General features: G+C 38.9%; 2 protein-coding genes, 1 non-coding gene and 1 pseudogene across 3 annotated transcripts; 1 reads left to right on the top strand and 3 right to left on the bottom strand.

The window, feature by feature from the left end:
- LOC114819766 (origin of replication complex subunit 1B-like) overlaps positions 1-3,043 on the bottom strand; it is a 10,443-nt pseudogene extending 7,400 nt beyond the window's left edge.
- LOC114819892 (small nucleolar RNA snoR28) lies at positions 557-627 on the bottom strand. Its single transcript, XR_003767190.1, has one exon. It is a non-coding gene; the product is annotated as a small nucleolar RNA snoR28 (small nucleolar RNA).
- A 6,218-nt stretch (positions 3,044-9,261) lies between the features above and the next one.
- LOC103440360 (polyadenylate-binding protein RBP47B') lies at positions 9,262-15,121 on the bottom strand. Its single transcript, XM_008379031.4, has 8 exons — positions 14,536-15,121; positions 11,595-12,078; positions 11,336-11,415; positions 11,115-11,245; positions 10,711-10,807; positions 10,395-10,553; positions 10,084-10,184; positions 9,262-9,653 (listed from the first exon to the last, which is right to left on the bottom strand). Exons 1-8 carry the CDS (start codon positions 14,686-14,688, stop codon positions 9,563-9,565), a joined length of 1,296 nt encoding a protein of 431 aa, XP_008377253.1. The 5' UTR covers positions 14,689-15,121; the 3' UTR covers positions 9,262-9,562.
- A 16,881-nt stretch (positions 15,122-32,002) lies between these two features.
- On the top strand, positions 32,003-32,433 carry LOC139189509 (probable pectinesterase/pectinesterase inhibitor 40). The gene is made up of 2 exons (XM_070808470.1): positions 32,003-32,121; positions 32,166-32,433. Exons 1-2 carry the CDS (start codon positions 32,003-32,005, stop codon positions 32,431-32,433), a joined length of 387 nt encoding a protein of 128 aa, XP_070664571.1.
- The last annotated feature ends 39,656 nt before the right edge of the window (positions 32,434-72,089 follow it).

Consider the following 72,089-nt stretch of genomic DNA (forward strand, 5'->3'; position numbering starts at 1 on the left):
TTGCAAACAATACAATAACAAATAAAAGAAGAAGAAAAAACCTGTAATGAATGACTCTCACATACTTATCCCTGCAAAGCAAAGATTTAGGCAATGATGACAGCAGAAGTGCTGCCTTTGCTATTTCAAGATCAGTCTGCTTATGGCATCTTACTTACTCAAGGATTTTCTTCATTCCTATCTTTTGAAGTCCAAAGAACCGCCCTTTCTGTGAATTCTGTAGATACACAATTGAATAGTTTAATTTGGGGGAGAAAACATACTAAATCCACAAGTATGAGATAGAAGATAATGTCCATACTGCAGCCAACTCATGAGCTCGAAATGGTTTAGCTAGTATACTTTTTATGCTTTCCTCGTCATAGTCCATGTCTTTTTCTGAATCAAAGTCTGAGTCTTTGCCAACTTTCCAATCTTCATCACTTCCAGCTTCATCATCATCCTACCAAATTGTTAAAACCCAAAAATTCCAACTCACATTCAATCCGTTTGGATTTATGTAGTATGTTCAATTTTGGTTCTCGTTGCCTGAAACACTTACCCCTTCACCGTCATCAATTTATGAAAGACGATGTGCCAATGAATATCATATTCATATTTGCATAAAAAAACGTCATCCCCTTCATTGCTTGCTTTGGCATATTCTTTAGGACTCGTGACAAAACAATGTCGAAGAATACATTCCATCTGTTAAAATATGAATTCATCATATAAATGTTTTAAGTTAATGAAGTAGCTACCAAAAAATGTCGAAGAATAGATTCCATGTTAGACAGTTAAAACACATGCAAATGAGAAGACTCAAAGACAGTTAAAGGTGCATACAAATGAGAAGACTCGAAGACTTCCAGAAATGAAACAGACACTTTACCAAAAACTTACCAGTTAAGGACATACATTTCATTCTCATATCGAGTTGTTAAATTGCAACAATTCGGTAAATTTTAAGACCTCTGCTAAAAGTTGCAGCTTTTTCCTATTTCCTAACCTTACAACTTTCCAATGTCTTTCTAAGCTCCCAATACAAGAATAAAAATGACTGTAGACTAGCCTTTCCTCTTAGAAAAGCCTAAAATAATTTAGAGTTGATATCTGGTAAGAACCCCACCTTTAGCATGTTCTGCCAGCTTTCGACATCTTTAGGAGCTACCTAAAGGAAGGAAAACTGGTGGTATATGAGCCTATCAACTTCCCCAAAAAAAAAGGCACTAAATTTTACCAAGACTGCACATTCAATCCTTTCCCTGAGACCCTAGTAATGTCAAGATCTCTCCTTACTCAAAATTAAAAGTTACCATCTAAACAAGAGAAGTTATTACTAATGCCATATGATACTCGTCTTCTCTTTCACAAGTTTTTTTAACTTATTTAGGATGATCCTATAAACTTAATCAGCACAACTCTATAAACTTAATCAGCATAATTCTATAAACTTATTGTTGAGAATGAATCCCACATTGATGAGAGGAGGGACCTTGTATGTGCTTTTAAGTAGTTGGGCTACTCCATATATTGCCAATTCGTTTTATGGTGGAACCTCAACTTTCTTCACTCATTCAGCACAACATTATAAATTGAGTCTGATTGTTAAAACTTTACACTGGAGCAACTTTCTCCATAAGGAAAATGAAGGTATACTCAATTTTACACTATTTTGAAAAAGTTCAACTAAAAAGATACTAATAGAACACGCCTACCAATGAAAGTAGTCAAAACAGCACGACCTGGCCCAATTTTCAAATGCAAGTCTTTTTCATAGTCACAAGGGAAAATAAATTACTGGAAACTAATGTCAAAATCTGTGTGCATATCACTCAACTTATAAACTCCTTGCAATCAACTCCTGATCTAAGAATTAATCCTAGTTTATGTTTATTGGTGTTGGCTAAATATGCTTTTGCTAATTTATTTTGGCTTCTTTTTTTTTCTCTCTCGAGTTAAACATATGCCATGAAATCTTTCTGGCTTAGTTAGTTTCTCATAATAATTGTTCTTACTAAAAAGAATAATCAAGGTTAGATGGTATCTTTCACCTCAATGTCAGCAAAATCATTTGTGCGATAAATTTCTCTCCACAAATTATGAGGTTGTCTTCCAGCTGCAGTCGCTTTTGGGATTATATACCAATGTACCCGACACCAATAGCTGCCATCTACTTCTTTCCATATGCTGCACAATTTAAAAAATATAAAGTACCAAAGTCCAAAAACATTACAACCAAACCAACAGCAAACATCACACCATTCACAAAATTAAATCAAATTACATATCTACCTTTCAATGTGGGCAGCCCACAAATCACTGGAGAGAAGCTTCTCCCTCAATGTTCTAACCAGCTTCTTCCCCTCTGGAGGTGTTAGAAGTTAGACCACTTTACCCAACTTGTGAGCCTCACAAAACCCACAAATCCAATCCTCTTCAGGAACATCCTTCAGTGGAGGTTTCAAGCATTTCAAATGAAACCCACCTAAGCAATCATCGCACTCAATCATCACAGCCTTCCCAAACTTAAAACAAACCCTACATTCCTCCACTTCAACCAATTCCTCGTCTGAACTTGCATCCTTCTCTCATCCTCACATACACATTATTAAAGAAGCTAAAATTGAGTCATCAAAATGTTGATAACAATTAGTTTGTTATGCTTTGGTTAAGGGTATAAGTGTAATCTGATAGAATAACCAATACTATATATAACAAACTCTGCTGTAATTATTCATTACATTGAATGAAAGTATAGCCTTCGGTTTCTATATGGTATCACGCCCTTCTTGCCTCATGGCTTCTTCTCTCTCGATCCTCCCGATCTTCTTCACTTCTGCTCCCAATTTCTGATCTTTCTTCTCAATTTCTGTTGTGATTCTTCATTGTTCTTCTTTGATTGCAACTTTTGTGTAGTTGCCTGGTGTATTTCTCTGCATTTCATCACGGCGTCACCGTCCGATTCGTCTTCTCCCATTGAGTCGGTGCAAGCTCCAAACCCTAATTTCTCCAATTCTGCGATGTCTTCGAATTCGTATGCATCTCTTACAATCCTAAACATCGGCAGTATGGTACCAATCAAACTCAAACGATCAAATTACCTCTCATGGCGTGCTTTATTTGCCCCAATTCTGCGCAAGTATAAGCTTCCTAACATCATTGATGGTACTGAAGTCTATCCATCGCCTTTTCTTCCTGATCGCTCTCTCAATCCTACTTTTGAGATTTGGTATGAGAAAGATCAAAATCTTCTCATTTGGTTGAATTCTACTCTGTCTGAAGAAGTGATTCCTTTCACAGTCGATGTCTCATTGTCTCGAGACTTATGGCTTAAACTTGAGCAGCGCTTTGGAGGAGTCTCTGATGCTCACATTCATCAGTTACGCTCTCGTCTCCAATCAATTCAGAAAGGTTCACAGTCAATTTCTAATTATCTTCAACAAATCAAGGAAATTTTTGACGCTTTAATGGCGGCTGGTGCTCCTGTCACTGACCGTGACCTAATTGTGGCTACACTGGATGGCTTACCTGATGAGTTCGAATCCTTTACTGACTCACTTCTTCATTGCATCTCCACCACAACTCTGGATGAATTACATGGCTTACTGCTCACCAAAGAACTGTCAATGTCTCGAAGGAAGAAAGATGTCTCATCGAGCACCACAGAGCCTTATCATGCCTTTGCCGCTTAATTATAGCCTCCTATCTTGCCTACACCACCACTGCACCAGGCCTTCGCTGTTCAATCACAGCCTTCTCGTGGACATTACCGCAGCAATCATCGTGGAAACTATAGAGGCATTGCTCGTGGTCATCGTGGTAATTACAAAGGCAATAATTTTCGTGGCAATTCTCAAGGTTTTTGTAGCAACTCTCAAGGCTCTCATGGTCTTAATTGTCAAATCTGTGGATCAACCAGTTATGAGGCTATTGACTGTTTTGATCTAATGAATCTGGATATTTTTGGCAAAGTCCCTCATGCCAAACCTGCTGCTATGTGTGCACATTTTTCATCCAAGCCCTCTCCTTCTTGGCTCATTGATTCGGGTGCTACTTCACATATTACAAATGACATTTCTAACATTTCATCTCCTACTCCTTATCGCAATGAAGACAAGGTCTACATTGGTAATGGTAAAGGTTTGACAATTAACAACATTGGTTCTTCCTTTTTACATACTCCCTCTGCTACTTTTAAACTGCAAAATGTTCTTCATGTTTCCCAAATGAAGCACAATTTACTCTCTGCATATCAATTTCTCAAGGATAATTACTGTTCTTTGACATTTAATTTTGATGGATCCTTTGTAAATGATCGTTTTACGGGGAAGACGCTTTTGCGGGGACCGGTTAATGATGGTTTTTATCCCTTGCAATGTTCATCTCTGTCACCTACAAGCTCTGCTACTTCAACCACTGCCTTAATAAGTGTCATAGCACCTGTTCCAATTTGGCACAATCGACTTGGCCATCCCTCTTCTTCAATTTTCAAGCGTGTTCTTTCCCAGAATAAGCTTGCTCTTCAAGGCAGAACTTCAATGGATTTCTTTTGTTCCAACTGTGCTCTTGCCAAAAGTCACAAGCAATCTTTTAGTCCTATTAGTTATACTTCTTCTTATGTTTAGAACTTGTACATTGTGATCTTTAGGGTTCATTATGTCTGTGAGTGGTTATAGATACTATATGTTGCTTGTGGATGACTATAGTAAATACAGTTGGTTTTTTCCTTTACAGACAAAATCTGAAGTGTATTCTATATTTGTTGAGTTCAAGAGTTATGTAGAAAATCTTCTTGGCAATAAAATAAAGGTACTTCGTTCTGATTCAAGGGGTGAATTTACTAGCTCTGCGCTCCAGCATTTTCTCAAAACTTATGGTATTATACACCAATTTAGTTGTCCATACACACCTGAACAGAATGGTTATGCAGAAAGGAAACATCGCCATCTTGTTGACATTGTTCGAACCTTCTTGGTTGCTTCTAATGTGCCTCATGTTTTCTGGGTAGAGGCTTTTTCCACTGATATATACTTGATTAATCGCCTTCTAATCTCTGGTTTAATGCAATCACCCTGGGAATTATTGTTTCATACTCAACCTGATTACAGTCGACTGAAAGTATTTGGTTGCAGTTGTTTTCCATGGCTTAAGCCTTATACAACTTCCAAACTGGATAGCAAAAGTAAGTACTGTGTATTCTTGGGTTACAGTCTTCAACATAAGGGATATAGGTGCTTAGATCCAATGACACAGAGGGTATATATATCTCGTCATGTTGTTTTTGATGAATTTACCTTTCCATTTCATCACTCTCAACCACTGTCCTCCATTGATTCTTGGTCTACTGTAGTATCTTCATTCGATTTGCAGTTTACTGTTCCCTATTCTTCCAGGTCTTCTCTTACTGCTGCACCTGTCCCATATACTGATATCAATGTTGACTTGTCTTCACTGTCTCCCATCCAAAGTATTATCGATACTTCTTCACATGCTGAGACTGTTGATACCCATGCTGCCACTATTACTCCACATGCTACTTCTATTGATGTCACTAGTACTCCCATCTCGATCCCTCATATCTCTTCTACTGTGCACAATATTCATCCTATGATTACCCGGTCAAAAGCAGGGATATTCAAACCAAAAGCCTTCTCGGCCACCAAGCATCATCTTCCCTCTTCCATCGACTTTGTTCCCTCTACTTATTTGCAGGCTTCCAAGCATGCTCACTAGAGAACAGCCATGTAGGAAGAGTTTAATGCTCTGCAATCTACAGGGACTTGGGTTCTTGTACCCTCATCTCCTCATCACAATGTTGTTGGTTGTAAATGGGTGTTTCGGATCAAGAAACATCCTGATGGTTTTATAGATCGATATAAGGCTCGGCTTGTTGTCAAAGGGTTTCATTAACAAGAGGGCATTGACTATAAGGAAACTTTTAGCCCTGTTGCTAAGCCTATCACAATTCGCATTCTCTTGTCTCTTGCTGCTCAGTTTCACTAGTTTTTAAGCTGGTTAGATATTAGTAATGCATTCTTGCATGGGGATTTACAAGAAGATGTTTTTATGCAGTAGCCTCCTGGGTTTAGTGATTCCTCTTTTCCTAATCATGTGTGCAAGTTTAAAAAGTTTCTCTATGGCCTTAAACAGGCTCCAAGGGCTTGGTTTGACAAATTATTTCAAGTGTTGCGATCCTTTGGCTTTCAGCAATCATCTTCAGATGCCTCTCTCTTTGTCTTACACACTCCAACCATGGTTATCATCCTTGTATATGTTGATGGTATTCTAGTTACAAGACTTAATGCTACTCTCTGTCAACATTTCATCAATAAACTGAGCAATGTATTTCCAGTCAAAGATTTAGGTTCTTTGCACTATTTTTTGGGCCTTGAGGTGCACAGGTCGTCTGAAGGTATCTTTTTACATCAAGGCAAATATTTACTTGATCTTCTTCAGAAAACTAAGATGGATGGAGCCAAACCATGTTCCACTCCTTTAGGCACGTCAAAGCTTGATCATACAGGTTATCTTTTGTCCAACCCTACAAAGTATCGATTCTTAGTTGGTGCATTGCAATATCTTACCTGGACACGACCAGACATATTGTTTGTCGTTAATCAAGTATGTCAATTTATGCATGCTCCACGGGACTCCCATTTTCAAAAAGTATCCTCAGATTTTTGAAAGGTACTCTCACACATGGCTTATGGTTCAAACCAGGACCTTTGACTCTTACTGCTTATTCTGATGCTGATTGGGCAGGGTGTACCTTTGACAGAAGGTCCACCAGTGGCTATTGTGTCTTCCTTGGTTCTAATTTGATTAATTGAAGTGCCAAGAAACAGTCCACAGTTGCACGATTCTCTCCTGAAGCCGAGTACCGGTCGTTAGCTCATACCTCTGTAGAAATAACATGGATTTGTAAAGTTTTTTGAGATATTGGACTTCCTCTACCTCAGATTCCTCATCTCTGGTGTACCTTCCCTTAAACCCTAAACCCTCCTACCTCATATTCCATGCCCGAACTAAACATATTGAAATTGACTACCATTACATCCGTGAACTGGTTCTTGCTCAACTTATCAAGATTCAATATGTTTGTAGTCAAGATCAATTGGCTGATATTCATACAAAGTCCCTGTCTCGGCAGAGATTCTTATATCTTCAATCCAAGCTTCCTCTTAATCCTTTTGATGCTTCCAAGTTCAGCTTGAGGGGTGTAAAGAAGCTAAAATTGAGTCATCAAAGTGTTGATAACAATTGCTTATAATTTGTTATACTGTTTTGTAAATGGTTAGTTTGGTTAAGGGTACAAGTGTAATATGTTAGAATACCCAATACTATATATAACAAACTCTGTTGTAATTATTCATTACATTGAATGAAAGTATAGCCTTTAGTTTCTAAAATTATCGCTCATCTCAAACTCACTCCCATCATACACAACCTTCTTGTAATTAACCCGTTGTTTTGGCACTGATTTAACGCTCTTGTTCTCCTCAAAAGTGACATTTTTCGAGGCCCTAGATCGCGTAGTCACCATGCTTTTCTACTCCATTTTCCTCTTCTTAGTCTCCGACTGCCCTGGAGTCACCAGAGAGATTGCATTTTTAATCTCAGTCAAATCTCCCTCCTCTTTAGCGTTCAACTTCTTGCCATTCTCAGCAGATCTTGGGGTTTATGAAATTCCCACATTTCCCCCCTTTGTTCGTGTTTTGCCTGAATCATTTCGCAATTCGTGTTGAGTTGTCGCGTTTTTCATTGGCGAATCTTCAAAAAGTTTCTGGGGAGTGGCGGAACCGGCCTGCAGCGAGGCTTGGCGACCTGACCAATGAGGAGTCGGGGTTAGAGGAGTTACGGGAGTGAGAGACGGCAGTGGCTTAGAGTTGGAACGCTTGGATTTCTTGGGGGGACTGCAGGATCCTCTTCGGAGTCTCTGCCATGGCTGCTCCGACTCCGAGCGTGCAGAAACGATGGCAATGTAATTAGTGAAGAAAACATTCGAGACGGACAGAGATAGTGAATTTAGGGGGGAAAATGGCAGGAAAATTGCTATGGAGGGAAATCTGATACGATAATAGGATTGCTCACAGATGGCCCAACTACCTCTACTTCTACTTGGCCCATTTCCTCTGTGATAGAGTTTTTTTTTAGCTCTTACTTCAATATGAGGAGGAATATCACTAGACCGCCGTACTGAGTGAAATTAAATCTCAATTGTTTAACTGGTCATAATCAAATATCAATGCTATATATCGACTAAAATGATCAAAATCAATTCTCAATTGTTTAGCCGGTCATGATCAAATATCGACAATATAGCGATTTATCAAAAATCAAAATTATTTAACGGATCATAATTAAATATCAACAACATATTGGCCAACTATCAACGATATATTAATTAAGTGTCGCCATATAGCAATCAAATATTAAAAACAACATCGACCAAATATCAAAAAACATTTTTTAATAGTGTTGGCAGTGGTTTTTTCTTTCAAATTTTGAAAGGTCTTTTATTTGATAATGAGTAAACTACCGATTTTCCCCTTTGATTTCCCTCTAAACTTTTTAATTGGAAAATCAAGGACTTAATCTAACTTTTTTGGCCAATTCCCCCCCCCCCCGGCACGCGCGTTAATTTTCCATAGATTTCATCCAAATTAACGTTAACTCTTATCACGTGCATACTATGACTCCTTTGAGGACAAAAGTGTCACTTCGCTAGACTTCAGACACAAAAAAAATTATAGAATCACATAGATTGTCATAGGTTGACAATCTAGAAATCTAGGGTTTTCAATTATTTTAAAGAACAAAGCAACCAAACTACCCTAAGATGTTGTACATATGCTTCCATTTAACAAAAATTTGGATGAAATGAATGAAAAACTAGCAACAGGGGAAATTGACCAAAAAATTTAGTTGAGGTCCTTAATTTTCCAATTGAAAAGTTAGAGGGAGAATCAGAAGTTTAATGAAAGTTCAGAAAGGAAAATCGACAATTTACTATGATACATAAGGTTCATTATTTTCACATGGAATTGGTTACGTTGACTAGAGCGGTTGTGTCAGCCCTTTGCATCCGAGTTCAAACCACCCTCCACCCCATATTATTATTTTGGGGATCAAATTTTCCATACTTGTACAAAAAAAGTAACCACTCAAAACTAATCCCTTTTCCTCAAACTATAAAAAAAATTAATAATAAAAATAAATAAAAAAAAGAAAAAAAAAAGAAAAAACAAACAAGCAAACAAAAAACAACAACAACAACACTGTCTTAATACTGTTTTAAACTTAGCAACCATCCTAGCTCATGAGGATGGATGCAATAAATAATGTTTGATAACTCAAAAATCTTAATGCGAAAAATAAGGGTCCCAAACTTAACTCAAAAAAGGGTCCCGTATTGACATAGCCACCGGGCCTCAAACTTCAACACAATTTCATATCGACAGCCTATGATTAGATCCTACGGAACTAGATCAAAGTGCAGTGTACCGCTGTACTCTTCCTGCCCTCAGTTTCACTCCGGTGTTTATAAGGGCGATCTGTATAAACACTATGCTAACCATGACTAAGCTTGCTGCGTAAATGACGATGTTCTCAACCACAAGGGCCGGCACAAAATGGCCCTTTCGTGGTAGCCGAGGTAAGCTGCATTTAACCTAGCAATCAACGAAGAGAAGCAAACAAGTCAATACACAGTTATTTATACTACATAGTATGATGATTTCCTCCGTACACCAATGGTGTCGAGAGAATCTAATATTACAACTCGCAACAACGATCTTTGAAAATAGGGAGTATTTGTTCTGTTCTATCTTGCCTTGGAAGAACTATTAATGCGAGTAATGTAATACAAAATAAAAATGCCAATGCTTTCAACCATAACTATGTATGTCATGTGAGGCCATTTTTTAACAGTTTATGAATATTTCCGCAATGGTTGATAGTTGATACATTGACCTTATCGCATGGTTAAAAGATACAAACCGACAAGATATAAGTTTATATATTAACTCGTTCAACTTTAATTTTACTAAATATAATTCAGTTAAAAGATGTTGCATTAACAAAAAAGGTGAGAAGATGTACTTATCAACATCTGGTGTCACCAAGGGATCATCCAACTCTTCTCTCTGTTCAACAGACAGGATAGTACCTCCCACAGTTGCAACATCTTGAACTCCTTCAACCTGAAAACAGAAAAATCCAAAAATATACTCAAAGAAAAGCAAAGAAGTTGCAATCGTTAAACTATCACGTCAATTCCTTGTCAAGTTGTAGATGAAGTACTCTAGTACCAGCTAGCTAACCGAACAATATGGAAGACTAAAGGTTGAAAGTTCTTTGACCCAACAATAGCAACAATCAGGATACATGTGAAACTGAAATCATAGACTTGCCTGTTGAGGATATTGGCCATAGCCAGCATATGCACCGTATGCATATAATGATGGATCAGGAGTAGCCCCGTAAGCATAGGCATCGTAGCCTTGTCCGTAACCATAATATGCAGCCCATTGGTTTGGATCTACTTGCTGACCCCAGCTACCAGGTACATCCTACGATATGACAGTTTTTCAGGCTATACTTGACTGTAGATTGTTTTTTATGCATCCGTGAGAAGATGTAACAAACTCGAGTTCTCTTTCATGCATCGTACATCAAGGAAAGAAGAAATATATAGAGAACAACACTCTCATCCAAAAAAGTAATCACCTGTTTCACTGTTGGGCTTCTGCCCCAAGAAATACGGACTACTTGTTGACCAATCATCTTTCCCTGCATCCTTTGGATAGCTTCTTCAGCCGATGCCCTGTATGGACAGAAGTGAAACCAATAAACAACCAAAAGTAACATTTTGTCTTTCTTGGGGAAGTTGAAAGGCCTGAGAAAAACATTGCAAACATTTTCTTGCCTCTTTCCTTCATGCAACGCCCTTCGTTCAAGCAAAAGGAGACACGTGACAGGGGCTAACATAAATAAGCCAACATTCTAACTCTAATCAGCTATGTATTTGGAAATCGGTAGGAGGGACCAAGATGGATGGCGAACCATTTTTTTGATAAAAATAAAATAAAGAAAATGGAACAATCAAGTGAAGGCTAAAATGCTAAACGAACCTTGTCCCAAACTGTACAAAACCACATCCTTTCCCCACAGGAATCTTGACATAGAAAATCTCTCCAAACTGCATAAAAGTTTGCTTGAGTTCATCCTCCGTCACATTAGGATCCAAGTTACCAACAAAAATCTGCATTGAACATAACCGTGTAGATCATAAGAATAATAAATTAGACACAAAAACGAAATAAAGTAATACAGTTAAGCACATCAGACATACTGTAGTGTTGTTTATGTCATAATCTGCTGTTGGAAGTACTGGAACTGCTGGTGTAGTGTATGCTGGAACAGGATATACCACTGCCAGAAAAATCCACAGGTAAGTGCATAGGATCAGGTTAACTTGACATTTTCAAGAGAGCATTGTGGAGACAATAGAAATAATACTACATAAACTTAATACATGAAGCCAAGTAGGAGCACATCCTTCTGTCCACAACTTGAATTTATTTCTATATCGATATATGAAATGCCCTTACCTTTTGCAGTAGCATATTGTTGCTGAAAACCGGTGGTTTTCTTCGGTGTTGCTGCACTGATGCGCATTGGTCTACTTGAGCAATACTGACCATTCATTTCTGACATAGCTCGGTTCCTTTCAGTCTCATCAGCAAACTTGACAAACCCATATCCCTTTGAGCGTCCAGTGTTAGGATCAGTCACAACCTTGGCACCTCTAACTGATGGATAATTAGTTTGAAAGGTTTCTTGCAACGTATAATCTGTAACATCAGGGGCTAAATCGCCTACGAAAATAGAGTGCTCAGGCGCAGCATCAGGACGTCTTTCCCCAATACCAAAGGAAGCCCAGTTTAACCTAAAAGTTTGTTCAGTTCCAGGCATTTGTGTCCCATTGTAAGCATGCAGCACCCTTTCCGCTGCGGCATGAGAAACAAATTCTACAAACCCATAACCCTCCGGCTGGCCAGTAATTTTATTACGTATTATCTTTATTGAAATCACCTGCATAAAGTAATCATATAAAAGTAAGTAATAGCATCTCCTTTCAGCAGACTGCTATAGAATTGCATAATTAGTTTACTTAAGCCACCTATCAAGCTTGCTTTTTCTTTTTTGTGGATGGGAGTCAGGGACACAAACTTAAATTAAACCATATAAATAAGAAATACAGCCAAAGATGGATGAAATGTAGAAGCTGCAAAACTTAAATCTTTCAAAAACAATATCCACTGCCATCACCTTATCATCAAAGACTATTATTTCATCCAAACAAATTTAAGCAGAATCCAAAAACGAACACCGCAAAAGGGTATCACCCTCTTATTTGTCCCAACTCTCAAATAAACCTCAACCAGCAAAAAAAAATTCTTGCCCAAACCCACTTCATTCAAGTACTTTCAGTAACCTAATCCAGACTTGGTAGTAAGCCAAAAAATATGATCAGCACTCTCTACATTACTTCGCATAGGATGCACCAACATGCAAATTAAAGAAGTTCATCGTCTATTTGGCGACTACAAACCACAAAACAATATGTACTTTAGTTGGTACATCAGTATTTCAAAATCAATTTATATGGCTCTGGAATGGGATTAACTGGAACAAAGAATGAAAAGGGTGCAAGGAAAGACTTCATGAATAAGCTAAAATTTTCAGTCCATCCTGGGATCATTCAAATATTAACTAAGCCACAAGTAGACCAGACAATTTTGAAACTCTCTATGTCAAGTTCCTCCTAAATGAATGTTCCAAGAAATGCATGAGAAAGTGAAAGGAAACAAGAACAGTAATCAGTAATTATGTCAAATCGCAAAGCTTAGCTACACAATAGAGATGCATAGGAGCAGACGAACATAAAAAAACTAGTGTACAGCACTGAAAATAACTATCTGTAGATTATGAACCCTGAGGACCACCGGTCGAGGGGAAGCCCAACAACGAAGTCTATCCCATGAAGATCCAGCCTTCTCCTCCCTTGCTCACTCAAACATCCTTCTACTCCTCTCCATCCCCACCACACAAAAGAGTACTGTGACCCCGCATCTCCTAACACTAGAGAGATTATACCTCTCACAGTACAAAAAGCAGCTCGAATGGGCTTCTGGCTTCCCTAAACATCCACAAGATCAAAGGATCAAAGCAATAGGACAAAAAATCAAGAAGTGATCAGAGCTCTCAGCAGCACTTTTGCAGATCACACACCAGTGTGGTAAGAGATACTAGTAAGGCTGATTCCTCTTAACCAGATCACAAGTGAACAGCCATACCTAGGGAGGTACCTTGGCCTTTCAAATTGCTTGAAGGGGCTCGATAAAGGGTGTAGATGAGTTGCCTATTCATTTTTACTCATTTTTTATTATAAAATTCATACATAACTGATACAGTAAAGAACCACAGATTGGAAAGATGAATCAACATTCGAAATATCTTCCCAACTGAAGTTTAGTGCAAGTAAACGTAAATGAAGTCTATGAATTTGAATATTGGCATTTCTCCCACTCGCTAGTCCAAGTCATATTTCACACAGTATTTCAAATCAAAGTTTCTTATATCATTGAGTCCAAACACAGAGCAAAGATTGATCTAGGTTCCAGAAAGTAAACAATAAAGAAGATGCCAGCTAGCATAGAAGGCAATTTCTCTTGGTATCATGAATTAGGAATATAATTTCACATTCACCAGGGATTATGGAATGGCAGAAGACTACCTTCCATTTCATATCCCAGAGAGTTAATGAACCACCAACGGGCCAACAAGTTAAATATCAGAAGAGCGGCCTTGCTTTCTTAACTCTTCTAGAAATAACCACAAATATAATCTAGTAAACTGAATAGAACAGTGGAAATCATACTGGCAATTTCAATTGGCCCTTACAAAAAATGGACTATTAATCCTCTAGAGGTCACAGGACTCCAATTACAAAGTGACAACATCCAACATATCGTCATCCTCACTAAAAAAATGTCCAGTTACACAGTAGTTTCTTTTCCCCTTGTTTGAGTTACAACGGAAGGGAATCAAACCCTTCACCCAGCCTAATCCAAACCCATGTCCCACCCACCCTCATCACTTGGGCTAACAAAACAACAATATTCAGCTCCAAAGACGATAAATTTCCGTTTCTTGTAGGCTGCTCAATGCCCTACCCACCATATACCTATAAATTAGCCCGAAATACGTATTCACAAAATTCATGCTTTATCAATAACCAAAGCAAACAATTTTTCAATCAAAGATTTGTCCTACATCAGTTCAGTCTGTCATTGACTCATTGTAACACGTAAATATTCATCCCTAGAAGAAAGCAATTCCAGGCAACCCAGAACGACACAATGCAGTAAGCAAAAAGCAAAATCAAGAGGGAAATACCCTTTTTATTCCAAGTTACTAAACTCAAAATTTCCCGTAAAACCCTAACAGATAGTATACAAATGAAGAGAGAGAGAGAGAGAGAGAGACTTCTCCGGTGTGAGCAAAGCAGGTATTGAGGTAGTTTTCATCGACCCAATACTGTAAATCGCCAATCCAGAGGGTTCTGACCTCCTCCACTGAAGTTGGCTGATTATGATGCTGGTACCCCTGAGACAACGTCGTACGAGCCGCTGCCATCATACTACTCAGCGGCTGAGCTGAGCGCTCATCATTTTTCTTAGTTTCTGAAACTATGCTAACTTGGAACAACTGCTTTTCTGCCGGCAACGGGAACAAAGACGGACCCAGCAACACTCAGGGATAACAACTGTTACGACAGCGTTCTGTTACCCCGACTAAATACACTCCGTTTTTGCACTTTGTTCAACCGTGGGTGGTGATCATTGATTTCCGTTTGAATTAGTTTGCTTTAATTCATTTAAGAAATAAATTTCAAAATTTAAACTCTTATTAAAAGGGATGAGCATCACTCTCACTTTAGGTCCCGATCTCATCCCGAAATTAGACCGAAAAAATGCCCGAACTGAAAATCTCGAAACCTTCAGTACGCAGAACCGAACTGATCCCGAAAGTTTCAGTTTGGGATTCGGGCTCATCTATGTAATCGTTCAGTAATCTCAAACCGAACCAAATATTATATATATATATTTATTTTTTTATTTTTTATTTACTTTATAATTACAAATTACTTGGATGTTAAGATTCAATCTCAATCGTCCATTGTAATCCTATTGCTTCATACCTCTCTCACTCTCGAATCCATCTTCCATTCAAACTGAAACCTAAGTGCCTAACCTTATCTCTCTCAAATCCCAATGCCGCTCCTCCATCCACCTTCTTTAACGCAAATCCGACCAGAGCAAGCACACCTTCTCCGACACACATAGAGAAGAAGCACACCTTTTCCGACATGAATCCAACATGAATCGAGTCCCAAAATCTAGGTAAGGGTTTCCGATTTTGGGTGGGTTTTTGTTGTTTTCGTTTGCAGTCAAATTGCATGTTGATTTCTGGATTTGATAGGGTTTCGGGTTGGGTGGGTTTCGAATTAGGTTTAGGGTTGCAGGTTGGTTTTAAAGGTTGCAGGTCATTGGGAGGGTTTCAAGGTTTAGGTTGCAGGTCAAGGCCCAATCTCGAAGTGACCTGAAATCCTGAAAAAATTTCGAGCATCCTGAATTTTGGGAACCCAAGTGTTTGGTTCGGTTTCAGGATATAAAATCGCGACCCGAAATATTTTGGTTTGAGACTCAAGTTGGAGGTTTTGGTTCTAGTTCCCGACCCAAACCACCTTTAGTGATAATACTCAGTGACAGGTGAGAGAAGTTATTAAGTAAGTCACTTAGCGATAATACATTTGTTAAGTTATCTGTTAAAACAGCCGTTAACCTATGACGTGATATCCATGTGAACAATGACTGGATGACACGTGTCAATATAGGTCGATGTGAATATTAAACAATTAAAAAATATATTCTTTTGTCTTCTCCCTTCCTCTTCCCCCGCACATCCTCCTCTTCTTTCCTCATAGATCTCATCTCACTCACTCAAGATCCACAAGAACACCACTTCCCTCTGTAAAATCCCCCAAAACCATGTCTAGACCCACCTCCAGATTCGTCCTCTTCACCCTCACCCTCACCCTCACCCTCACCCTTACCCTCATACTAAATTTCCCAACCCTTATCAAATCCTCTGAACCCCAAAACCCCATCACAAACGAAACCGAAGATGGAAGAATAACGCTGTCAGGAGCAGTTCCGGCTCCGACGTCAGAAAAAGTAGCGACAAAGAATGGAAGAGTGAGAATGGGAGGATATGGCATCATTGGTGGGTTTGGGTGTTCGATCTGGACCTCCTGATCGACGTCCTAGACGTAATTTGTTCAGATCCAATGGCGTTGACGCCACTATTGTGGGTTTGTACTGTTTTTCCCAAATTACTCTACCTTTTTGGGGAAGCCAGGGTTTTACATTGAGGATTTGTGAGGGAGTGCTATAGGATGAAGGGTTGAGGCCTAGGTGCTTCAATCCGATCCAAATTTTGTTACATTTTCATACTCTTTGTCTCTCTGCACCACCATAAACCACCCTTTAAAAAAAGGCTTATTAATCAAAATGCCCCCGGAAACTGTCATTGAGTCTTAGTTTACCTCTAGAAATTGGTTTTGTCTCACTTTGCCCCCTGAAATTGACATTTTCATTTCTTTTTTCTCACTTTACATACTTCTGTTAATGGACTGTTAAATGTAAGGGTATTTTAGACATTTTAGTTTTTACACATTTATTTACCTCTAGCCTACACATTAAACAAGTTTCAATTTTATTTTTGACAACTCTAATTCAAAAACATAATTTTTGGGCATTTTTAAAAATAAATTATTCAATCAATAGAAAAATTCTGAGCAATAAAATTATTGTATCAACCAAAATAAGGTTTACATTTGTTCGTAGAGTCGAAACTTTGCAATTGAAAAATATTTGTTACAACAAAATCATTATACCATTAAGCAATCCTATCCAAAATACTTCTCAAACCTAAAAAATCATTTACAGCAAAGGTGCATGGTTTGAAACAAAAAATTTCACATTGTTGAGCACTGATTCCACTAGGCATGATGAGCTCATTCAAACTATGCACATTTGCTTCAAATATTTTTTTTGTTTGGGAAGTATTTTGGGTAGGATAGCTTAATGGTATAATGATTTTGTTGTATGAATATTTTTCAATTGCAAATTTTCAAGCCAATACATAGATGTCTTGTAACTGAAATGACTCTACAAACAAATGTAACCATTATTTTGGTTGATACAATGATTTTGTTGCTCAGATTTTTTCTATTGATTGAATCATTTATTTTAACAAAATACCCAAATTTTATGCGTTTGAATTAGAGTTGTCAAAAATAAAACTAAGACTTGTTTAGTGTGTATGCTAGAGGTAAATAAATGTGAAAAAACTAAAATGTCTAAATACCCTTTAAATTTAACAGTCCATTAACATAAGTGGGTAAAGTGAGACAAAAAAGTTGAAAATGTCATTTTCAGGGGGCAAAGTAGACAAAACTAGTTTCAGAGGGTAAACTGAGACTCAATGGTAGTTTGAGGGGGCATTTAGACTAATAAGCCTAAAAATAAATAAACTAAATTTTTTTTTCTAAACCTTGCGCAACAATTTACTTCATCGCATAATATTAAAAGCAACAAATTACTTCATTGTGCATGACACACCCCGACCTAAATCAGAGCGTGTTGGCCATCACGTGAGAGTGACGTAACCATGTGCACAGTGCGGAAGCAATAATGATATAAGGAATTACGAATAACTAAAAACCAAGCTACCAGCAATACTAGCTAAGAAAAGGTGCTAGTGCGAGATTAAGTGTGAAATACACCATCAGAGCATAAATAGCCTAAGTGCAGTCTGACTAGACAAGTACTAGATATATAACACCCAAAGGTGATCCTACATTTGTGATGCTCTGTCAGAACCACCGTCGAAATCCCCGCGAACCACCAAAGCACTCCTACCTAAAGCCAGGAGGGGCGCAAAACAAAAAGTGTGAGTGGGCAAAAACAATACTTTTCAAAATCATTTCATTTCTCAAAAGTTCTAACCCCTCGCCTTAAAACCTGTATAATTTCCCAGAAATTAATGTATTCTATGTCATAAATCATGCTCAGGATGAAAATCCATAGAAATATATCATGCCAAAGTATCTCAATGAAATGTTATAAGTAATCCAATTCAAATATATCAATGCCAGATATCATATCAGTCGGATCCACCTAACATGACCTGCACGGCTAAGTCTACAGCTCATAACCAATCTCAATCATATCAAATCCTGCACACGAGTAAGACCCACCTAAAGTGGTTTGTATGACAAGACTAGGTGTAAAATAAATATGCTCTAGTGCTACGATCACGTGAAAGTTATGTGAATGATCGCGGGTCACTTACGAGTCGGAACCACTTAAAGTGGTATGTAAGACAAGCCTGTGTACCTAACTTGGATCTAAGGTGAGCATGTGGTGCGGGAGGTGAACATCACGTGAATGACTGTGCCTTAACTCTGGGCGGGAGCACTAACACTGGGGTGCAGGTTTATGAGCTCTCAACACATTTCACATAATCAAGGAATATCTTTTGGGATGAGCTGTCACAACCTACCCCCTTAAGAGAATTTTGCCCTCGAAATTCACACAATAAATACAATCCACTAATAATCATAAAACAACCTTGGATAGATATCTTTCATCTAGTCATCTATCTCCCAAGTTACTTCCTCCACTGAGTGATTCCTCCATAAAACTTTCACTAAACGTACGGTCTTGTTCCTCAGCACCTTATCTTTCCAATCCAATATCGTCACTGGCTCCTCATCATAAGTCAAATTTGGATTAATTTCTGAAGGTTAAGGAGGTATCACATGTGACGGATCAGAAACATAATGACGAAGCATGGAAACATGAAAAACATCGTGCACTTTAGACAACTTTGGAGGCAATTCAAGCTTCTAAGCAACTTCACCGACTCGCTCGGTGATCAGGTACGGTCCGATGTACCTAGGACTTAGCTTGCCTTTTTTCCCAAACCGTACTACACTTCTCCATGGTGATAGCTTCAGAAATACCCAATCACCTACATTATACACCAGGTCGGTGGCATTTCTGTCTGCTAGACTCTTCTGTCGATGCTGGACTGCTTTCAGGTTAGACTTAATCACCTGAACATTCTGCGTAGTGTCATCCATGATCTCAGGGCCCACCAAAATTCTTTCACCAACCTCCGACCAATATAAGGGTGTACGACAAGATTTACCATAGAGTGCCTCAAATGGTGACATACCAATACTTGAATGAAAGTTGTTGTTGTAGGCAAATTCCATTAAATCCAACCACTTATGCCAAACGTCACCAAACTGCAATACTGAAGATCTCAGCATATCTTCTAATGTCTGAATGGTCATCTTTGATTGTCCATCTGTTTGAGGATGATATGATGTACTATAAAGTAATCTCAAACCAAGAGCTTCCTAGAATGCTATTCAAAACTTAGAAGTAAATCTAGGATCGCGATCCGAGATAATACTAACTGGAACTCCATGGTACTTCATAATCTTTAATATGAACAATTCAGTTAATCAGCTTAAAGGATACTTCTCCCTCACATGACTAAAATGTGTTGACTTAGTAAGTCGATCAACTATCACCCAAATTCCATCATAGCCATTATGTGAACGAGGAAGCTTGTACACAAAATCCATAGTAATATTTTCCCATTTCCACTGTGGAATGGGAAGTGGCTGCATCAATCCAAAAGGCTTTTTTCTTTCTGCTTTGACTTGCTGACAAATGACACACCCACTCACATATTCAGCAATTTCTCTTTTCATACCTGGCCAATAATAAAATGATCGAATGGTATGATACATTTTAGTACCTCCTGGATGCACTGCATAAGCTAAAATATGTACTTTATCAAAAATTGCTTTCTTTAATTCCATATTATTCGGCACATACATCCTACTCTCCTGTATAAGCATGCCATCAGCTTCTCGAATTTTGAAGTCTTTCTTCTTCCCCTGATTCCTTGCTTAAATTATTTCTTGGGTCTCTTCATCATCCATCTGGGCTTCAAGTACATGATCAATTAAAATTGGCCTGACTTGAAAATTTGCAAGTAAGGCTTCCTCTAGAACTTCCATTCCTAACTTCACTCCAATGGACCTTAAATCCACAAGAAGAGGAACATGATCATAAATGGCATTAAGTCTAACTTTTGTCTTCCTACTAAATGCATCAGCCACTACATTAGCCTGACCAGGGTGATACTCAATTGTGCAATCAAATCACTAAGCAACTCAATCCATCTTCATTGTCGAAAATTAAGATCTTTCTGAATAAAAAGATACTGCAGACTCTTATGATCTGTGAAGATCTTACATTTTCCACCATAAAGATAATGTCTTCAAATCTTCAAAGCAAAGATGATAACTGCTAACTCCAGATCATGAGTAGGATAATTCTTCTAATGACAAACTTGTCTATATATGGCTGGAATACTTGATTCATCAAATCCATGAAAGCTGCTGGTGCATTCATTAATCCAAATGGCATCACAAGAAACTCATAATGACCATAGCGAGTCTTGAAAGTAGTCTTAGGGACATCCTCACTGCTGATCTTCAACTGGTAATAACCAGACCTCAAATCAATCTTAGAAAACACACAGGCACCTCGAAGCTGATCAAACAAATTCTCTATACGTTGCAAAGGATAACGGTTTTTAATCGTTACCTGATTCAATTGCCTATAATCAATATAGTCTCAACGTCCCTTCTTTCTTCCTTACAAATAAAACTGGAGCTCCCCAAGGTGAAGTACTAGGCTGAATAAAACCTTTATCGATTAATTCCTGCAACTGGACTTTGAATTCCCTCAATTCAGCATGAGCCATTCTATATGAAGTCAAAGATATGGGATCCATACCTGGAGGCAAATCAATAGTGAACTTCACATCTCGATCTGGCAACAATCCAGGTAAATCATTAGGGAATACGTTAGGAAAATGCCTGACTACTCGAACATCTTCCACACTACTAGAAGCAACATCATTCAACACTACATAAGCTAAATATCCCTGACAACCTTTTGATAACAACCTTTTTGCTTTTACAGCAGAAATAACACCATGCCTCACCCCACTACGATCACCCATAAAAGTAACTTCAGGTAATCCCGGACGATGGAAAGTAATTGTTTTCTCGTAGCAATCAATATTGGCACGATTATAATGCAACCAATATGTGCCTAAAATCACATCAAAATCGACAATATCTAACGGGATAAGATTAGCTGGCATAACCACCTTATCCACTACCACTGGACAACCTGGATATACACAATCAACATAACATCTTTCCCCTCTAGGCATAACAAACTCTAAATCATACCCTAGAGGTGTAGGATAAGGTTGCGTCACTTGAGCAAATGTATGAGAAATAACAGAATGCGTAGCACTACAATCAATTAAAACTCTAGTAAAGTGACCAAGAATGTTTAACGTACCCATGATCAAGTCTGGATGATTTTGAGCATCTTACAGAGAGATATTGTTAATACATCCCTGAGTTTGTTGTCGTCCCCCACGACCTCTATTAGCTTGATTACCTCGCCTTTGCACACCTCATCCCTGGCTGATCAGATTGCCTTGAAGATCCAGTACTATTGGAAGTAATTTCTACTTGCTAGGGCTGTCCTCCCTGATACCACTGAGATCCACCAGCTGGAATGGAAGGATATAGCGTATACTATCCAGGATGCTAAGAATACCTACTCTGGTAATACAGATCCTGGTGTATAAGGAGCGGCATCACCCTGATAATGGTAAGCACCACCTCGACCCATCTGACCATAACCACCAAACCCTGGAACTTGCTGGATCGGCGTTGGTGGTGGCACTTGTAAAACATCTGCCCATAAGTAAAACATCCACTGATGCCCCGCTTACACTCTCCAACATGCCTATTATTACATCTGCGGCATAACGGAGCACTTCCTCTTCCAGAATCTCCCTACCTCTGGAATCTAGGACCCCTTGAAAATCTACCACCTATCCTCTGACCAATGGTACTAAAACCTCCGCTAGAAGAACTAGAACTAGTTCCACTCCTCTTAAAGCTATGAGTCTTACGAGGTCCTTAAGAAGACTGACCTTTACCTTTATTATCTCACCTCTGATTCTTGTCATTTTCTTCCTCCTCACTATTGCTAAGCATATTCTCTAAATCTTCAATTCGCAGTAGAACCTCATAAAACTCTTGATAAGTAGCACATGAAGCTGTGGTCGCCATAGAACGCCACTTCTTTTTAGTACCCAATTTGAAGCGACGAAACATCTCAACTGGATTAGCAGCAACCTCCGGATGATAGCAAGATAAATCAGTAAACCTTCCGTAGTACTCATTAGCTGTTATTTTCCCCTGTTTCAGATTTGTAAACTCTTGTTTCTTACGATCTATATACTCTAGAGGAATGAATCTCTTATGAAATAACTGCTTAAAAACTTCCCAATTAGCAGCTTCCTCAGGTGACAATTGATAAGACTCTTGTCTCCACCAGGATGCAGGCTAATCCTCTAAAAACCAGGTAGTCGTCTCAACCCACCTATCCTCTGGAAGATTTCCCTGTCTATTCATCAAACAGAAAGTCTTCTCAAGATGATTAATCCATTTCTCTGCTTCTTCGGACCCTTCATTACCCATGAAATGATTCAACTTTAAATTATGAACAGTCTCAAGAGGTGTCCTTTGGGGAGGACGAAGAGAAGACTGAATAGCATTAGCAATAGCTTTCTCTAACTGAGCGATATCAGGGAAACTAGGCTCAACAAAAGGACGTGGATCTCTACGAGGTGGCATAGTTCTAACAGAAGACATCAAAATAATTAGAAGATTCATAAGATATGCAGGACTGCAAACCTAGGCTCCGATACCAAATTGACACACCCTGACCTAAATCAAAGCGTGCTGGCCGTCACGTGAGAGTGGCGTAACCATGTGCATAGTGTGGAAGCAATAATGATATAAGGAATTACGAATAACTAAAAACCAAGCTGCCAGCAATACTAGCTAAGAAAAGGTGCTAGTGCAAGATTGAGTGTGAAGTACACCATCAGATCATAAATAGCCTAAGTGCAGTCCGACTGGATAAGTACTAGATATATAACACCTAAGGGTGATCCTACATTTGTGATGCTCTGTCAGAACCACCATCGAAATCCTTGTGAGCCACCAAAGCACTCCTACCTAAAACCTGGAAAGGCGCAAAACAGAAAGTGTGAGTGGGCAAAAACAAAGCTTTTCAAAATAATTTCATTTCTCAAAAGTTCTAACCCCTCGCTTTAAAACCTGTATAATTTCCCGGAAATTAATATAGGCCATATCAAAAATCATGCTCAGGATGAAAATCCATAAAAATATACCATGCCAAAGTATCTCAATGAAATGCTATAAGTAATCCAATTCAAATATATCAATACCAGATATCATATCAGTCGGATCCACCTAACATGACTGATAAGCTCATATTTATATATATTTTACATAAAATTCACTTGTCTTTTCTTAGTTAGTTCCTTATATTTTTGAGCTTATTACTATTTTTTTGTGTTTTGTGTGATTTATCAAGCAAAGAAAAGAAAAGTAGCACAAGTGAGTTATTAAGTAACAAATTCGTCAAAACTGCCTGTGTAGATTAGCTGACTTTGGAAGCATGTTACGAACAACTCAGAATGAATGAGAGAATGATCCTTATATGATTAGAAAGCTACGGATGTCTATTGTCTAGAGCATTTTACAGATTGTTAATATCATTTTTCTAGAAGAAGTTATGTGCATTGTAACACTGAAAGGTTCAGAAAAGGGCTAAGCAGATTTGGCTAATAAAGTGAGAAAGTAAAGGCACTTGTTTTGTGTTTTGCTTTGTCATCAACACTCAGCAGCAAATGGGGTTATGATTGCACTCATTTGGCTTTGGAGCAAGTGGAAATGCACAGCTAGAAGATGAACAAGGCACATGGAAGAAACATGGACAGCATTCTTGCTTTCAATGTCTACTTTGTTATTTTCTAATTTTGTTGCAATTATGAGTGGCTAAACCCCTATTTAGTTAGGGGGAAGTTTGAAGCCATGAACATGCTTGAGATTTGAATTGATTTCTTCCAATTGTGATTTGATAAGTTGTGATTGCAATTCAATTATCTATTTTATTCATAATTGATTCTTGTATGTTTATTAAGGATGCATACTTAGTTTTCATGCATGAATTAGATGCTAGAATATAAATGAGTTTCAACTAATCGTTACAAGTTTATATTCATGAGTAGTGAAGGTTGTTTATCACAATCGCGTTAATTGAATTCTTGGCAATTGTATCATGCATTCATAGTTATAATTGCCTCGTCAACACTTATGATTTTCATTGAACATAATGATCTCTGATTGTATCTCTATTATGCATTCATATAGGGGACTTTTAGAGAATGATTTGGGTTGTCGCATGCATTCATCCAATTCAATGAGTAAAGGAAAATATGAGGGTTAATTTATGCATCACGGTTAATCTGGGGTGTTGAGCATCATAGTTTATTGAAAAGCAATTGGAAATCGATTCATGTACAAGTGTGTCATGTGTGAAGACCAGACCTCTAACTAATCCATCCATCATCGTATTCCTCAAATTTGTCTTACAATCTGTCTAATTTTATAATTTGTTTGTTTGTTTCGAATTCGTCAGAACCAAAATCCCCCTTTTACTTTGTTGTTTCAAAGTGTTAAATTTCTATTTCGTTAGTGTTTTTGAGTGTTTTGATTCAAGTCAAAACCTAAATTTCGTCCAAAGTTGTGTTAGAGTCAAATCTGCCCAGTAAGTGTTTTTAGGCAATTTTGAGTGTTTTTAAGTTGTTTTGCGTCTTTAGAATCTGTTTTGAGTCATTTGAGTCTATTCAAACATTTTTAACTTTGTTTTTATGTCTTTGAGTAAGTTTAGAGGTTTTAGCAAGTCCTCCTAATCCCCGGTTTAGAACGATCCCTACTTGCATTTATACTACAATTTGACAACAAGAGGGTTTAATTTGAGTGCTTAACTTTCATCGCATCAAAGTTTAGTAAGTGTTTTTAGGCAATTTTGAGTGTTTTAAAGTTATTTTGCATCTTTAGAATCTGTTTTGAGTCATTTGAGTCTATTCAAACGTTTTTAACTTTGTTTTTATGTCTTTGAGTAAGTTTAGAAGTTTTAGCAAGCCCTCCTAATCCCCGGTTTAGAACGATCCCTACTTGCATTTATACTACAATTTGACAGCAAGAGGGTTTAATTTGAGTGCTTAACTTTCATCGCATCAATGACCTGCATGGCTGAGTCTACAACTCATAACCAATCTCAATCATATCAAATCCTGCACACAAGTTGAAACCATTTAAAGTGGTTTGTACGACAATACTAGGTGTAAAATAAATATGCTCTAGTGCTACGATCACGTAAAGGTTGTGCGAATGATCGCGGGTCACCTACGAGTCAGAACCACCTAAAGTGGTCTGTACGACAAGCCTGTACACCTAACTTAGATCCAAGGTGAGCATGTGGTGCAGGAGGTGAACATCACGTGAAGGATTGTACCCTAACTCTGGGCGAAAGCACTAACACCGGGGTGCGGGTTTATGAACTCTCAACACATCTCACATAATCGCATCATATCTCGCATAACTGAAGCCATCTCATGTCTTAATTTATGAACTTACCTGGCACTTACCTATGCGTCCGCAGCACCAATCATAAATATATGCAAGTACTAATGCATAAATAAAATAGGTAGATACTTTGCATGGCATTTCAAAACGTATGATCATTCAAATTCATATTCTGGGAAAAATCTCAAGTATATAGGTATATTCGGAAAACCAAAAGCCCATTCACTGATATGTCAAAGGGTCGTAGCCCCCGAGCCTCGATTGATGGTGCTCGTCCTCCAAATAGGTCTCACCTATATGCAAAATAACTAAATAAATGTTATTTAAAGTACATACACAAAACTAGGAAATAACTTCTCATACATTGCTCAAATGGGGTATTTGAATATACCACAATGACCTACTCAACCTTAGGAACATCATCATATTTTTAGAAAAAAATTTCATAACCCCACGCGCCAGCCAGGGCACAGCCATACGTGCCCCCACAAAAACCTTAACGGAAACCTTAACGCCGTTAGGGAATATTCCGTCAAAAAGTAGCATATGCTGTTAAAGTTACCTGACGGCTTCAGAATATTCCGTCAACTTTGACGGAATATTCTCCTCCTTCTTCCTTGGTTCGCTGGAGTCCGGCACCAGTGCCGATGCGATCGCCTATTTTTGGAAAATCTTGAAAGCTTCATATCTCACTCATTTTTGCACCAAAATCCATGAAATTTGAACCAAAATGAAGCTTAGGGCTAGAGGAACAAAACCTTACCACTTTTAGGCCTTCAAATCCATGGGATCTTGCCTGAGAAACCTTGACAATCTGACCAAAATTTCAAACTTGTCAAACTACGCTTCCCGACATCCAAATCACTCCAACTTTTTTCCCCCGAGCTTTGTGAGGGTGTTTTAAGGCTCCCTATAACCTTAAAACTCCTTGAAAACTTCACGATTACGTTTACATGAACAGTACATTAACTCGGGAATTCTGGTTCTTGGGTTTTCAAAGGTTTCACGTCCCAAAAATGGTATGGTTGAATTCCTGGGCTCGCAAAGAACGCAGTCATTACCTTCACCACCTTGATCTGTGCACAAAATGGTTGATTCACCAATTGACCGTACAATTGTCCAGAAGAGGAAGAAAAGCTGAGAGGGAAGAGAGAGAAAGAGAGTCAACGGGAGGGGGAGTATGTGTGAGGTCCTGATTTTTTTACAACCAACCAACACAATTAGAGCCTTTAGTTTTAATTGGGTCCAAAAAGGTTAGGAAGAAAATAAATGAATTCAATTGTTTAATTCCTTAGCTTATTTACACAAACTACAACTCAACTCTCAAGGGTATTCTAGACATTTCACATAATCAAGGAATATCTTTCGGGACGGGCTGTCACAGTGCAGGTTTCTATACAAAAAAATTTTCATAATTAAATAACATTAAAATTACTTGACTTTTGTTTGACAAGGTTTACTTGCGAAGGCCTTTGGCACCATAAAATCTGTGCAACAACCTGTTTTCGTTCCCTTATAGTTTATGCAACGAAGCTATTCTTCATCGTGCAAATGCTTTTTTCATGAGCTTTGCGTGACAACACTTTTGTGACGAAGCCTTCGTCGCTTAAATTATTAAGGGACGAAAATTGTCCTTGTGCGACAAAAAAACTTTGCTTCGTCACAAAACGTGTTAATTGTAGTAGTGAGTTTTGACTACGAAATTTGTATAGTCAAGATACGTTATTCGTAAGCTCATCCTCGAAAATAAAAATGCAAGTATTATCATGTAGTTAATACCAAATATGTTTAAAATATATTATATAGAAAACTAGATTACAGTCTTTGAAAAATATTTAATTTTCATTATAACCTAATGTTAGATTAAATTTTGAATGCTAAAAATAAAAAATAAAAAATTTCAATCTAACCACGATTGAAAAAATAAATAAGTGATTAGATTCCTGTTTTCGGGATTATATAATCTATTTTAGAGGGAGAACAACTTACATGAAACGGGTTCACGGTCATGTGATGTCCTCATCTAATCCTACAAAGCCACATGTTTAGGAATTTATATATTAATGCTTTATTAGACTGGGACACCATGTGATGGTAAACCCGTTCTATGTAAGTCAATCCGTAAACACGAAAATTCTTTAACGAATGAAACGAAACACGTGTATAAAGTAGATTTGTATTGATGAATTTGTAGGGTTACAATCTCTGTTTACAATTTTCCTCTGATTCAGTCTTCAAATTTGATGTAGATGCATAGGTTGTTGATCCAAGGATCGTGATGACTTGATCTTGGATGAAGATTGAACGATTGCTTCAAGTTTTGAGCTTGAAACAATGTGTGGATAGTCTTCACCTTTAGGTTTGACATGCGGCGAAGGTGATGTTGATGTAGGATTTTGTTGATTCAAGGGTCTTGGCGACTTGGTCCTGAATCGAACGTCGTTACAAGTTTTAAGCTTGCAACAAAGTCTTGAAGGAATTGGCATAAGTGCTTGTTGATTCTTCAAGGGAATGCTTCATCTTTGGTTGTACGTTCTTTAAAGAGAGCTTTGGCAGCGTATTAGTCTTCAAAGATTTGGCAAAGGTTCTCCTTTTATGAGAATTTTGGCCCTTCAATGTAGAAATTGTCAACCTTTATGCTTGTTTGAGGACCTTGTATTTATAGACTTCTCAAAGCTTGCCTTTGGATGGATTTGGCTTTGATTTGTGTCTTGATTCATCCATGGGAGAATTTAGGCATGTTTTGTGTCTTAATTTCTGCCACTTTCCCTTGCTTGGCCGAAATCTATAAGTCTTTCTTGCCTATTTTGCAAGCAATCTTCAATTCTTGCTTGTTTTTTGAAGATGCTTTAGCTTTCATTCTGGTTTTGGGAGCAATTTGGGCCCCTTGTCGATTTTAAGGAGATTTCTTCCCCTTTGCCGCATTTTAGGAATGCTTTTGATCTTCCTTTGCTTAATTTGTGCCACATGTCATTGATGACTTGTCCATTTGTGAGAAGTCATATGCCACGTGGAGCTTTATGATGCATCATTTGCATGCAACAAAATGTACATGTCTACAAATGCCCCCACTTTAAGGCGTGTTGTAGGCATGTGCTTGTCACATGTAGGAAACGTGTTTTGAAGTCCTGCAATGTGAATGTTCTAACTCAAGGGTCGTCAAGACTTGATTCTTGAACGAAACATTTCTTTGAGGGCCGTTAAGGCATATTTCTTGAATTCAAATAATGAATTTCATCAAGGGTTGCTGATGCTTGGTCATGAATGAAATAAAAATTTTCTTCAAGGGTCGTAAAGCCTTAATCTTGAATAAAATGGAAAATTTCTTCAAGGGTCGTAGAGGCTTGATCTTAAATGAAATGAAAATTTAATTAAGGGCTTTAGAGGCTTGATCTTGAATGAAATTTTTGAAAATGGATAAATCGGCACATACTTATTGTGCGTATTGATTTTCCATAATTTTTTGACAAAATACATTTTGGTGTATTTTAGGGCTTGAATTTTTTTCCTCGTGTGTCACATCCTGGCTCGGGTCCCCCACTACATCCCTGGCTTGACTCCACCGTATCACGATATTTTTCGTTTTGGGCCCCGACCAGGCCCTCACGATTTTGTTTCTTGGAACTCACACGAGAACTTCCCAGTGGGTCACCCATCTGGAATTGCTCTCGCGCGAACTCGCTTAACTTCGGAGTTCCGATAGAATCCGAAGCCAGTGAGCTCCCAAAAAGCCTCGTTCTAGGTAGAGATGAGAATATACATATAAGGCTTATAGGATCCACTCCCTGGGCGGTGTGAGATGTAACATCGTGGGTATGGGAAAAAATGCTTTTCCTCCCTTAGGTAGGAATCTCTTTCAATTTTGGTAATGAGGGTGATTTCCTTCAAGATGTTAGAAAGCTTTAGTGATTTCCTTCAAGGTTTTGAAAGATTTAATGTTTGTCCTTAGGTAAGTAGGATTTGCATTTTTTTCCTTTTCCTTTCCAATTTTTCGGTCAAATGGGTGTTTTCCCTTTTGATTTGAGAAAATTGAAGATTTGTCCTTGTGGTGCACATTGACTCTGCCTGCTACCATGAGTTGTAGCTGCTTGAAGCTTCTTGCAGTGCGTCACTTTTTACTGCGTGGTGCTGTGCAAAAGACTGTAGTGGGGTTACGCTGTGTAGTGCCTTTTGGTCACAGTTTTCCCTTGGTGGTGACGTTGTCGTGCAGTGCAAGAAACTGCTTGCGTAATCGTTGCGGGGTTATGTAGTGTGATTGCGTAGCATTTTTGTTTTCTTTGCTACTGTAGCGTGTTTTGAAGGACCGTCTTGTAGCTGCCCTATTTGCTGTGCTGCTCAAGCTTTGCGGCTAATTTCTTTTCGTCATTGTGACTTTGTCATTGTCATCCTGCAATGCTCACAAGGTTTGTCTCGCATGTCTTTTGCTTTAGTAAAGTAATTTTTTTTTTCCTTTTTGCCGTCCCACCTTATGCTTATCTTGTCTTTTTTTTTTGTTCTAGCCATAGTATTTTTCAAGTGCTTTAAGAGCAATACCATCACTATTCTTGTGAAGGAAAGCGATTCGCAAGATAAGGGAATGACGTTGAAACTTTCTGCGCTGTTAACTGGTCCTAAGGCACTTGTTCTTCCTGCAAAAGACAACTTGATGTATATCAAGTCGTGGTCTTCTGAAGTATCTTGGGAGGTGACCAATTGTGGTCCACCAAATATGAAGAAGAAGGCATATACGTCAAGGATTCTTATCTTGCACCTTCGCACCATGTTTGTGACAATTTGCTGGCTTTGTTTATACCATACTTAGGGCCACAAAACCAAAGGTCTTGGAACAACGTAAATCCGACCGTGAATTTGCAAGAAAGTAAATAACACAAGATGTATCATGGTTCACCCCAATGTTTGGGCTACGTCCACACTGATATTGTATTTCTCTGAGAGGATTGTGAGGGAGGGAGAGAGCCTCTGTAATAAGAGCCCTCACTCTCCTCATTGAGAGAGGCCAATTCTTAGGCCTGACTCTCGCTCTTTCAAAGCCTCACTCTCATTACAGAGGCTCTCTCCCTCCCTCACAATTCTCTTAGAGAAATACAATATCAGTGTGGACGTAGCCCAAACATTGGGGTGAACCACGATACATTTTGTGTTATTTACTTTCTTGCAGATTCATGGTTGGATTTACGTTGTTCCAAGACCTCCAGTTTTGTGCATCAACATTTGGCGCTGTCTGTGGGAATCAACACAAAAAACTATGTCAGTTCTCTTTCATTTTTTCATCTCACCACTGTGAATCTGTAAAAATCCCAAAAGCCTTATACCTGCAAGCTCTTGAAAAATCCACCCTAGAGTAGTCATCCTTGCAAAAGCCAGGGCAGCAGCCATAGCAAACCCAGCCAAGGCTTCGACAAACACAAACCCAGCAAAAAACAAAAGTGGGCTGAAAATAAGCAGAATCGGCGAACTCAAAACCAGCAGTGTCATTGACGCCAAGAAGCTCAACCCCATCAACCCCACAAGAAGCCTTCTGATTGCTAAGCCAGTAAAAGCAGCCAAAAGCACTTTTGTGCCTGAGGTCTGTAGCTTTTGCTGTTGATGTCCATGCTGAATCTTCATTGTGCTCTGCTTTATATATACTTCGTGAAATGAAGATCCGTATAATTTTCAACTCTCTTTGTTTTTTGAAGTGGGAAAAGTTGTTTTATATTGATGTGGTGTAGCTGGGTTTTTCTTACGTGTAAGTTTTGATATCTGTTGTTATATATGTGGCGACTACTGGAGTTCATATGGGACACGTGGCAGTGACTTAAATGTATACAAACGACCCGACATTTTGTCCAAAACCACTGGATTATTTTATCGACGCGGTTGAGGGGACATTGCACGGGCATACCAAAGTTGTGCTTCACGAAACTGTTTGGTGAAAATTCAAGAAAAGCATAAAGATCCAGGAAAGCCGTTTCAAACCAACGCCTCGGTTCCATTCAAGTGGGAGGAAGTTCCAGGAAAGCCGAGGGACTGGGTCTCAACATCTTGTTGTTGTACAGAATCGGCATTTTGGCTGTAATACACAAACCCAGCAACCCTGTCCTCCAAATCAATCTGCAACACTCACTCTCTCGTCACACTGGTCAAGCTCTCGTCCTCTCCGAGACTTACGATCGCGATTTTGCCTGTGATCAAATGCCCATCTGCTATACCACTACCAAAACACCCGTCTTTGAGTTAGGGTTTTCTCCTCGATTCACTGCCCCAATGGCTGAGTCCGCGCTGCAGCTTGTCTCCGAAATCGACACCCACCTTCGCCGCCAAACCCACCCAAACAAGGACTCCATCGTCAAATCGCTTAGACAAGCTGGGAGTGCATTGTCACAGTTAGAACAGGGTTCCCGACTTGGGTTTCATCGAAAGATCGAAGGTTGTTGCAGTCCTCGACAAATGAGACAAAGTACGATCTGGTGGTGGCCAAGGACGGCACTGGAAACTTCACTACCATCAGCGAGGCCGTCGATGTGGCTCCTAATTCATGCGCAACCAGGTTTGTGATATACATAAAGGCCGGGGCATATTTTGAGAATGTGGAGGTTGTGAAGAAGAAGACAAATCTGATGTTTTTGGGAGATGGGATTGGAAACACGATTGTCAAAGCTAGCTGGAATGTAGTGGATGGGTGGACTACTTTCTGATCAGCCACCGTCGAGAGAAGGACAGAGGAAGAATCTACTAGCTCCGGGGAGAATCTTGTAATGAATCTAAACCCTTAAACACAGAGCAAGAAAGGGCGATAGATGAGGTACAAGCTTTCAGCTGCCACACTGTGGAGACATGGGAGAGATCAAGAAAAGCAAAATATGACCTTGCAAAGTAATATGGGTGGACAGAGAAGGAGCGGAAAGATCAAGAAAAGCAAAAGATAACCTTGCAAAGCCATATGGGTGGACAGAGAATGAGCAAGGAGATAAAGAAAAGCAGAAACAAAAGCGAAAAAAACTGAGAAAAAACAGAAAGCAAAATGGAGGCTTTCCTCTGCGAGAGCACATGGGGACACTGCAAAAGCAAGGAATAAACACCTTACCAGAATGATGTGATTTACTTTTCTTATTTTTGAATGATGTAATTTATTTTCCTTATCTTTCGGAGACATCTGTATAACCCAATCAGAGGGTAATAAAAAAAAAAGCCCAAAATAATGGGCTGGAATGTTGTTGGGAGGGCGAAGGCCCATGTGCCCAAAAGAGCCAGGCTCTCTATTATCACCAACTAGGTGATAAAAAATATGCCCAGTACTCCAAAATTATTCGGCAACCTGCTGTTATTCTCACCAACCAGGTGATCAAAAGTACGCCCAGTACTTCAAAATTATTCGGCAACTTGCCGTTATTATCCCCAACCAGGTGATCAAAAGTACGCCCAGTACTCCAAAATTATTCCGCAGCCTGCCGCTATTATCACCAACCAGGTCATCAAAAGTACGCCCAGTACTCCAAAATTATTCTGCAGCCTGCCGCTATCATCACCCACTAGGTGATCAAAAGTACGTCCAGTACTCCAAAATTATACATGAGCATAACGCATGTCATTCACACATAAACATTCATAAGCATCACTCATGACAATCATACATAAACATTCATGACCATCATTCATGTCAACATTCATGAGCATAACTCATGTCAACATCCATAAGCATCACTCATGTCAATCAATATAAACATTCATGAGCACCACTCATGTCAATCTAGCTTCAAAAGCTTTATTTACAGAGCTCTAGCTTCAAAAGCTTTATTTACAGAGCTCTGGCTTCAAAGCTTCACTTGTAAAGCTTCACCTACAAAGCTTCAGTGCATGGTATACAAATACCGTATTCGAACAAACGCCACTTCGGCCCATACATGGATTCAATTTGAAGTCTCCAGCCAATAGACTCCATTGACCGAATACTTAGGGGACTACATTATGTACCATATATTGGGCCTCATGAAAAATACTTAAGGGACTTAGCCTATTATTTATGTATTGAGGAGCGAGCCCTTATTTTATAAAAGGGACTCCCCATGTTCATTAGAGAGCACCCATTATTCATGTATTGAGGAGCAAGCCCTTATTTTATAAAAGGGACTCCCTTACCATCATTAGAGAGCATCGCCGCCTGCTGAGCAACCGCCTCGCCGCGAGCATCACTCCTAACCCATCATTTATGTATTGAGGAGCGAGCCCTTATTCTATAAAAATGACTCCCTCACCATCATTAGAGAGCATCGTCGCCTGTTGAGCAACCGCTTCACCGCGAACACCAACTCTAGCCCATCATTTTTTGTATTGAGGAGCGAGCCCTTATTCTATAAAAGGGACTCCCTCACCTTCAAACGCCACAAGCCGAGCTAACCAAGGCAACATAAGCCACAAGCAGAGTAGCCTCACAACATATGCTACTTCTGGTTGAACATCATTTGAGATTGGGCACCGCCTCATATCTAGTATCAATTCTAGACGACATCTAGTTAATTTGGCCCACACATGGAGTGAATTTCAAGTCTCTAGCCAAAAGACTCTCTTGACTGAAGACTTGGGGGACTACTGTTTATAACATACTTAGGGCCTCCATATTTAGATCTCGTATAAATACTCGGGGGACTCAAATGTCATTATGTAATAAATAGAGGGGCAAATATGTAATAAGTGAGGAGCCCTTATTCTATAAAAGGACCCCTCACTCTCCTCATTAAGAGAGACCAATTCTTAGGCCTGACTCTCACCCTCTCAAAGCCTCACTCTCATTACAAAGGCTTTCTCTCTCCCTCACAATCCTCTCAGAGAAATACAATATTAGTGTGGACGTAGCCCAAACATTGGGGTGAACCACTATACATCTTGTGTTATTTACTTTCTTGCAGATTCATGGTCGGATTTACGTTGTTCCAAGACCTCCGATTTTGTGCATCAACAGGCTTCGTTTAAGCTTCTTGGTGATTGCTTCCGTAGCGGAGCTATGACTTGGAATAACACCTTGTCGACTATTGGAGAAACCATCTTTGTTGAGTTTATTAGGAGTGGCTTGAAGATGTTTTGAGCCGATCCAAAGATGTGCTTACTAACGTGGGTCTTTGTCACGTTGTATACGCATATTTGTTTAGTTATGATCGCCATCCTTCCGTCTTTCATGCATTTTTCGAGCATTGGTGTTCAATAACCAACACAGTTCACACGACACAAGGGGAGATGTCGATTTCATTTTGGGATCTCCACAAGATAGAGGCTTGCAGTCCAGGGTAAGTTTTATGATGAGGTTGTTCTTAGCGTAAAGGAATTTTCTCATCGCAATAGCCGAGGATTGCCTGCAAGTTACCGCTATTTGTTTTGGGCATGTCACAAGTTTTCCCAGGAGGCTCAGGGTAAGTTAGGCGTGAATATTTCTTCATGGATATGATTTGGTATTAGGATGCCACGAAGTACAAGAAGCCTTCGAAGAAAAGTGGCCACAACAAGACTACTAAGCCAAATGGAGACTCAGACCCTTTAGGTGCCATTGGTTTAGCTAGGCGCCATGCCCCTGCCGAGTTGAAAGCATTTAAGGATCTTGGCATAGTGTCAGTGCATGTGGAAGATTCTTACTTAGTCGCTTTCTTAGCTTGTTGGCTTTGTAAGTTTGTTTTCCCTAAAGATGATGTCAACTTTATCCGCCCCCAGAGTCTTCAAAGTGGCTAGTTTTTTTTGTTGGTAATGTGACTGTACTTGAATTTTGAAGTTTCAAGTTGCATACAGTTGATCAAGTCATGACGTAGTTCAAGGGAAATGATGGATTGTTTTCTGATGGTTTTAATGGTTATTTTGCCGTACATAGTTTATGCTATTATGAGCCAAGAGCGTTGGGTGTCGCCTTTTAAGCTCATGCGAACAAGGAGCATTGGGTGTCATTGTAACATCCCACATCGACCAATGGAGAAGGGGTGATGTGCCTTATATGTACACGCTCACCTTTCTATAGCACGAGGGCTTTTCGGAGCTCACTGGCTTCGGATTCCATAGGAACTCCGAAGTTAAGCGAATTCAAGCGAGAGCAATCCTAGGATGGGTGATCCCCATTGGGAAGTTCTTATGTGAGTTCCCAAAAACAAAATCGTGATGGCGTGGCCGGGGCCCAAAGCAGACAATATCGTGCTACGGCGGAGTCAAGACTGGATGTGTCAGAATGGTATCAGAGCCACTATGTCGTGTGGTGTGAGTGTGCCGACGAAAACATCAGGCCCCTAAGAAGGGTGGATTGTAACATCCCACATCGACCAATGGAGAGGGGGTGACGTGTCTTATATATACATGCTCACATTCCTATAGCACGAGGCCTTTTGGGAGCTCACTGGCTTCGAGTTCCATCGGAACTCTGAAGTTAAGTGAGTTTGGGCGATAGCGATCTTAGGATGGGTGACCCGTTAGGAAGTTCTCGTGTGAGTTCCCAAAAATAAAATCGTGAGGGTGTGGCCAGGGCCCAAAACGGACAATATCATGCTACGGTGGAGTCGAGACTAGGAAGTTCTCGTGTGAGTTCCCAGCCTTTTGGGAGCTCACTGGCTTTGAGTTCCATCGGAACTCTGAAGTTAAGTGAGTTTGGGCGATGGTGGTCCTAGGATGGGTGACCCGCTGGGAAGTTCTCGTGTAAGTTCTCAGAAATAAAACCGTGAGGGTGTGGCCAGGGCCCAAAGTAGACAATATCATGCTAAGGTGGAGCCGAGACTGGGAGTTCTCATGTGAGTTCTCAGAAACAAAACCGTGAGGGTGTGGCCGAGGCCCAAAGCGGATAATATTGTGCTACGGCGGAGTTGATCCGGGATGTGACAGTCGTCTTTTAAGCTCGTGCAAACAAGGAGCATTGTTGAGTGTCGCCTTTTATGTTCGTGCGAACAAAAAACATTGTGTAGTGTGCAGTTTAGGCTCATGCGAGCGAGGAGCTTTGTACCATGTGTAGTTTAGGCTCATGCAAGCGAAGAGCATTGAGTTTGGTTTAAGGGTAATAATGCTTCAAGAATCTACCATTAATGGGGTCGATCTTTAAGCCGTCTTCCGCCATGATTAAGTATGTGCTATTGGTGTAAACTTCTTATATTGCGTAAAGTCCATCCCACTTTAATGTGAACTTGCCTTTTGTTTTGTGAGTTGTGATGATGGGTCTTCGTAATGCCAAGACAAGATCTCTAATTTGGAAATACCTTGGGCGGACCTTTTTGTTGAATACCTTGGATAGCCGTGCTTGGTAGCATTCTAAGTGTTGTTAAGCTTCGAACCTTCTTTTGTCGAGTGCTTCCAACTCTTGAAGTCGTAGATTTGCATTTTCCTTTTCAATCTAGCCTTCTTGTATAGCCATCCTTAGTGAGGGGATTTGACTTTTGAGTGGCAAAACAACTTGCATGCCATATACGAGAGAATAAGGCGTAGCTTGGGTAAGAGTCTTATGTGTCATCCTATATGCCCAAAGTGCTTCGCTTATTCTTTCGTGCCGGTCTTTCTTTGTTTAGCCGATCACCTTCTTCAAGAGGTTGCACAACGTTTTGTTGAATGCTTCCGCAAAACTGTTGGCGGGAGCATGATACATGGAAGACTTGTGCTGGTTGAACTTGTATTTCTTACAGAGCTCGTCCATGAGTCGATTGGAGAACCGTTTTCCGTTGTTAGTGATGATGTAGCGATGCACACTCTATCGATGAATGATATGCTCTTTAATGAAACGGACCACAGTTTCCTTCTTGACTTCCCTTAGGGGTACGGCTTCAACCCACTTGGAAAAGTAATACGTTGCAGCTAGAATGTAAGATTCTCCTGCAGATGACTTTGGTGTGATTAGTCTTACGATGTCCAATCCCCATGCATCAAATAGCCATTAAGCAACTATAGGGTGTAATGGTTCAGGCGGTTGATGTATGAAGTGGGCATGGAATTGGTAGGCTTGACACCTTTTGGTGTACTCTAGGTAATCATTCACCATGCTTGGCTAGTAATAACCCATTCTTTTGAGCTAGAAATGTAGCTTTGGTCTAGACTGATGCACCCCGCATACGCTTGAGTATGCTTTTTTTTTTATGGTTTAATTGGCTTCGTCCTCACCTAGGCATCTCAGAAGTACTTCTTTAAAAGAGCGTCGGTAGAGTGTTCATTTGTAGTAGAAGAAGTGTAAGGTCCCATATTTTTAGTTGTATTTGTGGTTGTTATTATTATTTTTTATATAGTTAGAATAAAGCTTAGATAAGTTTTTACATAGTGCATCACGTGTGATTCATGTAGCTATGCATATTCACACCTTGCCATTACCATGACTAGGTTTTGAGTTGGAAAGATTAAGGTGGAGGTTGAAGGAAAAATTTTGTCCTAGCTAAGAACAAGTAAGAACATTTGAATACATATGCAAACTATTAACACATTAAAGTAGGCATGCATTCAAAAACAATTCATAAAACCCATGACTTTCAAAGCCTAGTATATGGTGAACCAATAAACTCTTTAACAAACTTAAAGAGAAGAAAAGATTTAGAGATTCTTTACCCTTGAAGCTCATCCTTGATTACACAAGGGATTCAGCCAAGTGGAGGGCCTTCAAGTCACCTCCTTGCTCCTTGGAGCTTCCTTTGAGGATTTGAGGATAGAATCTCCAAAACACCAAAAGCTTGATGTCTCTAAGTCTCCACACCAAAGATGTAGTGTGAAGATGAAATGGATGACTTAGAGAAGAAAAGATTGCTAGCTAAATCCTCTCTAAGTGGCCGGCCTCTTTAGAGAAAATGAGAGAAAATGTTTCACCTCATTTCACCAAGAAAAAACCCTTTTGAAAATAAAGCTATAAAGTTGCTTTTATACTTCATTACAAGTGAGTGGCAAACTTGTAATTAATCCAAGTTTGCTTCATTCACCCTAATGGCCGGCCTTCCCTTTGTTATTGGGCTAATTGCCCATTTTGTTTTGGTTGTCATACAACTTAAACATAATGGGCCTTGTGGACCAAAACGCTTTTGGGCCCCGAAGCCCAAAACCAACTTAAAAGCCCAATACGAACATTTCGTATAATTAATTAACTATTTAATTAACCTTGACCATTTTTCAATTAAATCATTTAATTGCATATCCATTTCATTTGATTTCTTCACTTTCATCCTTACTCGGTGTACGATCCATTAGGTTCCATTTAATGAGGTAGTGGACGATTGTTACTCTTAACGATCGATTGTGAATTGAAACCGCATTTCAATTCTCCCTTAAAATTAGTGTTTGCTAATCTTTAGGCCTTCCACAAACCATGAGTGACACCTAGTAGCATGTCATGGTTACCCAAGCTAAGTAGAAGTGGTTGGAGAACCTATCCAATTACAACTACAATGCAATACGGTCATTCTCTAATACAATACTCTTAATCACATTGTTTAAGTGATAGTTTGTTTCATGTCTACTATCCAATGTGATACTTTCCTATATGATTCCCTTGAATATGATTTGGAACAAACTTCCTAAGTCATATTCATATGCTTTGGCCAAAGACTCTCGAATCATATCTTAGAGTATTCTCCTTCCACCATGGAAGGTTAGAGATTCCTTATTGTGCATTCATATGCCTACATGACTAGGTAGCTTGACCACAACAATGCCGTGGACACTCCATTGGAATGCCTTTTACATGATCAAAGATCAAGGACCTAACCATTAGACATCTATGATGCCTCAGGTCAAAGGACTACTTTGCATATTGCAACTCTCGAGTTCTTACATGACATGTATGTTCGAACTCTCTTTTGATCGTTGTTCAGTGTACTCGATCACTCTTTCGAGCACCTATGTGTTTGCCTTAGTGTCCAACACTAAATGACTTGAGACTAGTCATACTCACGCTTGAGTCCACATAACACATACTAACCTTAGCGGATTGTCAATGCCCAATTGGCAATCCTATGGCTAGGAACGTTTTAGGAATGAACATAAAAGAAAGGTCTCGATAATCTAACTTACTTAAATCACTTATCTCTTAGATCAAATACATTCCTTGGATTCCCTTATTGTTTAAACACATGATACAATAAATAGTGATTAACAATAAGCTTTGCCCTTCATTAAACATATAAAGGTTTAATACAATAAGTATTCCAAAAGCTATTACATCAAATGAGTGGCTTTGTAGGCATACTTCCAACAATCTCCACTTGCACTCAAAGCCACCTTCTCATGTATCTAATACCCATCATTTCCATATGACGGTCAAGCTGGATTTGAGACATTGGCTTTGTCAGTAGATCTGCTACGTTATCGGCTGAAGCAACTTTGAGGATGTTGACTTTCCCCTCGGCATCATATCTTCTAATGATATTAAAACGCCTGTCAAAATGCTTGTTCTTTTGATGTGCCCTGGGTTCCTTGGCTTGAGCTATCGCCCCACTATTATCACAGTACAAAGTTACTGGTGATGTAATGGTTGGAACCACTCCAAGTTCAGTGATGAACTTCTTCATCCAGAACGCTTCTTTGCCGGTTTCAACTGCAGCGACATATTCAGCCTCTATCGTGGAATCAGCAATTACACTTTATTTCTTGCTTTTCCAACTGACAGCCTCACCATTTAGAGTGAATACATATCCGGAGTTGGAACTCCTATCATCGACGTCAGATTGGAAATCTGCGTCTGTATAGGCTTCCACTCGCAACTCTGTTGCTCCTCCATAAACGAGGAGCATGTCCTTAGTTCTTCTTAAGTACTTAAGGACTGTCTTGACAGCTGCCCAGTGTTCTAATCCTGGGTTAGATTGATATCGACTAGTAATGCTCACAGCATACGCAATATCTGGCCTTGTGCATATCATGGCATACATGAGACTCCTTATGGTGGAAGCATAAGGAATGGCATTCATTTGCCGTATCTCTTCAGGAGTCTTAGGTTCCATGGACTTAGAAAGGTGAATTAAATGTCTAACAGGAAGAAAACCTTTCTTAGATTGTTCCATCTGGAACATACTTAACACCTTATCAATGTACATAGATTGGGATAATCCAATTAATTTTCTGGATCTATCACGATAGAGCTTTATCCCAAGTACATAAGATGCATCTCCTAAGTCTTTCATGTGGAAGGTTTTGGACAACCACACTTTTACAGAAGAAAGCACTGCAATGTCATTCCTGAATAGTAATATGTCATCTACATATAACACTAGGAATACAACTGCATCCCCAACGACCTTTTGATAAACACAATTGTCGTCTTCGTTTTGAGTAAAACCAAACGATTTGATTTCAGTATCAAAACGAATGTTCCAGCTCCTGGAGGCTTGCTTAAGTCCATAAATGGACCTCTGAAGCTTGCATACTTTAGTCTTTTCAAACTTGGACACGAAACCTTCGGGTTGAGCCATATAAATCTCTTCCTCTAGGTAGCCGTTCAGAAAGGCTGTCTTCATGTCCATTTGCCAGATTTCATAATCATGGTACGCAGCTATAGCAAGCAAAATCCGAATGGACTTAATGATGTGAAAATTATGTTGACACTCAAATTAACCCTCTTTTTATCAATTGTAGCAAAGTATGTAAGTAGGGATCGTTCTAAACCGGGGATTAGGAGGGATTGCAAAATCACTTGAAAACTGACTCAAATACGTAAAAACAAGTTTAAAACACTAAACTAGACTCAAAGAATGCAAAACTAAACTTTAAAACACCAAAACAACCCAAAAGACTCAAAACAGCCCAAAAACACTCAAAACTGCCTTAAAACCACAATCTGGGCAGTTTTGAACACTAGACACAAACTTGGACGAAAATTGGTGTTAACTTGACCTAAGACACTTAAAAACACAAACTAAAGTGATGTCTAACTACTATGACTCAACTAAGTAAAGGGGGATTGATTTTGGACGAATTTAACTTTGAAAACAGAAACTTTGAAAACAAACTTTGACAAAAATGTTTTGATGAAAATTAAGATGGTTAAAGGCTAGTTAGAAGGTTCCTTCTCCACACATGAAACATATGCATACGACTCGATTTCCAATTACTCTTTCAATAAACCATGAATGACAATGCCCCAAATTAACTAGATTGACCAATTAATTCTCAGATTTCCCTAGATTCATTGAATTGAATGAGATAGCATTACAACCAAATTATTCTTATCAAGGACCCTAACTATGGAATACGCATGATAGAGACACATATCAAAGATCATTAAGTTCAATGGAAATCATAAGCATTGACGAGGCATTCATAACTATGGGATACGCATGTTACTCTTGCCTAGGATTTACTTAACACAATCGTGACTAGCGACTTTTACTACTTATGAATATAAGTTAATAACGATTAGGTGAAATTCCCTTATACTCTAGCATCAAATTCATGCATGCGAACTAAGTATGCATCCTTAATTAACACACAAGAACAAGTTATCAATCAAATAGATAAGTAAACCACATTCACGATTCATGAAATCATAATTGGAAGAAATCAAGTCATATAAAACATATGATCATGGCTTTGAATTCCCCTCTAACTATAAAGAAATTAGTTCCTCATGTTCGCAAATAAACAAAGATAAATAAATTTAAACATTCTAACAAAGATAGAAAACACCTAGAATCGCTCCACAATCCAAGCTCCTTGAATGGCATGCACGGCTCCAAGAGTTCTTCCTTCTTTTCCTTGCAAACTCACGGCACAATGAGGGATGTTGGGTGAATGGTGTAGTGAAAATATGGTAGAGGATGGTGAATGAAAGGGTGCGGCAATGGGTTGTATATATAGGCTGAAAATCCCATCTCCTAGGTAGCAAAGGACAAGGTTTTAAAGGCCTAAATTGCATAGGATAATAACATCCAATCCTATAAGGAAAACAAGTCAAAAACCCAAAGGGATTGGGAGATAAGGTGCAGCACAAAGAGTGTGAAATGATAAGGTTTCTAGAAACCAAAATCCTAAAGGAAATAGGGTAGAAAATTCGGCCCAAAGTGTGGTTTCTAGAAGGATAATGCAAGGCAGATTTTTAGGCTTCTAGAAAGGTTCTTAGGTGTCATCTTGGTAGGATAAGATAAGGTCTTCTAGAAATCCCATTTTAAGCATCCTAATCTAGTTGGAAACCCTCCTAAGTGGCTGGAATGTGGATAGTTTAGGATTAGGATAAGATAAGATAGGATAAGGTTTGTTTGGATAAGATAAGCTAAGATAAGGTTATGGATGAGGTTTTGGATAAGATTCCTTATCTTGAGCTGATTCTTTGGCTTTAATTCTTCTTCTTCATGTAGGAAACCTTGCTTGAGTAGGAAACTTCATACATCTAGGAATCCATCTTCAATTAGGACTCCTACATTGATTAGGAATCCCAATTCATTTAGGAATCCTTTATCCAAGCCATTTCCTTCTTCAACTAGGAAACTTTGTATCTTCAATTTTTCAACTTTGAAACGCCTTCCTAGCTTCATCAATCCCTCAAATTCGTCCATCCCTTGTGCTTCATATGTATGAACTCCATTCTAGCCCAATTTTGCTCCTGAATGCTCCAAATTGCATCCTTTTGCTCACTTTGTCTCTAAAACCTGAAAACACATGAAACTAGCTTAAAAGACTAACTTTAACTATGAAAACACAACATAAATGCATAAGAACTAACTAACTAAGGCGCATAAATATGCTCCTATCAAATTCCCCCACACTTAGCTTTTGCTAGTCCTCGAGCAAAACAATGAAACAAAACATAACCTAAACCTTCCAACAATCGCCTCAGGGATTCCCAATGGTACATGACCCGCCAAAGATTACTACTCATATAGATTTTAGCCATCTTTACACTTAAGCACATACTTAATCATAGTCATCACTTACTAGCTCACATTTAATCGATTAAAACATGATTTTGAATGTAGTAACATGCCTTAGAGAATTTGCTCAAGTCCTTACTAGATATGCACTCAATTTTTGCACAGATTTTCTAACTCCACACCCTATACTAGTTATATGTGAGAAGATTGATGTAAATATGAAAATGAACGCTCACATATATGTATAACAAAGAAAGCATTTTCGGGAGTTAATAAGCATTTGGATATGATCTCATGAATGGAATGCTACTACTTAGATGCGAGAACCAGGGATATCATATGCTCATACCAATTCCAAACTCCACACATAACAATCAAGATGGAAGCAAAGGGTTGTAATGGGGCTAAGGTATTGGCTAACAAAGAAAGGTAAGGATAAACAAACATTCTTAAAGAATAATAAGCAAAGTAATGAAATTGACACTTAGAATTCACTTTTGCATGCAAAAAAAAACGATTTTTAAACACAAGGGGAAGACTCATGCAACACTTAGGGCCAAATTCAAGCTTTTTGGACCCTTTCTTCAACAACCAACACTTAAGAGCTCATTTTTCACATCTTTTTCAACTCTTTTTCATACTTTTCACATTTTTTCTTCATTTTTTTCTTTTTCTACGAATTTTGCTCTTTTCTTTTTTCTAACCCGTGCCCTTCTACTTCTTTTGGCACACAAAATTTTCCTTCCCCCACACTTATTTTTCGGCACAATGTTGATCAAAAGGAATTCCTCTAAGTCATGCTTTATTATCCTTTAAGAACAAGGGTATGGATAGTCCTAATCTAGGCTAGGTAAGGATAATGTGGCTAACAACAAAAATAGGCTAAATAAGGCTCAAAGGGGCTGATCCTACAAAAACAAATGCATGGGTTGAAGGCTTTTTGGCTCTGGTGATAACTACTAAACAACTTCATCTTGTTAGTTATGCTAATCAATTTTTATTCTTTGAATGAAATAGGTATGTGTTCTAATATTTGGATCTATAATGATGACACGCCTTCTAAGTAGCAACCAAGCAAAGAATGATGAGATCATGCAACGACTTTAGAAAACAACAAATTCACATATTATTAACTCTCCAAAGAATGTTTAGGCTCAAGTCTCACAGGGTTGTAGCGTTAGTTTGAGTTACTTCCTTCAAGCATGTTACAAAAACTGATTTTTTTCTTTGTGATTATATGTGAATTCGTAAACAACAACGATGACCAAGCATAAACCAAAGAGTAAATCAAATGTCCATCCATGTTTATAACTCTCTTTAACAGTCATGCAATTAAAAACCGAATCCTCATCATTGTGTTGGAAGGTACTCTAAGACACAAACACACAAAAACAACTTTAAAACAACTCTTTTTGGGTTTTTTTCAAAACTTTTTCTATTTTTTTCTTGAATTTTCGGATTTTCTGATAAAGCCACATAAAAACACATCAAAACATTCTAAAACCACTTAAAACAATGAAAAACAACCTTTGAAATGTTAGGTGGTAAAATCCTACGACTTTTGACACAAAAAACACTTTGTTTACCCCCCCACACTTAAACGAAACATTGTCCTCAATGTTTCAAACATAGAATCACACGAAAACAAGCAAATAACACAACTAGCAAACATGACAACTATGGCAAAGTAAAAGCAATAAAGAGTAGGGTTTAGAAACGCAAATCTGATTATGACGCCGAAGCTTCCTAGGTCCTCTTTATTTGCATGGGTTGCCTCCCAAGAAGCGCTTGCTTTAACGTCTTCCAGCCGGACGATGCTCCATTGAAGGTTTATGGACCCCCACGGCATGGAGGGGTGTTTCCACAACCTGACCTACGAAATACTTCATCCTTTGGGTCCTTGAATGGGATGGGATAATGATCCTTTCTTATTGTCATGTGTTGCTTCTCTAAATCAACACGAACTCTCCCACCACGTTGTCTTTGATTTGGTACCTGCACCATACAAGGTAACAACCTATTAGTTGAAATGGGAATCGAAATTGGAATAGGTGGCTTACCTTTGTGCGGCAAAGAAGTGGTAGCACTATGGACAAATGCACAAGGGTTGCACTTGGGCAGATTTGATGATTTCAAGGTTGGGGCCGTGCACTCTTTGTTGTTCACTCCAATTCCTTCCTCGATGGTGGGTTGTGGTACATTCTTCTTGATTAGTGTTGAACATTCCTGCCCTATATTTTCAATTACATTAATAGCACAACAAGAACGAACATCATTAGTATTCTCAACCGATTCAGAAACCTTAAAGTTAATCATATCACCACCAAAGGCCATAGTTACTGCTCCCTTGGCCACGTCAATCTTGGTTTGAGCCGTTTTCATGAATGGTCTTCCAAGTAAGAGTGGTGATGGTGGAGAGTGGGTTGAGTCCTCCATATCAAGCACATAGAAATTTGCAGGAAAAATCAAGTGGTCTACCTGCACCAAAACATCTTCCAACACTCCTTTGGGATATGCATTAGATCGATCGGCTAATTGAATAATAACACCATCATTTTTAAGCTTTCCTAGATTCATAGATGCATAAACAGAATATGGTATGACATTTATAGATGCACCTAAATCTAACATAGCATTATCAAACCTCGCATTGCCAATAACACAAGGGATAGTGAAACTACCTGGATCTTTGCATTTAGGTGGTAACTTTCTTTGCAACAATACAGATACATTCTCACTTACGTGTACCACCTCTTTCTCCCGAATCTGTTTCCTTGTTGTACAAAGCTTCTTCAAAAACTTGGCATACTTCGGGATTTGCTTTATAGCATCGAGGAGAGGGATATTGACATGCACCTTTCTAAATGTCTCAAGAACGTCATTTTCCTCTTCTTCGTTCTTGGCTTGCAAAAATCTGCTAGGAAAGGGTACATCCGGAGGAATAACATTAGAATTAACTTGAATTGTACCTTCCTTACCCTTATTGGCCGAATTGGATGGCTTGGGTGGTTGCGGCAAAGGGTGCTCCATCCTTGCCGTGGGTGAGGTTTGGGGTTCTTCCTCAAACAGTAGCTTTTCATCCTCTTTTTGACTTGAATTGGATGCTTGAGGTTCAAGTCCAACTTTTTTGCCACTCCTCAATGTAATTGCTTTGGCTGTTTCGAATCCCCCCTTTGGATTTGCAACGGTTGAACTAGGGAGTCTTCCTTGGTCTCGAAACTGTCCTACAAACTCCGCAATTTGCCCAATTTGTTTTTCCAAGTGATCCACCCTTTTAGCTTGGGTTTGCAATGCTGTGGTTTGATTCTCTAGCCCCTGAGACAAAGTGTTGAGTAATTTAAGAATTGTATCATTATCCAAGGACGTACCTGAATTTGTTGGGGCAGATTGTATTTGAGTTTGATTTGGTGCGAATGACGTTTGATAGAAACCCGGGGGTTGTTGCCAAAATGTGTTTTGTTGTTGGCCTTGTTGGGGTTCCCGCCATTTGAAATTCGGATGATCACGCCAACCGGGATTGTAGGTGTTCGAAAAGGGATCATTCCTTTGTTGGTATTGCTGCCCAAAGCCCACGGCATTGAGGGTCTCCCACCCTCCGTTCTCGATCAATTGTGGGCACTTGTCCGTAGGATGTCCTTGCATGGAACATACACCACACGCACTTACATTTTGAACTTTTGGCCCTTCCACAACCTGAGAAAGCAAAGTAGTAAGGTTAGCCCTTTGATTTTGAAGTTCGGTTATGGCACTTACCTCATTCATTTGGTGTTGCCGTGGGGTGCCTCTTTGTCCAACACCTTCGTATTGTTGAGCGTTCAACGCTCGATTGGCAATCAAAGTCTTTGCTGCCGTGGGAGTCTTGTCCACCAAAGCTCCTCCCGCCAAAGCATCTAGCATTTGTCGTTCGATTGGTAGAAGTCCCTCGTAGAAGTATTGTAGAAGAAGCTCCTCCTTCATTTGATGTTGTGGACAAGAAGCGACCAGAGATTTAAAACGTTCATAATATGTAGGAAAAGACTCACCTTCTTCTTGTTGAATTCCACTTATCCTTTTTCGTAGGAGGATGACTCGAGAAGTTGGGAAAAACTTATCCAAGAAGGCCCGTTTCATGCTCTCCCAAGATGTGACTGTTCCGGGAGCCAATTCGTATAACCAATCTTTCGCCTTTTCCAAGAGAGAAAAGGGAAAGGCCTTCATCTTTAATATGCTCCCATCGACGTTGATTGGAGTCATGCTTGAACAAACCACTTCGAACTCTTTCAAGTGCTTGTTAGGATCATCCATGGACAATCCATGGTACTTCGGAATGTGGTGTAGCAAACTTGACTTCAACTCGAATTCCTCGGTCTTTCCTTGGGCAGCTGCGGGATATTGAATACATAGAGGTGCGGCATTATCCAATCCCGAAGCTGAAAGCTCCTTGATTGTACGAGTGTCTTGTGCCATGGCTTCCTCCACTTCACCCACTCTTGACGTGGGTTCCTCTTCCTCAAACTCAACTTTGGCTTCTGAGCTTGAACTTGATTCACTAGGTTCTGGATTCTTTCTTCTCAACTCTCGCTCAAAATCGTTGTCAAAGTCCAAGATGTGTTCACGAATCGGATGAGTACTCCGAGTCATAAACTAGTACCTAAAACAAGAAACGAAAAACAAAGTTAGAATCTGGAATTAATTAAACAAACTAAAATAAAACAATCCAAGGGATTAGCAACTTTGCTAATCCCCGGCAACGGCGCCAAAATTTGATGTGAAAATTATGTTGACACTCAAATTAACCCTCTTTTTATCAATTGTAGCAAAGTATGTAAGTAGGGATCGTTCTAAACCGGGGATTAGGAGGGATTGCAAAATCACTTGAAAACTGACTCAAATACGTAAAAACAAGTTTAAAACACTAAACTAGACTCAAAGAAAGCAAAACTAAACTTTAAAACACCAAAACAACCCAAAAGACTCAAAACAGCCCAAAAACACTCAAAACTGCCTTAAAACCACAATCTGGGCAGTTTTGAACACTAGACACAAACTTGGACGAAAATTGGTGTTAACTTGACCTAAGACACTTAAAAACACAAACTAAAGTGATGTCTAACTACTATGACTCAACTAAGTAAAGGGGGATTGATTTTGGACGAATTTAACTTTGAAAACAGAAACTTTGAAAACAAACTTTGACAAAAACGTTTTGATGAAAATTAAGATGGTTAAAGGCTAGTTAGAAGGTTCCTTCTCCACACATGAAACATATGCATACGACTCGATTTCCAATTACTCTTTCAATAAACCATGAATGACAATGCCCCAAATTAACTAGATTGACCAATTAATTCTCAGATTTCCCTAGATTCATTGAATTGAATGAGATACGCATTACAACCAAATTATTCTTATCAAGGACCCTAACTATGGAATACGCATGATAGAGACACATATCAAAGATCATTAAGTTCAATGGAAATCATAAGCATTGACGAGGCATTCATAACTATGGGATACGCATGTTACTCTTGCCTAGGATTTACTTAACACAATCGTGACTAGCGACTTTTACTACTTATGAATATAAGTTAATAACGATTAGGTGAAATTCCCTTATACTCTAGCATCAAATTCATGCATGCGAACTAAGTATGCATCCTTAATTAACACACAAGAACAAGTTATCAATCAAATAGATAAGTAAACCACATTCACGATTCATGAAATCATAATTGGAAGAAATCAAGTCATATAAAACATATGATCATGGCTTTGAATTCCCCTCTAACTATAAAGAAATTAGTTCCTCATGTTCGCAAATAAACAAAGATAAATAAATTTAAACATTCTAACAAAGATAGAAAACACCTAGAATCGCTCCACAATCCAAGCTCCTTGAATGGCATGCACGGCTCCAAGAGTTCTTCCTTCTTTTCCTTGCAAACTCACGGCACAATGAGGGATGTTGGGTGAATGGTGTAGTGAAAATATGGTAGAGGATGGTGAATGAAAGGGTGCGGCAATGGGTTGTATATATAGGCTGAAAATCCCATCTCCTAGGTAGCAAAGGACAAGGTTTTAAAGGCCTAAATTGCATAGGATAATAACATCCAATCCTATAAGGAAAACAAGTCAAAAACCCAAAGGGATTGGGAGATAAGGTGCAGCACAAAGAGTGTGAAATGATAAGGTTTCTAGAAACCAAAATCCTAAAGGAAATAGGGTAGAAAATTCGGCCCAAAGTGTGGTTTCTAGAAGGATAATGCAAGGCAGATTTTTAGGCTTCTAGAAAGGTTCTTAGGTGTCATCTTGGTAGGATAAGATAAGGTCTTCTAGAAATCCCATTTTAAGCATCCTAATCTAGTTGGAAACCCTCCTAAGTGGCTGGAATGTGGATAGTTTAGGATTAGGATAAGATAAGATAGGATAAGGTTTGTTTGGATAAGATAAGCTAAGATAAGGTTATGGATGAGGTTTTGGATAAGATTCCTTATCTTGAGCTGATTCTTTGGCTTTAATTCTTCTTCTTCATGTAGGAAACCTTGCTTGAGTAGGAAACTTCATACATCTAGGAATCCATCTTCAATTAGGACTCCTACATTGATTAGGAATCCCAATTCATTTAGGAATCCTTTATCCAAGCCATTTCCTTCTTCAACTAGGAAACTTTGTATCTTCAATTCTTCAACTTTGAAACGCCTTCCTAGCTTCATCAATCCCTCAAATTCGTCCATCCCTTGTGCTTCATATGTATGAACTCCATTCTAGCCCAATTTTTCTCCTGAATGCTCCAAATTGCATCCTTTTGCTCACTTTGTCTCTAAAACCTGAAAACACATGAAACTAGCTTAAAAGACTAACTTTAACTATGAAAACACAACATAAATGCATAAGAACTAACTAACTAAGGCGCATAAATATGCTCCTATCACTTAATCATGGCTACAGGAGAGAAAGTTTCTTCATAGTCAATCCCTTCTCTTTGCCTGTAACCCTTGGCTACTAGTCTAGCCTTATAAGTCTCCACGTTCCCATCAACGCCTATCTTTCTCTTGAAGACCCATTTGTTTCCAACAGGTACTATACCTTCTGGAGGGTCTACAAGAGTCCAGACCTGATTTTGATACATGGAATCCATCTCAGATTTCATGGCCTCTTGCCATCTCTTCGAATCAATGTCGGACATTGCTTCAGTGTAGTCCCTAGGGTACTCCTTTGTGTCATTGTCACCTAGAAGGTACAATTCCTCAAAGTCATTGTCTAAGCCATACCTCTTAGGTGGCTTACTAACCCGTTCAGATCTACGTGGAGCTAGGGGTTCAGGAACAGGGTTGTCAACTTGTCGAGTGCTTGTTTGTGGTTCATCATTAATCTCATTAATTTCTTTCAATTCTCTCTTGCTAGTTCCATTAAGAACGAATTCATCCTCCATGAATATAGCAGTTCTGGCGACAAAGACTTTCTGGTCGTCAGGGTGACAGAATTCGTATCCATAGGTTGGTTTAGGATACCCCACAAAATAGCATTTAACGGATCTCGCTTCAAGCTTTCCAGCATCTTGTTTCTTAACTTATGCTGGACAACCCCAAATCTTAAGATGTTTAAGACTTGGCTTCTTCCCATACCATATCTCATATGGTGTTTGTGGAACAGATTTAGAAGGCACTGCATTCAACAAATAAGCTACTGTGTGTAGTGCATATCCCCAGAATGATATTGGTAGATCAGCGGAACTCATCATAGAACGAACCATGTTCATCAAGGTTCGGTTTCTCCTCTCAGAAACTCCGTTATGTTGAGTAGTTCCTGGTGGAGTCCACTGTGATACATTTCCACACTCTTTGAGATAATCTAGGAACTCGTTACTCAGATATTCACCCCCTCGATCTGATCTTAGGGTCTTTATTTGTTTCCCAGTTTGCTTCTCAACTTCATTCTTGAATTCTTTGAACCTTTCAAAGGATTCTGACTTGTACTTCATAAGATACACATAGCCAAACCAAAAGTGATCGTCGGTGAATGTGATATAGTAGGAGAAGCCTCATCTCGACGTAGTAGACATAGGTCCACATACGTCAGTGTGGATTAACCCTAGAATTTCAATGGCACGCTTTCCTTTCCCAGTGAATGGAGATTTGGTCATCTTCCCCAGTAGACAAGGTTCACAAGTTCCCATGAGGTCATTACCTAATGGGCTAAGATATCCGTCTTTCGACATCTTGCGAATCTTATCCTGGTTTACATGTCCAAGTTTAAGATGCCAAAGTCTAACTTGGTTAACTTCTTCTCTAGCCGTTTTGGGTTTTGAGGTATTCCCACTTTCAATACAGTGCATCCCACTATTCGTCTCTAGGTGAAAAAGTCCCTCTATCATATTACCATGAGAGATAATACAACCGTTCAAGTATAAAGTGCAACTCATTTTGTCAAACAACACTGAGTGCCCATCTCGTAAAAGCTTAGAGATAGAAATCAAATTCTTTATACATGAAGGAAAATATAAACAATTTTTAAGTTCCAGGACTTCCCCAGAGGGTAGTTTAAGCATGTAGGTGCCTATTGCTTTTGCAGAGATTTTAGTGCCGTTCCTAACTCGCACAACCATCTCCCCATTGCGCAGTGACCTGCTCCCAGCTAGTCCCTGCAACGTATTGCAGATATGTTGACTAGCGCCTGAATCAAATATCCAGGAATTGGAGCTCACTGTAAAATCACTCTCTACGACAGAAATAGTCTCTTCAAAAGTTCGTGTCATAAGGCTCGCAATGCGCACCATGTATTTCTTCTTCCAACGTTCATCATTTCCACAATGAAAGCATGTTCCTTTGGATTTCTTTGCCTTTTTCTTATGCAACCTTTTACTTGTGATTGCATTCTCACTCCCACTGTCCCTTTTGAAACCTTTTTCAAATTTACAGCACATGTCAATCATCTCGTTTAAAGTATGATCGAATCTATTCACTTTATAGTTTACAATAAACTTAGTGAAATCATCCGAGAGAGATGCAAGGAAAAAATCTTGGGCCATTTTCCCATCGATGGAAGTTCCTAAACTTTGAAGATTTTGAAAGATCATTTCCATCTTTTGTCCATGTTTATGGACCGATGTCCCTTTTGCCATTTTGGCATTCATTAGACTACAGACATTTGAGGATCATACATTACTAGTCTCAATGTCATGCATCTTATGCAAACTTTCAACCATGGCACAAGAAGTGTCCATGTGCTTATATAGCTTCATAAGCTCCTCACTAAGTGAAGTGAGGATTAAGCATTTGGCTTGTAAGTCATCCTCATAGTGTCTAACATAATTTTGACACTCCTCCTTTGAAGCTAGTTTCATAGGAGGTACATGAGGAGGGGATTGCTTAAGCACATACAATATGTCTTTCACCTTTGAGACATTCTCAATGTGGCGATACCAAGCAAGGAAACGTTGGCCCCTAAGGCCCATTTTGTCAAGTATAATGGTGGGTATGATTTTAGGCATGTCGTTAACTACATAACATAACAGAAATTGTATTAGATTGTTTTGTTTTAAAACTACTTGATTGGGTCTTAAATCAAATAGTACCACCCACTATTTTTGGCAAATTCCACATCCCTCAATGGAATTCGAGAGTTATATTGAACTCTTAGCGGGGTATGGGAGGCTCACCATTACCAAGCCCACCTCAGAATTATATCATGTTGGTTAGCAAAAATAATGATGAGAGAATAACGCTTTAGTCATTTACAACTCTTGTAATTTCCCATCTTGTTTGGCCTCTAGAGAATGATTGCCTCAGAATTAAATCATGTTGGCACGATTGCACTTAGTTAAGTCATTCCCACCATGCTTAGTTTATGTAGGGGTTCAAGCACAACCTCAGAATTATATCATGTTGGTCATACTCGTTGTCTACACTCACCTCATCATATGTTTATGGACTCCTCCTAGATGTAAGCACATACTTTGAACTTCCCCATTATAGGGTGAAGCCGGTGCATGAGTCACAAACGATTGGAGCCCACCACGGTGGAAGGCCAACGAAGAGATGTTCAAAACATCTCTCGCTTATCAACTTAATATTCGTTTTTGTTGAGGGAGTAGTGTTGGGCTACATCAAAATTATTTTAATCTTATTAAAAGAACTTGGGCCTTTCACAACCATTGGTCCAAGTTAATATGAATTAGTAGTTTATAATACTCCCACTATTTCGATGAAACAAGCGAGACTATATGGAACTACTAACGAATGCTTTGCATCCTCATATGGACTATATAGTCATATTAGGTCTTAGGATGATTATGAACCGTTTAATTTGATCCAACATGAGCCTTGTGTTGGACCTTGGGTCTAAGGTAGGTAGTTGTTGATTTTAGTTACGCGTTTAATCCAATTAAACCGTTATTTCCTATTGGGCGTTGGACCCAACTATTCCAATTTGCATACATATAAACAAAAAGGAATACATGAAATAATAAGAAGGGCTTATGCCCTTTTACAACACAAATGATGGACTTATGTCCATTTACAACAAATTAGAACTAATCAAATTACATTCAATTCTACACTACTAAACCCAAACATTCATGATGTAAAGCGGCCAATCACATAGCTCAATTATCGAGGCCTTTGGTTCATAATCACCATTTTCTTAATCAATCACATTAACTAAGAAAACAACTTTAAACAATTAGTTTTCGGATCCATAGAATTGATTTAAATGGAACTAAATGAAATGAAAATCCAATTCTCATTAAAGAGACAAAACCATTTTGTTCTCATTTTATTTGGGCCAAAATAAAACAATGACCACAACAATTGGGCCACAATGCAAATACATAAACTTTTGGGGTCACTTTGTAAAAACACAAAAGTCCACAACTTCATGTAGTTATAACTAGAACCCAAAATTTTAATCATGTAAAAACATCATTAAAGGAGCAAAACAATTTGTCCTTTAGGGTTTTTGGGTCTTAACGTAAAAACGTAAACTTTTGGGCCAAAGTGCAAATACACAAAATTATCAAAACTTTATGTAATTGCATAAAAGGCCCCAAAAGTACCCCCACTAGGGGGTGGCCGGTTTTTGAGTGTAAAAGAGTGTGAAAGGGTTTTGGTGAAACAATCAAAGGTTTAATAAAAGTTTTATGCAAGTAGAACATGCAAGTGGATTAGTTAGGTGAAGATAAAGGTGATGGGTTTATGTGTAAGAAAATGTTTTGTAAAACTTTAATGGCATTTATCAACCCTCACCAATAATCCATCACCCATCCAAATAAACCAAAACTTTATGAAAAAACACCAAACACTTTGAATCAAAACTTCAAAACTTTTTGTTCTTGGCAAGAACTTCAAGAACATTGAAGAACACTCATGAAAACTCATAATAGCTCCATGAATGTTTTCACACAATAAAACTCAAATTTTCACTACTCAAAAGAGGGCTAACATCCTAGGGTACTTAGGGGTTCCAAAAGTCACTTTAAAACCATTTTAACAAGACAAACATGAAACCAAAAAATCACCCTTTGGATTTGGCCGAATTTCCCAACATACATGGCACCAAATTTTAGTTCCAATATTCATGCTTCAATGAACTACATCTACAACATTTGAGATGCAAAATTTTCAAACAAAACTTATTCAATAAGCAAGAACAAAGCTTGTAACATTTACAACACTTAAATCATAAATCATGAAATACACAAAACCCAAAAGGATTCACCATAAACTAGGCCTAGGCTCTGATACCACTTGAAGGAAAAATTTTGTCCTAGCTAAGAACAAGTAAGAACATTTGAATACATATGCAAACTATTAACACATTAAAGTAGGCATGCATTCAAAAACAATTCATAAAACCCATGACTTTCAAAGCCTAGTATATGGTGAACCAATAAACTCTTTAACAAACTTAAAGAGAATAAAAGATTTAGAGATTCTTTACCCTTGAAGCTCATCCTTGATTACACAAGGGATTCAGCCAAGTGGAGGGCCTTCAAGTCACCTCCTTGCTCCTTGGATCTTCCTTTGAGGATTTGAGGATAGAATCTCCAAAACACCAAAAGCTTGATGTCTCTAAGTGAAGGAAAAATTTTGTCCTAGCTAAGAACAAGTATGAACATTTAAATACTCATGCAAGCTATTAACACTTTAAAGTAGGCATGCATTCAAAAACAATTCATAAAACCCATGACTTTCAAAGCCTAGTATATGGTGAATCAAAATAAACTCTTTAACAACATTAAAGATAAGTAAAGATTTAGAGTTTCTTTACCCTTGAAGCTCATCCTTGTTTACACAAGGGATTCACCCAAGTGGAGGGCCTTCAAGTCACCTCCAAGCTCCTTGGATCCTCCTTGTGTTTTCCTCCCTTTAGTGCTCCTTTGAAGATTTGAGGAAATGAGGATATGTTCTCCAAAACACCAAAAGTTTGGTGTCTCTAAGTCTCTTCACCAAGGATGTATCTTGTGAAAATGATATGGATGACTTAGGGAAGAAGAGATTGCTAGATCTCCCTCCCCTTAGTGGCCGGCCTCTTGGAAGAAAAAGGAGAGAAAATGTTTCACCCAATTTCAACAAGAAAAACCCTAAATGAAAATAAAGCTATAAAGTTGAATTTATACTTCATTACAAGTGAGTGGCAAACTTGTAATTAATCCAAGTTTGCCATATTCACCCTAATGGCCGGCCTTCCTTTGTTATTGGGCTAATTTGCCCATTTTGTTTTAGTTGTCATACAACTTAAACATAATGGGCCTTGTGGACCAAAACGCTTTTGGGCCCCGAAACCCAAAACCAACATATAAGCCCAATACGAACATTTCGTATAATTAATTAACAATTTAATTAATCTTGACCATTCTTCAATTAAACCATTTAATTGCTTATCCATTTCATTTGATTTCTTCACATACATCCTTACTCGGTGTACGATCCATTAGGTTCCAATTAACGAGGCAGTGGGCGATTGTTACTCTTAACGATCAATTGTGAATTGAAACCACATTTCAATTCTCCCTTTATTGATTAGTGTTTGCTAACCATTAGGGCTTCCACAAACCATGAGTGACACCTAGCAGCATATCATGGTTACCCAAGCTAAGTAGAATTGGTTGAAGAACCTATCCAGTTACAACTACAATGCAATACGGTCCTTCTCTAATACAATACTCTTAATCACATTGTTTAAGTGATAGTTTGTTTCATGTCTACTATCCAATGTGATACTTTCCTATATGATTCCCTTGAATATGATTTGGAACAAACTTCCTAAGTCATATTCATTTGCTTTGGCCAAAGACTTTAGAATCATATCTTAGAGTATCCTCCTTCCACCATGGAAGGTTAGAGATCCCTTGTTGTGCATTCATATGCCTACATGACTAGATAGCTTGACCCCAACAATGCTGTGGACACTCCGAGGGAATGCCGTTGACATGATTAAAGATCAAGGACCTAACCATTAGACATCTATGATACCTCAGGTCAAAGGACTACTTTGCATATTGCAACTTTAGAGTTCATACATGACATGTATGTTCAAACTCTCTTTTGATCGTAGTTCAGTGTACTCGATTACTCTTTCGAGCACCTATGTGTTTGTCTTAGTGTCCAACACCAAATGACTTGAGACTAGTCATACTCACGCTTGAGTCAACATAACACATACTAACCTTAGCGGATTGTCAATGCCCAATTGGCAATGCTATGGCTAGGAACGTTTTAGGAATGAACATAGGAGAATGGTCTCGATAATCTAACTCACTTAGATCACTTGTCTCTTAGATCAAATACATCCCTTTGATTCCCTTATTGCTTAAACACATGATACAATAAATAGTGATTAACAATAAGCTTTGCCCTCCATTAAACATATAAAAGTTTAATACTTTAAGTATTCCAAAAAGCAATTACATCAAATGAGTGGCTTTGTGGGCATACTTCCAACAATCTCCCACTTGCACTCAAAGCCATCCTCCCATGTATCTAATACCCATCTTTTCCATATGACGGTCAAGCTGGATTTGAGACATTGGCTTTGTCAGTGGATCTGCTACATTATCGGCTGAAGCAACTTTGAGAATGTTGACTTTCCCTTCGGCAGCATATCTTCTAATGATATTAAAGCGCCTGTCAAAAAGTTTGTTCTTTTGATGTGCCCTGGGTTCCTTGGCTTGAGCTATCGCCCCACTATTATCACAGTACAAAGTTACTGGTGATGTAATGGTTGGAACCACCCCAAGTTCAGTGATGAACTTCTTCATCCAGAACGCTTCTTTGCCGGCTTCAGCTGCAGCGACATATTCAGCCTCTGTTGTGGAATCAGCAATTACACTCTGTTTCTTGCTCTTCTAACTGACAGCTCCACCATTCAGAGTGAATACATATCCGGAGTTGGAACTTCTATCATCGACGTCAGATTGGAAATCTGCGTCTGTATAGGCCTCCACTCGCAACTCTGCTGCTCCTCCATATACGAGGGACATGTCCTTAGTTCTTCTTAAGTACTTAAGGATCGTCTTGACAGCTACCCAGTGTTCTGGTCCTGGGTTAGATTGATATCGACTAGTAATGCTCACAGCATATGCGATATCAGGCCTTGTGCATATCATGGCATACATGAGACTTCCTATGGCGGAGGCATAAGGAACAACACTCATTTGCCGTATCTCTTCAGGAGTCTTAGGTTCTATGGACTTAGAAAGGTGAATTCCATGTCTCACAGGAAGAAAACCTTTCTTAGATTGTTCCATCTGGAACCTACTTAGCATCTTATCAATGTACATAGATTGGGATAATCTAATTAATTTTCTGGATCTATCACGATAGAGCTTTATCCCAAGTACATAAGATGCATCTCCCAAATCTTTCATGTGGAAGGTTTTAGACAACCACACTTTTACAGAAGAAAGTACTGCAGTGTCATTCCCGAATAGTAATATGTCATCTACATATAACACTAGGAATACAACTGCATCCCCAACGACCTTTTGATAAACACAATTGTCGTCTTCGTTTTGATTTCAGTGTCGAAACGAATGTTCCAGCTCCTAGAGGCTTGCTTAAGTCCATAAATGGACCTTTGAAGCTTGCATACCTTAGTCTTTTCAGACTTGGACACGAAACCTTCGGGTTGAGTCATATAGAGCTCTTCCTCTAGGTAGCCGTTCAGAAAGGCCGTCTTCACGTCCATTTGCCAGATCTCATAATCATGGTACGCAGCTATAGCAAGCAAAATCCGAATGGACTTAATCATGGCTACAGGAGAGAAGGTTTCCTCATAGTCATTCCCTTCTATTTGCCTATAACCCTTGGCTACTAATCTATCTTCCTCTTGAAGACCCATTTGTTTCCAACAGGTACAATACCTTCTGGAGGGTCTACAAGAGTCCAGACCTGATTTTGATACATGGAATCCATCTCGGATTTCATGGCCTCTTGCCATCTCTTTGAATCAATGTCGGACATTGCTTCAGTGTAGTCCCTATGGTCCTTCTTTGTGTCATTGTCACCTAGAAGGTGCAATTCTGAAAAGTCATTGTCTAAGCCATACCTCTTAGGTGGCTTACTAACCCGTTCAGATCTACGTGGAGCTAGGGGTTCAGGAACAGGGTTGTCATCTTGTTGAGTGCTTGTTTGTGGTTCATCATTAATCTCATTAATTTCATTCAATTCTATCGTTTTCTCGCTACTTCCATTGAGAACGAATTCGTCCTCAAGGAACATAGCAGTTCTGGCGACAAAGACTTTCTTGTCGTCAGGGTTATAGAATTCGTATCCCAAAGTCTGTTTGGAATACCCCACAAAGTAGCACTTAACAGATCTTGCTTCAAGCTTGTCAGCTTCAAGCCTTTTAACTTAAGCCGGACAACCCCAAATCCTAATATGATTAAGATTTGTGCTTTTGCCATGCCATATCTCATATGGCGTTTGTGAAACTGACTTGGAAGGTACTCTATTAAGCAAGTAAGCTGCTGTATATAGAGCGTATCCCCAGAATGTTACTGGTAGATTAGCGGAACTCATCATAGAACAAACCATGTTCATCAAGGTTCAATTTCTCCGTTCAGAAACTCCGTTATGCTGAGGAGTTCCTGGTGGAGTCCACTTTGATACTATTTCACACTCTTTGAGATAATCTAGGAACTCGTTACTCAGATATTCACCACCTCGATCTGATCTTAGGGTCTTTATCTGTTTCCCAGTTTGCTTCTCAACTTCATTCTTGAATTCTTTGAACCTTTCAAAGGATTCTGACTTGTACTTCATAAGATACACATAGCCAAACCGAGAGTGATCGTCGGTGAATGTGATATAGTAGGAGAAGCCTCCTCTCGACGTAGTAGACATAGGTCCACATACGTCAGTGTGGATTAACCCTAGAATTTCAGTGGCACGCTCTCCCTTTCCAGTAAATGGAGATTTGGTCATCTTCCCTTTCAAGCAACATTCACAAGTACCCATTTGGTCATTACCTAATGGGCGGATATATCCGTCTTTCGACATCTTGCGAATCTTTTCAAGGTTCATATGTCCAAGTTTAAGATGCCACATCTTTTCTTGGTTAACTTCTTCTCTAGCCCTTTTGGGTTTTGAGGTATTCCTGCTTTCAATACAGTGCATCCCACTATTCGTCTCTAGGTGAAAAAGTCCCTCTATCATATTACCATGAGAGATAATACGACCGTTCAAGTATAAAGTGCAACTCATTTTGTCAAACAATACTGAGTGCCCATCTCGTAAAAGCTTAGAGATAGAAATCAAATTCTTTATACATGAAGGAAAATATAAACAATTTTTAAGTTCCAGGACTTCCCCAGAGGGTAGGTTAAGCATGTAGGTGCCTATTGCTTTTGCAGGGATTTTAGTGCCGTTCCCAACTCGCACAACCATCTCCCCATTGCGCAGTGACTTACTCCCTACTAGTCCCTGCAACGTATTGCAAATATGTTGACTAGCGCCTGAATCAAATATCCAGGAATTGGAGCTCACTGTAAAAGCACTCTCTATGACAGAAATAGTCTCTTCAAAAGTTCGTGTCATAAGGCTCGCAATGCGCACCCTGTATTTCTTCTTCCAACGTTCATCCTTTCCACAATGAAAGCATGTTCCTTTGGATTTCTTTGCCTTCTTCTTATGCAACCTTTTCCTTGTGTTTGCATTCTCACTCCCACTGTCCATTTTGAAACCTTTTTCAAATTTACAACACATGTCAATCATCTCTTTCAAAGAATGATCGAATCTATTCACTTTATAGTTTACAATAAACTTAGTGAAATCATCCGAGAGAGATGCAAGGAAAAAGTCTTGGGCCATTTTCCCATCGATGGAAGTTCCTAAACTTTTAAGATCTTTAAATATCTTTTCCATCTTTTGTCCATGTTTATGGACCGATGCCCCCTTTGCCATCTTGGCATTCATTAGACTACAAACATTTGAGAATCGTACATTACTAGTCTCAATGTCATGCATCTTATGCAAACTTTCAACCATGGCACAAGAAGTATCCATGTGCTTATGTAGCTTCATAAGCTCCTCACTAAGTGAAGTAAGGATTAAGCATTTGGCTTGTAAATCATCCTCATAGTGTCTAACATAATTTTGACACTCCTCATTTGAAGCTAGTTTCGTAGGAGGTACAGGAGGAGGGGATTGCTTAAGCACATACAATATGTCTTTCACCTTTGAGACATTCTCAATATGGAGATACCAAGCAAGGAAACGTTGGCCCTTAAAGCCCCTTTTGTCAAGTATAATGGTGGGTATAATTTTAGGCATGTCGTTCACTACATAACATAACAGAAATCGTATTAGATTGTTTGTTTAAAACTATTTGATTGGGTCTTTGAATCAAAATAGTACCACCCACTATTTTTGGCAAATTCCACATCCCTCAATAGAATTCGAGAGTTATATTGAACTCTTAGCGGGGTATGGGAGACTCATCATTACCAAGCCCACCTCAGAAGAATATCATATTGGCTAGCAACAATAATGATGAGAGAATAACGCATTATTCATTTACAACCTTTTGTAATTACCCATCTAGTTTGGCCTCTAGAGAATGATGCCTCAGAAGAATATCATATTGGCACCATTGCACTTAGTTAAGTCGTTCCCACCATGCTTTTTCAAGTAGGGGTTCAAGAATGGCCTCAGAAGATTATCATATTGGCCATACTCGTTGCCTACTTTCACTTCATCATATGTTTATGGGCTTCTCCTGAATGTAAGCACATACTTTGCATACCCCAGAACTGGACGAATACGGTGTATGAGTCACAAATGATTGAAGCCCACCACGGTGGAAGGCCTACGAAGAGATGTTCAAAACATCTCTCGCTTATCAACTTAATATTCGTTTGTTGAGGGAATAGTTTTGGGCTACATCAAAATCATTTTAATCATATTAAAAGAACATGGGCCTATCACAACTATTGGTCCAAGTTAATATGAATTTAGTAGTTTATAATACTCCCACTATTTCGAAGAAATAAGTGAGACTATATGGAACTACTAACGAATGCATTGCATCCTCATATGGACTATATAGTCATATTAGGTCTTAGGATGATTATGAACCGTTTAATTTGATCCAACACGAGCCTTGTGTTGGACCTTGGGTCTAAGGTAGGTAGTTGTTGATTTTAGTTACGCGTTTAATCCAATTAAACCGTTATTTCATATTGGGCGTTGGACCCAACTATTCCATTTTGCATACATATAAAGAAAAGGAATACATGAAATAATAAGAAGGGCTTATGCCTTTTTACAACACAAATGATGGACTTATGTCCATTTACAACAAATTGAATTAATCAAATTACATTCAAATCTACACTACCAAACCCAAACATTCATAATGTAGAGCGGCCAATCACATAGCTCAATTATCGAGGCCTTTGGTTCATAATCACCCTTTTCTCAATTAATCACATTAACTAAGAAAGCAACTTAAACAATTGGTTTTTGGATCCATAGAATTGATTTAAATGGAACTAAATGAAATGAAAATCCAATTCTCATTAAAGAGACAAAACAATTTTGTTCTCATTTTATTTGGGCCAAAAGGAAACTATGACCACAACAATTGGGCCATAATGCAAATACAAAAACTTTTGGGGTCACTTTGTAAAAACATAATAGTCCACAACTTCATGTAATTACAACTAGATCCCAAAATTTTATTAATTTAAAAACATCATTAAAGGATCAAAACAATTCGTCCTTTAGAGTTTTTGGGCCTTAACTTAAAAACGTAAACTTTTGGGTCAAAGTGCAAATACACAAAAGTATCAAAACTTTATGTAATTGCATAAAAGACCCCAAAAGTACCCCCACTAGGGGGTGGCCGGCCATTTGAGAATATATGGAAAATTTTCTAAAAAGTTTTTGCAAGTTGATTTTGTTAGGTGAGGTTAAAGTTGATTAGGATGGTTTTGTAAGATATTTTGTCTAACAATAAATATATTTTGTTATCCTTCACAAATATCCTTCACCTAACAAAATAAACTAAAACTTTATGAAAAACATAAACCTTTTGAATCAAAACTTCAAAACCTTTTTGTTCTTGGCAAGAACATCAAGAACATTGAAGAACACCATGAAAACTCATAATAGCTCCATGAATGTTTTCATTCACCAAAACTCAATTTTTCACCACTCAAAAGAGGGCTAATATCCTAGGGTACTTAGGGGTTCCAAAAGTCACCTTAAAACCATTTTAACAAGACAAACATGAACCCAAAAAATCACCCTAAGGATTTGGCCGAATTTCCCAAAACACATGGCACCAAATTTTAGTTCCAATATTCATGCTTAAATGAAATACATCTACAACATTTGAGATGCTAAATTTTCTAGCAGAATTTATATTCAAAGCAAGAACAAAGCTTGTAACATTTACAACATTTAAATCACAAATCATGAAAATCACAAAACCCAAAAGGATTCACCATAAACTAGGCCTAGGCTCTGATACCACTTGAAGGAAAAATTTTGTCCTAGCTAAGAACAAGTATGAACATTTGAATACTCATGCAAGCTATTAACACTTTAAAGTAGGCATGCATTAAAAAACAATTCATAAAACCCATGACTTTCAAAGCCTAGTATATGGTGAATCAAAATAAACTCTTTAACAACATTAAAGATAAGTAAAGATTTAGAGTTTCTTTACCCTTGAAGCTCATCCTTGTTTACACAAGGGATTCACCCAAGTGGAGGGCCTTCAAGTCACCTCCAAGCTCCTTGGATCCTCCTTATGTTTTCCTCCCTTTAGTGCTCCTTTGAAGATTTGAGGAAATGAGGATATGTTCTCCAAAACACCAAAAGTTTGGTGTCTCTAAGTCTCTTCACCAAGGATGTATCTTGTGAAGATGATATGGATGACTTAGGGAAGAAGAGATTGCTAGATCTCCCTCCCCTTAGTGGCCGGCCTCTTGGAAGAAAAAGGAGAGAAAATGTTTCACCCAATTTCAACAAGAAAAACCCTAAATGAAAATAAAGCTATAAAGTTGAATTTATACTTCATTACAAGTGAGTGGCAAACTTGTAATTAATCCAAGTTTGCCATATTCACCCTAATGGCCGGCCTTCCTTTGTTATTGAGTTAATTTGCCCATTTTGTTTTAGTTGTCATACAACTTAAACATAATGGGCCTTGTGGACCAAAACGCTTTTGGGCTCCGAAACCCAAAACCAACATATAAGCCCAATACGAACATTTCGTATAATTAATTAACTATTTAATTAATCTTGACCATTCTTCAATTAAACCATTTAATTGCTTATCCATTTCATTTGATTTCTTCACATACATCCTTACTCGGTGTACGATCCATTAGGTTCCAATTAACGAGGCAGTGGGCGATTGTTACTCTTAACGATCGATTGTGAATTGAAACCACATTTCAATTCTCCCTTTATTGATTAGTGTTTGCTAACCATTAGGGCTTCCACAAACCATGAGTGACGCCTAGCAGCATATCATGGTTACCCAAGCTAAGTAGAATTGGTTGGAGAACCTATCCAGTTACAACTACAATGCAATACGGTCCTTCTCTAATACAATACTCTTAATCACATTGTTTAAGTGATAGTTTGTTTCATGTCTACTATCCAATGTGATACTTTCCTATATGATTCCCTTGAATATGATTTGGAACAAACTTCCTAAGTCATATTCATTTGCTTTGGCCAAAGACTTTAGAATCATATCTTAGAGTATTCTCCTTCCACCATGGAAGGTTAGAGATCCCTTGTTGTGCATTCATATGCCTACATGACTAGATAGCTTGACCCCAACAATGCCGTGGACACTCCGAGGGAATGCCATTGACATGATTAAAGATCAAGGACCTAACCATTAGACATCTATGATGCCTCAGGTCAAAGGACTACTTTGCATATTGCAACTTTAGAGTTCATACATGACATGTATGTTCAAACTCTCTTTTGATCATAGTTCAGTGTACTCGATTACTCTTTCGAGCACCTATGTGTTTGTCTTAGTGTCCAACACCAAACGACTTGAGACTAGTCATACTCACGCTTGAGTCAACATAACACATACTAACCTTAGCGGATTGTCAATGCCCAATTGGCAATCCTATGGCTAGGAACGTTTTAGGAATGAACATAAGAGAATGGTCTCGATAATCTAACTCACTTAGATTACTTGTCTCTTAGATCAAATACATCCCTTGGATTCCCTTATTGCTTAAACACATGATACAATAAATAGTGATTAACAATAAGCTTTGCCCTCCATTAAACATATAAAAGTTTAATACATTAAGTATTCCAAAAAGCTATTACATCAAATGAGTGGCTTTGTGGGCATACTTCCAACACTAAGTCTCCACACCAAAGATGTAGTGTGAAGATGAAATGGATGACTTAGAGAAGAAAAGATTGCTAGCTATATCCTCTCTAAGTGGCCGGCCTCTTTAGAGAAAATAAGAGAAAATGTTTCACCTCATTTCACCAAGAAAAAACCCTTTTGAAAATAAAGCTATAAAGTTGCTTTTATACTTCATTACAAGTGAGTGGCAAACTTGTAATTAATCCAAGTTTGCTTCATTCACCCTAATGGCCGGCCTTCCCTTTGTTATTGGGCTAATTGCCCATTTTGTTTTGGTTGTCATACAACTTAAACATAATGGGCCTTGTGGACCAAAACGCTTTTGGGCCCCGAAGCCCAAAACCAACTTAAAAGCCCAATACGAACATTTCGTATAATTAATTAACTATTTAATTAACCTTGACCATTTTTCAATTAAATCATTTAATTGCATATCCATTTCATTTGATTTCTTCACTTTCATCCTTACTCGGTGTACGATCCATTAGGTTCCATTTAGCGAGGTAGTGGACGATTGTTACTCTTAACGATCGATTGTGAATTGAAACCACATTTCAATTCTCCCTTAAAATTAGTGTTTGCTAATCTTTAGGGCTTCCACAAACCATGAGTGACACCTAGCAGCATGTCATGGTTACCCAAGCTAAGTAGAAGTGGTTGGAGAACCTATCCAGTTACAACTACAATGCAATACGGTCCTTCTCTAATACAATACTCTTAATCACATTGTTTAAGTGATAGTTTGTTTCATGTCTACTATCCAATGTGATACTTATCTATATGATTCAATTGAATATGATTTGGAACAAACTTCCTAAGTCATATTCATATGCTTTGGCCAAAGACTCTCGAATCATATCTTAGAGTATTCTCCTTCCACCATGGAAGGTTAGAGATTCCTTGTTGTGCATTCATATGCCTACATGACTAGGTAGCTTGACCACAACAATGTCGTGGACACTCCATTGGAATGCCTTTTACATGATCAAAGATCAAGGACCTAACCATTAGACATCTATGATGCCTCAGGTCAAAGTACTACTTTGCATATTGCAACTCTCGAGTTCTTACATGACATGTATGTTCGAACTCTCTTTTGATCGTTGTTCAGTGTACTCGATCACTCTTTCGAGCACCTATGTGTTTGCCTTAGGGTCCAACACTAAATGACTTGAGACTAGTCATACTCACCCTTAAGTCGACATAACACATACTAACCTTAACGGATTGTCAATGCCCAATTGGCAATCCTATGGCTAGGAACGTTTTAGGAATGAACATAAGAGAAAGGTCTCGATAATCTAACTTACTTAAATCACTTATCTTTTAGATCAAATACATTCCTTGGATTCCCTTATTGTTTAAACACATGATACAATAAATAGTGATTAACAATAAGCTTTGCCCTTCATTAAACATATAAAGGTTTAATACAATAAGTATTCCAAAAGCTATTACATCAAATGAGTGGCTTTGTGGGCATACTTCCAACATAGGTGTCATTAGTTTGCATTTGTAGGACAAGCGTCTTATAATTCATGTTTTTATTAGTATGAGCCGTCATTTACAAATCATGCAAGCAGGAGGGGGAACCTTAATGTTAGAATGAGGACAAAAGGTGTTCTTTTCATTAGTCTAGCTAGATTGCTTACTGTTGGAAGCTATATTCGAACGTGGCACACCACAGTTTATAGCTATCTCCTTGTATATTTGCTTAGTGAGCACTCTACACAGTGACTATGTGAAGTTACTTAGTTGGACGTGTCTTATCTTTAATTTCCACCTGTTATTGGCTAGCCACTTGTCTAAGTCTACTGCCTATTTAGATTACCACGCAGCAGCTTGTAAGAGAAGGTAAATTGAATTGTTATATCTATAGCCGCTAAGCCAACCAATAAGAAGTTAGCTTGACCTCCTCATTTCTAATATAAATAGGAGGCCATGCTCCATTATTTTCACATATCAAGGAAACATGCAGAGCATGCAACGAAGGTTCAATGTAGAGAAAGGGACTGAGGGTAAAGAGAGAAAGAAATAGGGTTTAGGGTTTGTTGTGTGGAGATTGTTAGTTGGGTTGTCTTGCCAAAGCTTGGATTATCGAGGTGAGTGGTTTATGTAATGTGTTTAAAATATTCTTATTTTCTGATAAATGAAAACCATGAGATATCATGGATTTTGAGCTATTTTTAAATATCTCTCTATTTCAAGTCAAGCATGTTGGATTTTGTGAAGTACTTTCAGAGTTATTATATATCTTATCAGTGATTTGTTTGAGATGTTCATGGGGCATGAGAACTTTGGTGTTGCCTTAATCCGAGGGATAAATGTAAACTGCACATGGGGACATTAGGGCAGATGGCCATTAGGGGTCACGTGGTGAGTTACATATGAAGGATGTAATGAACATGTAAAGGGATGATGTGATATGGAATTATGTGGCTAAAGCTTTGATATTATTATCCTATTTTATAGTGTGATTAAAATGACAAGCTTGACTGGCATATTTTATATTCTACTCACTGAGCGACAGTGGTTGTTGCTCACCCCTCACCTATTATTTTACAGATGAGTTATTTGGCAAGACAAGTGTTATTTGGCAAGACAGGTGTTGGACGAGCTGAGGTTGTGATTGAGGAGAAGTTTAAGGATTTTAATTTATAACTTTTGTACACCCTGTAAGGTTTTGGAGTTATTTTAATAAGAAGAGTTCATTTTTCAACCCGTGTCAATTTCTTTTTATTTATTTTTACTTTTACTTGCGTTTTGGGCGCGGGGTCTTATTTTACTACCGACCTCAGGTTCGGGGCGTGACAGGAAGCAAGGTGTTCGCCGACATATTTCAAAGATGTGTCTAGCCATGCTCCAAGTAGTCGATTAGTGGCTGTCTCCATTATTCAATGTCGACTGGAAGTACTGAGATGACGTTTGTATCATCCAATAGCATTTCAGTGACGAGTGGGATCGCCCATCTTTGGCAAATTGGTACGTTCATAGCTTCTCTTCTCCTAACGCCATACTTGAAGCTAGGTTAGCGAGAGCATCCGTCATTTGATTTTCTTTTCTTGGCACATGTTCTAGTGTCACATCCTCGAACTTTTGTAGCAGTTGAGTTGCTAACTGAAAGTATAAGACGAGATCATCTTTCCTCACTTCATATTCAGATAAGAGTTGATTAATTATGAGCATGGAGTCACCACTTCTAGGGTTATGATTTCCATGTCGATCACCATTTGGAGTCCAATGATCAGTGATTGATACTTAGCGACATTGTTGGAGCATAGCTCGCTTAGTCGGAAGAAATAGAGAAGTACTTGTCTTTGTGGCAATATGAGTACTACTCCTACCCCCTCCCCCCCCCCCCCCCCGTCCGTCCATTTGTGCGGATCAGTTGAAGAACATTGTCCATGTCAGGAAGATGTCGATGTAGAACACCTCATTGTTAGGCAAGTCGTCTGAGATTTTCCAATCGGTTGGGATTGGATGGTCTGTAAGGAAATCTATTAGGGCTTGTCCCTTGACGACTTTAGCTGGACGTGGATGATCTCATATTGATTGAGAAGCAAAGCCCATTTAGCTAGTCGTCCTGTCAGAACGGGTTTGGACATAACGTACTTGACTGGATCAACTTTAGCAACCAAGTGGATGGTGTAAGCATGCATGTAGTGTCTGAGCTTTTGGACGGCGAAGACTAGAGCAATACACATCTTCTAAATTGGCGAGTAGTTGAGCTCGACACCAGTGAGAGTTCTACTTAGGTAGTAGTCTTTCCTTTTGGTTTTCATTTTCTTATGCCAAGAGTGCTCCAATGGAACCCTCTTGTGTGGTAATATTTAAGATAAACGACTTTCTAGGCACAGGTGCTCCTAAGACGGATGGGCTTGCCAGGTACCTTTTTATGCTTTTGAAGGTATTGCGACAGACGTCATCCCATATGAATGAAATGTCATTCTTCATGAGTCGACTGAAGGGTTGACAGCATCCAGCAAGGTTAGAGATGAAGCGGCTAATGAAGGCTAGCCGTCATTGTAGGCTTTTCAGCTCGTGTAGATTCCTTGGCTTAGGCATGCTTTGAATGGCCTTAATCTTGGATTGGTCCACTTCAATGCCATGATGCTTGACAATGAAGCCGAGGAACTTCCCAGAGGTGATGCCAAATGCACAATTCAGTGGGTTCATCTTAAGGTTGTAGTGTCGTAGTTTGTTGATCACCATTCGTAAATCCTTTAAGTGATCCGATATTTTCTTGGTCTTGACAACAATGTTGTCTACGTTTTAGTATAACATATCGTTGAAGATTTTTTGCATTGCACATTGATATGTAGCCCCATCATTCTTCAAGCCAAAGGGCATTACCTTGTAGTAGTAGATACCTTTTGGAGTGAGGAAGGCTGTTAGTTCTTCGTATTCGGGAGCCATGAGGATTTGATTGTACCCAGATGAGCCATCCATAAATGATAGCGCCTCATGGCCAGTGGTCGCATCCACCATGATTTTGATGATTGGCAAGGGAAAGTCATCATTCGGGCAAACATCATTGAAGTCGCGAAAAACTACGCAAACACATATTTATCCTGATTTCTTAATGACAATGATGATGTTGGAGATCCATTTAGGGTATTGCACCTTTCAAATGAAGCTTGATTCGATTAGCTTATCAATCTCAGCCTCAATTTATGGGATAAGCTCTGATTGATAATGTCTTTGAGTTTGCTTTATCAGTCGCATTCCAGGCTTGATTGCAAGACGATGCACATCGATGGTAGGGTCAAGGCCGGGCATTTCTTTGTAGGTCCAAGCAAAGATGTCTTTGTACTCCATTAGTAATTGGTAGTACTCATTGATCTTGTCCACACTTAGCAGTGCACTTACGAAGATAGGTTTCAGATCCTTGTTTATGCCTAAGTTGAGCTCTTTAAGATCATCAACCATGGCTTGCCCCCTATCCTTGAGTTGTGGTGGTGCAGCAGTGACATTTTCCTGGGGGGTTTCGTCCTCTTTATCTTCTTGGATTGTGATGTGGAAGACATCTTTGACATTATCTTCAGTGCCATCCCCTTAGGCTTGTTGGCGTGAAGATTGGCTAGTATGTACGATGGTGTACCTCTTTACCTTTAGTTGTTCTTTTATGTTGACTTCCAAGGTTGCTTGGCGCTTTATCCTTGAAGAAATTAAGCCTCGAATGTCATCTTTTTCTGTTAAACCGTCAAGCTTTTCTTCCTTCGGCATTGTCTTCCTCTTCCTAGAAGGCTTCTTGGTTTTTTCAAGTCTTTCCAAGGCTCATTGTCGTGGATGAGAGCTAGTCGTGTTGCTTTGTTTCTTAGGTTTTGACAACCTTTCAAAGACTGACGTTCGGTCATGACCACCAATGTGATCAAGTGCCGAAATTCTAGGTTTTGAACGATTCAGCCTATCAAAGACTGACGTTCGAGGGGCGGGTTTAGGCTCATCTTGATTTTGTTCAATGCTCACGTCGATGTGTTGAGCGCTAACGTTTTTCGCTTTGCTTGAAATCTTCATAGGTGTATTTGGTATGAAGCCAAGTCTAGCTTTGTTGTTGTCAACTCCGTAACCTTGCTCATTTAACTTCTTTTGAGTCTCTGTGAGGTCACATTCTTTGTCGTTGACGGTGTTTGCCTTCTTTTGTCCAAAATCTGAAGATGAGGTGAAATAGTACCCAGCCTTTGACATGAGTTTGTAGGTGTTTCGGTTCGAAACCTTCTTCAGTCCTATTGGTTGGAAGAGAGCTTGGTTTTGCCCCATTTGGCAGGGGATTTACGAAACCTTATGGTGGTTTTAAAACTTTAGCGTTGCCTAGCTGTGTCAGAGGTAAAATTGCATTTGTCTTGAGCAGCTTTACATCGTCCTTGTGCAGCTGTGTATCGACTTTGCTTGTTCCAACTTCGAATAGGGATTGCCCATTCTTTCTTTTCAACATTAGGATGTATCAGAAGACAGGTGCGTTTGGTTCTTTTAAGGGCGTCACACTCCCTTTGATTGTTGTGGGTTTAGCAGGCTCATCGCCATTTTTGCTTGAAGATGGCATGGCTTCCCCTTCTTATTTCTTAGGCCTGGCTTGTCACTCATGTTTCTTAGGTGCGGCTTTGCCTATGGATTTGATTTCTTTTGGAAGAGCTTCGGGCACCATGTGTTCATCCATGTAAAATTGGCGTCCGCAAAGTGTGATTCGACTTTGGTGAATGGCTTGGTGTCGCCTTGTATCACCGTTATTTCTTCTCGGTAGAACTTTAAGCATTGAGGAAGGGTGGACGGCACCATTCCATTCTCGTGGATCCAAGGTCTTCCTAAGAGCAAGTTATAGGAAGTTTTTGCATCAATCACATCGAATATCATGCTTGACTTGAGTTCGTCAATGGTCATCTCCACCTGGATCATGCCCATCATTCTTTATCCTCCTTGGTTAAAACCTTGGATGAGGAGGTGGCTTCGGGATAGTTCATCCACCTTGATGTAGATTGTGGTCATTGTTGACTTTGGCATGATGTTTATGGCTAATCCACCATCCACAAGCATGCGGTTGACTTTGTGCTCCCTTACGTACCCAGAAACGAAGAGATGACAGTTGTGAGACTTTGATCTCAGTAACAACATGTGGCCAAAGTTTCAAGCCTTCTTCCTTGCTTTCTTGCACTTTGTGGTCGTCGGCACTCGCCAAGACTGCTACTAGTGATTTTCGCTTCTCATTAGGCAATAGTAGTGTTTCCCCGATGCTAAAGTGT

Source organism: Malus domestica, chromosome 11 (assembly GCF_042453785.1).
Source record: "Malus domestica chromosome 11, GDT2T_hap1".
Taxonomy (NCBI): domain Eukaryota; kingdom Viridiplantae; phylum Streptophyta; class Magnoliopsida; order Rosales; family Rosaceae; genus Malus; species Malus domestica.

Excerpts from the sequence above, each read along its gene's own strand:
- LOC103440360 (XM_008379031.4), bottom strand. The coding sequence starts at position 14,688 with ATGATGGCAGCGGCTCGTACGACGTTGTCTCAGGGGTACCAGCATCAT. Across the intron at positions 12,079-14,535 it reads GCTTTGCTCACACCGGAGAA|GTGATTTCAATAAAGATAAT; the intron begins GTCTCTCTCTCT and ends TACTTTATGCAG. Across the intron at positions 9,654-10,083 it reads GTGACACCAGATGTTGATAA|GTTAAATGCAGCTTACCTCG; the intron begins GTACATCTTCTC and ends GTTGATTGCTAG.
- LOC139189509 (XM_070808470.1), top strand. The coding sequence starts at position 32,003 with ATGGCTGAGTCCGCGCTGCAGCTTGTCTCCGAAATCGACACCCACCTT. Across the intron at positions 32,122-32,165 it reads GCTGGGAGTGCATTGTCACA|GTTGTTGCAGTCCTCGACAA; the intron begins GTTAGAACAGGG and ends GAAAGATCGAAG.